A 72089-nucleotide genomic window follows, 5' to 3' on the forward strand; every position below is an offset into this window, starting at 1 on the left:
AAATCAAAGTTCATAAAATAAAAACTTTGAACTGCAACGTGTTATTATACCTAATTGTTCAGAGATACGCTTCGTATGTAACAATTGGGATCTTCGTTGCGATAGAATGCAATCATAATATTCCAATTCATTCATTCATTTCATAATATACCAATTCGAATTTTTACCAATTTTATTATATACCAATTAATTACCAATTTTTTTAACATCAGAACTTCTACAGTGATAATGTAATAACTTGTATAACCTACATACATATTTACGATACACCGCGTATATGAGCAGCGACCGCATATTTTTTGGCGGGTAAAACACGACTGCGGACGCTTTACTTTTTTTACAACCTGATTGCGGACGATCATTATGTAACAAAAGGTATTATTTTGCACCCAAAAAATGACAAGACTGCGGTCGAAATTTAATGAAACGTTGCCAAGTTGCACGACGCAGTTTATTAATATAATAATATATAATATAAACATTTAAAGTTAAAAATTTATAATTTTTCCTCCCTGTAATGACAACTAATTTTTTTTAATTATTTTATTGATGATTTTTATAATCATTATAGCTCTGAATAGTTAGGTTAATTCTATTTAAATCTTTTTTTGCCACCGATTTTTCTCGACCTTTTTTTATGGATGAAATAATTATCTCAGTTTCGCCTTGAGTTTCTTTTAAACTTCTTTAATTGAATTTCTTCTAACTGCAGTATTTAACAAAAATGACTTGTAACTGCATACTAAACTTAATACGCTCAAAAAATGTCCACATTCCCACATTATCGAAGTTTTATTTATAAATTTGGCAGAATGTGTCCGCAATAATGTAATATTTGGGGGTCCGCTAATAAACTATAATTTCGATTAAAAAGGTCACCCCGATAAGAACTGTCCACAGCGTGTATTACCGGTTTTGGCAACCCTCACGGTACCTCCGATTCGGACGGTTTATTCGCGAAGAGATGCGTGTGTGTGTATTATATAAATAATATATTATTATTAATATTCCGTGGACTCTCGGAATTACTAGCTAATTACATGGTCAAGTTACACTAACGGTCGAATAAATAAATAAATATAAAAAATATGGTCGATGAGAAACAAAATAATAATTGGAAAAGTGTTGCCCTGGTGACAGCAGTAACCACTCAGGGGGAACTCAACGTTGTGTTGAAAATGAATAGATAAATATAAGAAATAGTAAAATACATATTAAAGTTTAAGTGAACTATATAATTCAATAATAATAATAATAATAGTAATGTAAATAATAATAAAAATTATAATCAGGTTTGGTTATATAGCTACTTTGGTTCAAACGATATAAATAAATAATTAAAGTATAAAAAATATAACCAACAATATTAAAATGATATATAAAAAAAATATAATAAATGTATAAATTATATTAAAAGGTAAAACAGATGATAAATAAATTATATGGAACGATAATAATAATGAAGGGTAACTAAATAAATAATTCTAAATAATATATATACAAATATGAGATTTTGAGATATTGCTAAGCTAGTAAACTATATAACAAAAAGAACTATGTAAGGCACGTCTGCCACAAAAACCGTAAAAACAATAGTCGACAAAATAATACTCATAACATTTAACTGAAGTGGATGGTGGGTTTAATCCCTACGCTACCGCACCAGGGGGGTGTGAGTAAGTTGCGGCCCGGCGTGTCGTTTCCGGTGTCAAATACCGGTGAATTCCGGCCCGATAATATTTTAGCCGTAGGTTAGTTGCGGCCCGACAATATTTTAGCTATAGGTGAGTTGCGGCCCGAATAATTATCATTACCTATGTACCTATTGACTAGTAACTATAAGTACGATGCGGTGTTGGCTATACATTTAGTGATAAACGAATAATAAATAATATATTCTTGAAATGACAAATATTAATAATATATGACAATATTAGAAAATACCTACGTAGTATTAATAAATTTATATTGTGATGTTTATATACATGTACTATGTATAGTATATATTATATATGTAATATATAGATTATTGTATGGGCTGCAACTCGTACGTTATTTAGGGTTTGAGCCGCAGCTCACCAACACCGCACCAGGGAATGTAAATAATAAGATAATACAATAAAAAAATAACGGGTGAAATGGGCGCAATACGTTTCCACCAAATAAGATAAAATACCTATACTTTTCATAAGTTTTTCGGATTGATGTAAAATATATATAAATATACACACAATATAATCAATTTATATTGTACATTTATTGTATTTAATTGTATGTTAAACCGTTATCGTACTTATGCATGTAATTTTATGTCCATTAACCATTATAATATCTAAATAATCAAATACTTTATGAACAAGTGTAAAGATGGCACAGTTTAAATAGTGCATTACAACTGCGTGTGTGATAAAATAAAACGTAAATTTTAAAATTTATAAATCTATGATGACTAAAGTTATCGAAAGTAAACGTGGAAATAAAACACTAGTACTAAACAACTTTAAATTTTTTATTGGATCAGTTAACAAATATCAACTAATTATATATATAGTTACAATTTACATAACTAAGGTATCGTATATCATAATATATTATTTTTTCATCTTTTTATATCTGACCATTTTTTTAAATAAAATTTAACATTTTCCAACCTATATTGTATATATTATATAGTGTCTTAACATTTATTGAATTAATAGTATATGTTAAATAAAGTTATATCTGTGCTATAGCTTTTAATTTAAGCGTAGTATACAATTGTTTTGGTAAAAACATGGTCAATATCTCATTTGGTGGAAACGGATATTGGTGGAAAAGGGAATGATACACTTTTGGTGAAAAAGGGAAAGATCTTCTTTTGGTGGAAACGGACATCGCCCAAAAAAACAATGCCCCGCGTACGTACACCGCACAGCTACAATTAAAGACGAAAAATTTACGTTACCGATATTCACAGCATAACGACAAATGCAACACCACGAATCACAAAACTGTTGGTAAAAATTGATCACCTAGAACTAGGGAACACAAATTAGAATACTAATGGCTGTAGTCACATTACCGGACAGTTCACAGGATTTACAAGAAAACGTGGTTTTCACACACTTGAAAACAGGACGAAGACGTTGGACGATGCGAATCACACCAAAGACGGGAGAGAAGAGACAACTGGTTGCCAAACGATACTTGACAACCAGTAGTTTAGATATTAATACGGACTCAGTGTCACCTACATAAATTGAAAACACGCGAAATTATGAAACTTTCGGTGACACTGAAGTCAATGACTCGACAAATACACGAAAGATAACCGACAAAATTTGAAAATGTGCAATAACGACATTTTTATGCGATGATAACAGCGCAATTCAATACCCGGCCGATCGTACACGGAAGCTTATCACCGCCCTCGACAAGGGCTACGGATACGCAACGCACCGCTACGCATCGCGCGAAAATGATGACATGAACAAAATTACAAATAACAATATTAGCGCGAACAATAATAATAATAATATTTGTTGAGCTCTGACCGTCGTCCAGTGTGTTTTCGACACGGATAAGTAAATGTTTCCACGAGAAACGCTGCCAATTTTTTTTTCGCGCGTTTTCTAATTCAATGACGATAACACGTAATCTGTGAAAATCTAGTTAGTAGAGATTTTTGTAGTATTCAGTTTATACGTACCATTAAAACTGCGCAGATTCTGCAAATAAAATTGATGTATTATTCCGAGTTTTACATAATGTCGCACTAACTCCTGGTAAAACTAGCATCACGGTTTCTTTTTGCTCCTTTTAAAACATATCGGCTCTAATCTTTCGAAATTTCATAATTAAAAATTAATTAAACGAGATTACAACTTTGTAGTTCGTACAATCTAAATAGTTTTCGAATCTACAGTTTTCAAATAATTATCAACAGCGTTTACGTGTATACAAAAACACATATACATATACAATTTAGAGTTATTATTTATAATGCATTAATTTCCATTCACGATATATATTTAAAATCCTATTGTTGTTCTTCTTAGTATGGTTAAACTAATTATAGCGCAAACTCAGAGGATTTTAACGAGCCTGTAAACGGGAAACATTTATATTGTACGCTTATGCATATAGTGCTCAACGATACTTCTATCAGATGACTACTTTGTGTCAACTCTCAAATTCGATCGAAAGTATTTTTCCGAACGTCTTTTAATATCTCGCTTCGAGCATGTCTTGTTCAAAAGATTATTAACTAAATTATTATTATAGTTTTATAGATACAGTCGGTGCAACATTTTGCAGTATACGTGGTACCACATTTTTATTATCGGAGGCCCTGTTTTGCAGTATTACGTACATATAATATTCATAGGATTTTAGAAGCGAACTGTTAAGACTTCAGTGTAACAAACGTTTTAGAAGAATTTATCATGATGAAGATTTATCCATCTATCTATTTCAATAGCTATTGTCTTATTATGTTCACTTGCAAAACAATAGCTCAGCAGAATATATTTCATTCAATTCCTTTTAAATGTGCGAGTACGCTTATTTATCACATGTATCTTCTCTTGACCACACAACAGCTAATTTGCCGTAGCTCTTCGACGCCCCAATATGCTTAGTTATAATTTATATTTATGTTTAGAAATATTTGACTAAAAAATCATAAGTCTAACCAAACAATACTATATAAACATAATGTGACATATTAGTATTCGCATTTCTAAAAAAAAACTCGGAAAACTGATCGATATAACTGAATAGTTCAAGAAATGTACGTAGAAGTTTTTAGTGGAAACTATATGCATTAGAATCCATTAAATTATTTAAAATAAAAAATCAAATAACAATAATTAAAAACATATTAAATTTACAATACTATAAAAATAATCGATATTCGATAAAAAGGTACAGTAACGATTTATTCAATTAAATGGTTTCAATAAAAATTTTAAAATAAAAAATATTGTATTCGATCCTTATTAAAGTCTTGATTATAAATAATTTCTATACACTTTATTTAAAGTGATAATCTTGGCATCATGATTAGAAGAAGTATGCATTAAAATATAAATGTAGTATATTATCGGATGATGGCATTTTTGACAAGAAAAAATTAATTACGAGTGAAATAATAGTATTTATAGAAGTTGTTGAAAAAAAAATGAAAATTTCACCATCTTCCGAAAAAGGGATACGGTTCTTAAAAATAGTACACACGTTCAGCGTATATACTAGTGTAGTAATATTTTAGTGGTCCACGTTTAATTTGGGATAACATCGTTAGCAGCATCATGGTTTCTGGAGTAAATACGATGCGGTTCTAGTCCTTTAAGAATAGACGAAACGAGTAGAAACATAAATGAAAATCCTAACGAAATAACAGTAATCCAGTATGTAAATATTATCATAGACACGCGTCCTACGCAAGGCGGTAAGCACGTGTAACAATAATTTTGTGGAGAATGTAAAATTGAGTGTGTTCTTTCTCGCATTGTTATTTATTTGTTTTATGTTTTTGTCAACACACAGCTTTCGTTTTCCTTCCTAAAACGGTATAGCTTCGAGTACAATAACGCTCAGAAACTGATATTCAATGCCCAATGATTTAGTGAAAAAATATATTTTTTTTTTATCGATCAAAAACAATATTATAGTCAATATACTATTAAATAAATATGTTGCGTATTCTATCAATTTTAGTGGAGAAAAAAATTGTATTTCAAATTTTTTTGTTTTATCGGAAGACTTCTAAAAATAATTTAACGTAAATATAACTTATGTACGCGTGTTATACTTGAGCATTGTCGAGGTGCGGCGAGACGAGATTAATACCGTTGTCGCCCTCGTGTGTGTGAGGCAAACTGGAAAAAACAGGACTTTGCACCCGAATTAACCCAAACCCGTAACACTCCTAAGAACCCTTAAAAAATCAAACACCTAAAACCCATATAACCCGAATGATTTTTTTTTTAAAAACCCGAATTAACCAAAACCCAAATAAAATATTGGTTTTAACCCGAAATCCGAATAATTCTTTATTTTACAATCTTTATGTGACATATCATTTTGTATATATTTTTTGTGGTTCTTTCAATTTTATCATTAGTTCTTTAATAGTAAAATTATTATTCACAGGAATAATTTTACAAATAAAATACAAAATTGTTAATTAATCTAAATTTATCTAAATAAAGACAATATATCATATTGACATGTGTGCATGAATGGTATGGTATGTTGAATGTTCAAGTGTATACAACTGGGATACTATTTTTAAAATTATCCCAAGCGGATACGTTGTGTTATTATAATTTTATAAGTAAAAGGTCTTCTACGAATCACCTAGTCATTATTTATTGCAATACTGTAAGTCTGAAATAAAATTGATGTCTTACGTATGATTACCTAAATTGTTGTTCGCGTTATTCGTATTTGTTCAGTGTATGACGTGTAGTACACATGTCTATGGCGTGAATTGTCAATTTTTGTTGGTGTAATAATTTCATCGTAACATTCATAATTATAAATTATTATTATTTTTGTATTATGCTATGTCTTAGCTAGTGTGTTTTTAGTGCGTACACACACCACAAACCATAATGGGAAATTTGGTGAAATTTTTAGGAGGTTGAGGATTATTTGCTTATTACACCTAAGGATACCACTGTACGCAATTATTTATTTCAACAAGGCAATTTACGAAGTTTGACAATTTGACATTTTTAATCAACAATTTAAACAAAAACACAATTAGGTGCCTTATCTTAAACATTTTTGGAGTAGGTATTCTAAACAAAAATGATTAATTAATTAAATTTTTTTTTATTTATTTATTATTATTACATACACAATCTATACCTAAGGGTACAATAAGAGTATTTGCTAAGTTAGATTAAATACATGAATAAGCTTGATAAAAGCAGCCACCCAGTGATGACACTTTTAATTGAGGTTATATTAATTTATACATATATCTATATTTATATTATTAATCTTTTTTTTTTTTTATATTATTAACAAATCTCTACACCAGTTGCGTTTTAAGCGCCTTGGAGGATTGCCCGGGGATATCATTTGATGAAAGAGCTTTAATTAGAGGATAAGAATGAGATGCTAGATGGTTGTGGAATCTTTATAGCAAGTTATTGCTTCTTCTTTTACTGTTTTGATATTAAGGTCTGAGTGAAGGGTATGGTTTGAAACGTAAGGAGGGGAGTTAGTTAATTTCCTTAATGCAATATTTTGAAAAGCCTGAATTCGATTTAAATTTGATTTTTTAGTATTTCCCCACAGTTGGAGACCATAAGTCCAAATGGGTTTGATGAGGGATTCATACATTAGAAGTTTTATATTTAGATTTGTGTGTTTGTTATTAACAAGTAATGATTTAAGCATACGAAGTCGTAGGTTTAGTTGTAGTCTTTTTGCACGTGTATGTTGGGCCCAGGTGAGTCTACGGTCAAGGGTTAATCCAAGATACTTAACTGTTGGAGTAATCAGGATTTGAGTGCCATAGAGAGTGACTGCCGGACATTGTCCTAGTTCAAGGGTAAAAGTTGTATGATTTGGTTTGGTTTGATTTACCTTAATTCTCCAGTTATTATACCAGGTTTCCATAAGGGAAATATGATTTTGAAGATTATGCGATGCTACAATAGGGCTTTCGTTTATAGATATGATAAGTTTGTCATCTGCATAGTCTGCCACTATCGTGTTAGGCGAGGTTGGTTGATCTGAAGCATATACGTTATACAGAATTGGGGATAAGATGCCTCCCTGTGAAACCCCAGCTCTGATGTTTGCTATGTTGGAGTATGCGGATTTAAAATGAACTTGAAAATAACGATCAGTTAAGTATGAGTTAAGTAGTGTAAAATAAGTTGGGTGCAAAAAGAACTTTAACTTGTATAACAGTCCTTTATGCCATACACGGTCAAAGGCCTGTTCAATATCAAGAAAAATACAAGAACAATACATTTTTTTTTCAAGAGCATAAGAGACTGAGTCAACTAATCTATGTACTTGATGGATTGCTGAATGTTGTGCGCGAAAACCGAATTGATAGTTAGGCAGTATTTTTTTTTCACTAATTTGGGGAAATATACGGCTCAGTATAAGTCTTTCTAGTATTTTTGAGAAAAAAGGTAATAAGCTAATTGGTCTATATGACGTCACCAGATCAGGGGGCTTGTTAGGTTTTGGGAAAAGTATAATTTTGGAGAACTTTCATAAGAGCGGGAAGTACGACAATCTGAGTATGGCGTTAAATATATAAGTAAGTAGTACGATTGCACGTTTAGGAAGGCATTTAGCTACTTCGGCCGTTATTAGATCAAAGCCTGGAGACTTCCTAAGAGTGTGCTTTTGGATTGCAAATTTGATATCGCTCGGTGAAAAATGTTTAACAGGGAGAGAAGGTGGCAAGGGCATATCAAGATAACTAAGAACAGTATTTAAGTTGGCAGGTGGAATGCCTTGGTGAGATTGAAAAACATCGAACAGGTGGTTTTTAAAAAGATTAGCTTTCTCTGTGTCGGACACGGCAAAACTCCCATCAGATTTTTTAATAGGTGGAGTAGTTACTTTAAAATTAAGTGCTTGTTTAGATGCTTTCCAAAGACTACCATTTTTTGTGGATAAATTATTCAGGAAGTTTTCGTAGAAAAGTTTTTTGATTTTTGCTAAGAATTTTTTTAGATCGTTACCTAATTTATTATATATTTTTTTGTGGGAGGGTAGTCGAGTACGTTGATAGAGGGCTCTAGCTCTTCTCTTTTCTGATATGAGGATATGGATATTAATCGGTTACGAATTGTTGTTAGTATAATGATCATTTTTAGCTGTGTTGGCCGCCCAAGCTGCTGATTGTATAACATTTGTTAGGTTATATACAGCTTCATCTATATCATCATTGGATTTCAATCTAATATTTAATTGGAGGTTTTGATTTACCAGGTCATGGAATTTGTATCGATCAGTTTTAGGATGAAACAATTTTAGTGGCTTGGTATTAATTGAAGGATAATCATTTAGTGTGAGAATGACCGACGAGTGATCAGAATTTAAGTCCAGGATATTGTCCACTTCAAAGTGAAAATTTGATGGGGTTTTAGTTACAAATATATCCAAAATGTCTGGGTTTTTATGTGGGAATGATGGCCAATAAGTAGGTCCTGGAGGAGCAAGAACTTTGAATTTTTTGGAATTTACAAAATTATAGAGAATGTTCCCCCTCGGATTGTTTGCTCTACAACCCCAACTCTGATGCTTCGCATTATAATCTCCACCTATAATAAAATTATTTTTTATTGTGTTAAAGTAATTTGAAAATTTCTCATAGGAGATTTTATGCTTTGGAGGTGAATAAATTGCTGTGATTGGAACATTACTAACAAGAATTTGAATAGCGCAAGATTGAATAATATCTTCACTGAAGCTTGGAAGAGAATGATAAACTAATGAAGATTTAACTAAGATAGCTACACCACCATGGGCTGTATTGTCAGGATGATTGGCTTTATGAATCCTGTAGCCTGGTATATTTAAGTGCGAGTATGGGGTACAATGCGTTTCTGTAATTAAGGCTATATCAATACGTTTATTATTTAGCACTGTTTGTAGATCCAATATGTGATTTTTTAGTCCATTAGCATTGAATAATAAAACAAGTAGGGATTTATTTGTAGCGGTATTAGTCATTTTTTTTATCTAACAAGAATGAAATTACTTTAGTAAGTAGAGCTATAAGTGGGTTTATAATAGATTTAAATTCATCAAGAAAAAGATTCATTGTATTATTAATGTTAGATTCAGAGGAAGGAGAGAGATGTGTTAAGCGTTGGCCAGAGGTAGCCTGCGCGTATGTACGAGCATTATTTGGGGGAGCATCGTTTTCTGGGTGGCTAAATTGTACATTGTTTTTCTTAAATCTAGAATTATCAGACAGAAAAGCATTATTTGAAGAAGGCTTCTTACGTCGTTGAATTTCTTTATACACTGAACAACCTCTGTAGCTGGCTGGATGATTGCCCTGACAGAGCGCACATTTTGGAGGGGTGTCTCGAGAAATGGTACAATCAGATGATTGGTGGTGATCGCCACACCGCACGCAACGTGAAGAGTAGTTACAATAAGATTTCGTGTGACCGTATTCCTGACAGTTTAAGCACTGACTAATTATCTTATGTTTATAGGGCTCCTCTACTTTAATTTTAGTATGGAGCATGGACGTCAGTTTATAGATATCATTTGATTGAGGGGAAGGTTCCAGGTCAACGAAAAACATTGGTAATGGATGTTTATGAACTTAATGAAGAACATTAGTCACGTTACGTACCTCAAATTCGCGAAGTTCCAATTCAGATTTGATTAGGCTGGTTTGAGTTGTTGGGTGTAAATTTCTGATCATGACACGTGTGGGTTTATCTTGCTGCAGTTGATACGTATGATATTTGGCATTCTGATCCTTAAGGAAGTGTAAAAGCGTTCTATATGTTTCCGGAGTACTCGTTTGAATTTTTAAACGATCCGTAGAGGACTTACAAATAAAGTTTTCAACTCCAAGTACTTCAATTAAACTTGTGTAAAGTTCTGTAAAATCTTGCACTCCTTTTACAAAAATAGGAGGAGGAGATTTGATGGACGATTCTGTATTGATTTTTTCAGTATTATTAGTAGAATTGTTAGTGTCTTGAATATCGTCATTAATGTTATCGGGTTGTCCGAAAACTTCAAATCTGTTTCTAGATGCGAATAGTTTTTTTTTAATTGGTTGAGTTGGTGTTTTTGGTGAATTTAAAGATTCAGAAGTCGATGAGCTTGAGTGATTTCTTTTGTTAGCCGTAATGGTCCACACTTCATTTGATGAGGTGAGTGAGACATTTGATTGAGATGATGTATTGAGTGCATTTTTGTTAATCATTTTAATTGGTGGTACGGTTTTCTTTTCTTTATTGTTTTGGTTTTTGATATTATGATTATTGTTAGTACTCATTATTACGTGAGTATATAAATATGAGTGTAATAAATATAAATATATTTATTAGTTAACTGGTTATACGATTATGATTACGATTACGATAGCGAGACAGACGCGATAGCGAACAGCTATAATAAAACCAAGGCCGCCGCGGCGACGGCCGCGTTGAATATAACTGTTAATGAACCTTATAAGAGAGTATAATATAATACACACGAACACACGAACATATAAGTCGAATTAAAAACGAATGTAATATTTAAACGGCAAAACAATGCTAGTCGATTAACGCATTTTTATGCATTTCGGTGATTTCTAAGTGAATAATAATTAGAATTAAACATTAAACAATTAAGCGCACCAGGAGAAACAATACACGTCCACGACCGATGACTGCTATCGCAGAACTGAATTAATTAAATTAAACAACTTATATGGGTACTATTACTTATTATTAATACAGTAAAACCTCGTTAAGACGCTCTCGAAGGGGAAATCGTAAAACCGCGCATTATGCGGGATAGCGTTATAGGCGATATCCCGCCTATTAAAAGCGTTTTAAATGTAATAATAGATAAAATAAATAAGAAAAGTTTTTATAATGTGATTTGTTATGTATTACACAGTAACATAAGTTGTACATATTTAAAATTAATAAAAAAAAAACATCAAATATACATACAAAAAAATTATTATTAGGAACATATTTTTTAATTATTATTTTTTGGATCAAAAAAAGTGGTAATGGTTGATTGTTTTAGTACATTATTTCTATAATTATTCAATAAGAAATTTTCCATCCTACCTAGATATAGAAGCATGTTTTCAGAGCCATCAGTTGTAGAGAGTGCCTGTCTCAATGTAGATATTGATTGTACAGTACTAGCGATTGACGGAAGGGGTGGAAAGTATTCTTCCTCATCTTCATTAGGCTCATCTGGTTCATCGTTAACTGTAGCCTGATTGATAATTTCTTCAAGTTCTAGGGCCTCGTTCGTTATCAATTGGTCGTCAATGGATGTGTAGCCTGGATAAGCTTCTTCAAAGTCCCAAAATTCGTCTGAGTTCAAAATGTGGGGATCTTCTTGTGAGACGTTACCAAAGTAGACTTTGTTGAAACAGTTTTTAATTACTTCTGGTTTTATCTCATCCCACGCGATTAAAACATAATGAATAGCATCTAAAACATTGATTTTGGGGATTTCTTCATCGGTCATAGATTCCATTTCTCGTAAATACCGTTGAACTAATTTCTTACGGTATTTTTGTTTTAAAACTTTAATGTTAATAATAAATATCAATTTCTCTATCGATAACAGATAAACGTTTTAATGAAATTCTTATCGCTGAATGTATTAATCGGATTTTTTTCAATTTTAAAATGTTTGAGAAGCCAGAAATTAAAGCGTATTATGCGGTGGCTTATTAAGCGAGTTTTATTCAATGTTAAAAGTGTACAAGTATCTGGGACCGGGAAAAATCCACGTATTAAGCGGGATGGCGTATTAAGCGAGAGCGTCTTAATGAGGTTTTACTGTATTACATTAATTGAGATCGTTCCGAGTCATTACAAGAAGTTTGTAAAATCTTACGAATTTGATTTAATTTTTATCACAGAATATTTATTTTTATTTTTTTTAATTCAGCTATCAAAAATGCATTTTAAAATTATAATAATTATTGTATTTTTAGTCACTTAACAATTTCTAGGACTTGGGGGGCTGAGACTTGTACTTTATACTTCTGGGGGTGCTTAGTCCCCTCAAGTCCCCCCCCCCCGATTTCCGTCTATGCCATAAACACAAACGCAAAATACAAAATAGTTTTTTTTTGTCGCATGCGATATGTCCGCACTAACTAGGAATAGGACATAGTGTTAGTATTTTTAATTTTAATAGTTATTATAATTTATAAGCTTCATACACATATTAAATAACACCCTCTTCCCCGAAAATAAATCGTAGTTACACCATTAATTTAAATTAACATAAGGATAGTTTAATTTAAAAAACTGTAGCACAGTTGTGAAAGAAATTGATATTTTATTACATAGGCAGGTAACAAAAAATATAAATATTTCATTATTGGAGGGGGGGCTCAGCCTCTCAACCACCCTGAAAAATAAAATTTTTCCTTGACTACTTAACACCCATATTAATCAATATTAACCCGAATAATAACGGTTATTAACACCCAAATGTTTGTTTAAATGTTGTATTGCGGTGTTTGAACACCTGAAACCCGAAAAAATTATTCGGGTGCAAAGCCTTGGGAAAAAAGTTGCATGAGCGCGTATCGTTAGTTTGGACGTCTCCCGCGTAGATCATCAGCTAAACCAAAATATGCGTACAAACATAGCATACAGCGAAAATATTAATCAATTATCTTGATGTGTAGCGTGTTCAATGTCTAATAAAAAATTAGCAGATTGAAGAAACCAGCACTGAACTCTTTAATTAAATATTAACTATAGTAGCATTTGTATAACAATAATTAAATTAAGTTTTTTTTTTTAAAAGTAATTTACAGCTTTCGATTCAATGAAATTCTAAAATATTCTAAGATAACAATATAAGGTGATCGGTAGTCTAAATCCTCATATAATTAGTTAGATATTATTTGCTGGGTCAATTAATATTTGAATGCAGAGTAAAATTGACAATACGGTCAACAAACTATATAAGTGTTGAAAGTTTGAACAATAAGCCAAAGATCGTTTTATTTTCATCTTCTAAAACACTACTACACAATATCTTACCATGAGATGGCCGAATTTTTTACAATATTCACATATATTAGCAGCCTTTGGCAATCAAATCTTTAAAATATTGGTACTAATAGAGTTTATGAGTATATATAAAACGCAATTTAAACGGTCAACTTGTACATAAACAGCTAATAAACAATCGTTTTTCTCGAAAAACCGCAAATATATATATATATATATATATATATATATATTATATATTCGTCACACATAAATTATGTTGGCGCACAAGAAAATTTTAAATTATTTAAATGACTGTTATGTAATAATATTATAAAATATTGCGTAGGTAAGTACCATAAATCACCATATTAATATAGATTTTAAATATTATTGAAATAACAAAAAAATATTTAATAATGAGTAATGAAATAAATAACAAAAATGCAAAATGCAATGCAAAAAATGCACGAGTTTTGAGTTTAAGTTAAATAAAAAAAATCGTATACGATATTCAATATAATATAAATCTAATTATTCTAATTTATTTATAATTGCATACCTTGATTAATGATCATTTTATTCATATTTAATTAGATTATATTCGTTCAAGATTAATAATTCTACTTTTATCATTCTAGAATTGGAAATTTTTGTATTTAATAGTTGTAGAGATAATCTATCTGTAGGTTGAGTTCGACATTGACACATAGATATGCTATTTATGAACTGATAGAGTTATACTTTATTTGAATTTTTTAATAACTTGTCATTTGAGTTCAATTTATTTCAGTTGAAAACCAAATATACGTTTATATTATGTTGCAGTCTTTTTTTTTACATTAAAATATATGTGGTTCAAAAATATAACAAGGATTAATATTGTTGGCTATTGGGTAAGACATTTTCAAATTCATTTTTATTCTTATCGTTTAATTCCTTTTTTTTTAAATATATATTCTAAAAATGTTTATTATAATATTCATTATTTAAAACCCGTATAGTTTTATACCTTATAGAGATAAGTACTAATTCGTGTAAAATATTACGGTAATTTTAGTAAGTATGTATTATATAATATTTGAACACAAAACGTGCTCATGAGTCTAGGTGAATATTTTATGTGTAATTTATTTTATTTCATACATGAACAATCCATTAAACGAATAAAATCTTTTCATAATATAAATTAATAAAAGTAATAAAATTAAGAACTCAATGGTACTTTCCAAATTTTTGATTTAGTTTCGGTTAATTCTTAGAATGAATTTTCCCACTTGGAATTTTGTTGACGAAATAATTGATTATTTGATGATTTTATATTAATTATGTGGTCTAAAACGTAAGATATACTTTCAATATTAAGTTTTTATTGATTAACCTTATGGAATTACTATTTAAGTCTTAAATTAAGAATCGTTTTCATGTTATCTATCAACAATACACTATCGCTATATTCGTTTAAATGTTTGAAATGTCCCAACTATCAAAAATAAAATACCATATGGACAAGTGCAATTACTAATTATTAAAAGGATCTGATAAAATCAAGTTGTTAAGATAAATCAATAGGTAACGCATACGACTTGTAAAAAACCTTAAATACATTCTTAGTAAATCAAATGTTCATCATATGTACATTGATATGTACATTGAAAGACAGTTTAAGTATATTTATGGAATCCTACATGCTTGCGGGTGTAAATGATATTCTCAACTAACATATAAAAATTTAAGTATCTGTATTCTGCCAATAATACATTACTTAATTTTAAAAAAATAGTGACATATTCGAATGAACCTAAGTTGCTTTTTATCTCTTCGAGTAATCAGACAATAAAAATAATTTTTTTTTTTAAATATTAATGGATCAAAATTCACTCGTATTTATTGAATATTTCTTCCTTTTCATAATTGACTGAGCAAAAAAATACATTTTTTAGTATTTCAATACTAAACTGACGGTTTCTAGAAAAGGTTAGATAACAAATTTGAACTAACTATAAACTTTTAATCAGTTTATAATACATTTTTAATTGCTTTTCCTTTGATACAACTAAATAAATTATAGTAATAATATAATATGTTTAAATGTATAAATATAATATGTATAAATAATATAAATAATAATACAAATATAAAGTATATATAAACAAAAAATATAGTGTAGGAAATGTCGATAGAGTCAATTATTTTATTTTCAACCCCTTCGATCAATTTATTTTCAAACCCCCAATGGCCCGGTACTAGTAATTTTTCCCTTTTTTACAAATAGTTTTTATGATTATAAACGTTTCACAACCGACCAAGGTTCAAGGGTTGTGGGTAGCGTAGACCACTAGCTAGATAACAGGACCCATTGTAAAAATACTGTAGAACAAAATTAAGAATTAAATGTAATCAAATCAAATATCTATACTATAGCAGGTAGAAGGAAACAGTTGAAACTGCATTTGATGCTTACGTATTATTTATTTTCTGCCTCGGAGCAACCACAGCGCATACCCAAATCCGGTAATATTTCTCTTCTACCATTTTCGTTGGGAGGAGGGTGGAAAAGGCGCAAGTGCCAAAGACTTACTATTTCGTTTCTAAGTTTGCGTATCCGTTCTCGCTTGATATTCGCCCATCGACGGGATTGCGCTCGACGAATCATTTCTATTCGTTCGATGTCTTTGCGGACCATGTAAAACAAATGGGCCTTTTGAATGGGTGTCAAATGACTCAGGGCAAAATACTTCAAGATATTCATCATTTTCCTTTTTTTTTTCAGTACCAACATGACGAAGACGAAGAGTGACGGTGACAGTAACACGTTGGAACAATTCAGCATTACGACACAAGCATACGAACACCGACTGAGTACCGAAAAGCGCAATCTGATCGTAACTATAATATATAGATAACATATACTATTACTAGGGGGGGAAACCAATTTATACTGACATTTTGATAGTCAAGAGTATGTAATCTTATGTTATAACGCGTATATTTGTATTGATCCCATATCCATGAATGTCTCATGGATATTGTAGTTAGATTATACTGTTGTCACATTTTTATGTTACTAATCATTCAAATCGTTGTCAAATCACAATATTATGTTCACTTTGAGTTTCCACAACTTCACCGCTCACCAAATCGCAGAACTGATTTCCCATTACAGAGACGACGACGGCGACCGTAATCTCCGGAATAAAACGGCATTTTTCGCCACAACACCGCCGCATTGGAACTAGTCGGGTCATTCGTACACTTGATAATACCATTATATTCCATGTACGCAGATAACATTATAGTATAATAATGCAATTGCGATACGTGGAAATTGCGATAAAACGTCTTTACGCGCGTGTCCAACAAAAAAACATGAGTCGATGTAATTAATAGAGAAAATAATATTTGAACGGCGAGTAGGTTTTTGGCTCAACAAAAACGTGAACACGTTTTTTTGACGACACTGAAACGGTGGAATATTCTCCAAAATTTCATCGTATTGATTACACGATTTGGAATAAATCCCAAAAACCGCCAAGGTCCACCCGCGTCCAAATTAATGAATTTTGCATAAACGCTGCAGCCGCCGTGTGCTCAGTATAATGAAATCTAACACCGATGAGTAGTTTACGTGATTGTTTTGACCGTTTCGAGAATTTATGCAGTAATCGACAATATGGTTGATAAGTATAGTATATTACTCTATTGATAAAAGATTTGTTGAAACCTGAATACCGATTAAAATGATAATCGCTAACTACATATTCGATGATGATGATGTCATTGTGTAATAATTACCAAGGACGACGAAAATAATAAGGAATAACGCAAGGAGAGACAAAATTATCACTTTAAACGGTTTAAATGGAATTTTTCCCAGGCTCCGAGTGTGAATAATTGTTTGTAATTAAAAACTGTATAGATATCGATTTTGTTAAAAAAAAAATAACAATAATGATTAAATAATATTATCTTTAGTAAATATTTCGAACAATTGAGATCAGCATATTTTTTTTCTTTATTCGGAATACGAATACCATACAGCTGATAATTAACACGATATATTTCGTTAGTGAACATAATACCCAGAGGCATGTCTAGCGAGTAGGCCTAATAGATCAGCACCTACCTTGAATTTGACCCTTAAGTATACATAAAATATGTATGAAAAATATGAATTTTAAAATGAATATTTTTAAATTAAAAACCAGAATTTTTGTATTTTATTTATTTTTTTTTTTATGTTATTACTAGGTATAATTATATTATTTTATTTTTATTTTTATTTTATTTTAAAAGAACAGACCGTGGTCCAGAGTATAGTATTTAGTACATATTTGTATTTACTTAGATGTAATTATTTTATGTAACAGTTTCAAAAATTAAATCAATTACTTTATTTGCTGGATTTTGCTAGAGCCCCAGTCGTCTCTGGGAAGGTTTTAAAATTTACTATTGTTAGCAATTCATCCTTTGAATTGGCACTAAATTTTTTTACAGACATTTTTGTGGATATACAAATAAGTAATACTCCATACTATTATCCATAGAATAATTTTACTTATACCCTATTTAAACCCCTCCATAAAGTCCGTTTGTATATCTAAAGTTACATACACTAAATAATTCATTTTTAAAAATAACCAGGTCATCCGCAAATAATAATAATCTACTATTTTGAATTACACTTTTGACACTGTTGATAAATAAGGAAAAGAGTAGTAAGGACAAATGCCCTCCTTAGAGTTCTTCAGACGGAACGTTAAAGATCATTGATATTTTACCAAATACTTTTACATATTACTCACGATTATTCTAGTAGTATGGTTAACTACAATGATTATTTCATTATTATAATTAAAACAAAGCACATTTAAAAAATATATTTAAAATTCCTTTAAAAATATAATGTGTATATTATATCGATTAATATATATTCTTAATTAAATTAAATTAAAAAAATTAAATAATAATCGGGCTTGTCCTAAATTATGATTATAATTATTATATTATTATGAAACTCTTCTGATAATACCGAAAGTTCTTTGACCGAGTGCGGAGTAAGCAAATTGAACTTTCATGACTGTAAATATGAAAATAATCCGTGCACGGTTCATCGGCTATAGGTGAGTTGCGGCCCGACATGCCATTAACGTGTTAGAGACCGGTGAATTGGGGCCCGGTCATATTTTATCACTAAGTTAATTGCGGCCCGGGGTTAATTCACCATTCCGTGTCCATTAGTCTAACGTGCTCTCCTACGGAAGTTGTTATACATTTTGAACAAGCTATCCACAGTGCTGTAGCAGAAGTCTTCCATCATGCAAAAATAACAGGATGTCGATTTCACTTAGGGCAAAGCTGGCGAGAAAAAATTCAAAGTTTAGGACTCTTGAAAATTTATAACACAAATATAAATGAAAGTTATTATTTCAAATTTACGTATGGCAAGTTATATCTTTATATAGTATAGATCGTTTTATTGTATTATCTGTTGTAATAATATAATATGTATATATAATAATGTATAATTATTATATATTATATTCTAGAAACGCAAAATATTATTATATTTATAAGCTTATTTTTCACACATTTTCTTTTTATTATTATTATTTTAACCAAAACAATAGCTAAAAAATGAAATTACTATACGGTATTATTAATTTACGAATATTTTTTTTAATTTATATTCTTGAAATGACAAATATTAATAATATATGACAATATTAGAAAATACGTAGTATTAATACATTTATATTGTGATGTTTATATACATGTATTATGTATAGTATATATTATATATGCAGTACATAGATTATTGTATAAGCCGCAACTCGTACGTACCTTTCATAAACTCTGGTCGCAACTTGTACGTACCTATCATAAACCCGGGCCGCAACTCGTACGTTATTTAGGGTTTGGGCCGCAGCTCACCAACACCGGGTTCATCGACTCACGATTTCAAACGAAAAACCAACGTGGTGTACGCATTTATACACGGGGGATTTTTCAATTGATAAACACAGTTGATGCGTTAAAACTTTGTAAATCGAATATTTTGTGTTTAAATACACATAAAAATTATTATCATACCAAACCAGTTGATTTAACGAGGCCTGTACTCCCTAAATGGATATACACATGGTATAATAATAATAACAAACGATTATTAATAAAGTCCATCATTACAATTATCAGGGGACACACCAACATTTTTCCATACATTGTCATTTGAGATGAGTATTAATACACATGTATGACGAATGTATACATTATACAGTATATCTACTATTATTATGACTGGGTAATAAAATATGTGAAGTAACTTCTTTTTTAAAATTATTAAACCAATTATTATCACCTTGAGGATAAAGAAAGGATATTGAGTACTTTCTCAGATATGACTGTTAAATTTTTGTATGCAGCACAAGTATGGAAATAAGCCCGTTAAATTAGTCGTTTCTAAACAAAACTATATGACACTATGAAGTATGGCGTAAGATTATTTATCACAGTCAAAGGTAATACAAGAAAATCTCATAACAAATTGAAATTTGTAATTCTAACGTTATAAAGTACGGACTTATGTAAAGTCTTATGTAAGAATATATATGTAAAATTAGCTTGATTAAGGAAACATTTTCATATTCTTATACATATAAACTATCACATTTTAAAAATATATATTTCAATATTTCAATATTAGATAAATTATTTACGCATTATTCACTTACAAAATAATGTTAAAAACCTCACGGAAAATATGATGTATATGAATCCAGTATATTTATTATAATATCTATTGTTTGACCCTGAATCTTGGAAGTTAGCATACAATTTTCTTGAATAATTTTTGCTGCACCAAATGTCGTCTTTTGAAAACAATTATTGTATTGCTGGGTATGAGTCAAAAAATGTTTAGAATCTGGCCCATTTCCGGAAACCAATGAATGTAGTGGCTCTGGTGGCGATACCAATGGCGTTAAATTGACTTGACCGCTTGCGTAACACAATCCAGCTACATTTTTAAACATAAATGCCTTGCAATATTGGCACACAACGTTCATTGATCCAAATTCCGTTCAACTTCATTCCACGCTTCACGTTGCTCGTCAGTTTGACTTTCTCTTATAGACCCTTGACTCACAGCATTGTGAGTTCTGCGACTTAACTAAAAATAACTAATAACTCCAACCAAAACATCTGTTTTAAACGATATTCAATTTTTTTACATCCTCTTTGGCGATATTTGCAGCACGCATTCTGTCAATTCTATGCCAAACGTCAAAAGGTTACATTAAAAAAAGTTTATATTGTCCAAAGTACCTTATGTTAGATTAAAAATAATTTTATTTGGTGGTTAAATATTCTTAAATTTTCTAATTTTTCGCGCAATTTTCTTAATTTTTTTCTTTCGTAAGAACCTTCTCCTGACAATAACAAACAAAACAAAAATAGAATTAGTGAAATCGGTCCAACTGTTCACGCAAGATGGCATGACCAAGGAAAATAGGGATTCATTTATATATATAATATAGATATAGATTGCAATATGATAATATTGCATTATAATATAGACGTATAGGCGTAAGTAGTATACCAGCTTACGTGAAAATTAAGGAATCCAATAATTTTTTGTCGTTTTTATAATACTGCAGGATCAGTATACAAGATTAATTTATGTGATAGCTAATAGTGTCGTTATGAATCTAATCTAACCTAACTTGATCATATTAACCATTTGAAAAATATTCAATGTTCATTTTACCCAAACTTAACTTAAATTAACCTAGTTTTTTAATCTAAGCTGTCTTACACGATCAAAAGGATTACTCTATTTAAGATGTTGCTTCAATATCAGGCAGTGGCGAACAAAGGAAAACATTCTTTAGAAGAGGGAAAGGTGTAAAATGTTAATAAATAGCATGCTTTATCATTAATTGTATAATATATATATTTATATTTTATTGGTAATAACCCCCCTCCTCCTATTTGATCGCCTAAACCCCCAGCGTTCGCACCTGATATCAGGTATTTAATATTAATTATTCTAGATATGAATTAAATGAAGCATTGTTTATTTTTAAAATTTTAAATGGTAATGTTATAAATATTATACCGTACATACTAAATTGAAAGCAAATAGACGTTTGTTGGTTCCACTTTTTTTCACACCTGATCCAAGACAAATTTGCATGTATCGTTCCATACGCTATACCAGTGGCGCCTACAGGTTTTCCATGAACCAGTGAAATTATAATTATAGGGCCCCCATATTTATTTTGGTCCACATCCATACAACCATATTCATTTGATTAAAAATATTTTTTTTCCAAATGTATTTTCAAATGCATATTTACCTTAAATAAATTTAAAAGTATTGAAAATTTCTGTACAACATTTTTTTAATAGGGGCTTTAGGTCCCAGAACCCACGAAAGACCAGTGCAATTGTACTACTTTGTACCCTACGTGAGGGCTGTAGCCCATTTGCGCCCAAGAGCAGCCCATTTGCGCCCCGAGGGTTATGGACATTTGCGTCCAAAATAAAAAACTTAACACCCTGATTTATAGCCCAAATGCGCCCATTTTGCATGCAACGTTGCCGTTGTTGTTTAAAAATATACAATTCTATGTAAAATCAAAATTAAAAAAAAGTAATAATTTTAAAAATAATGTTAAATACTAAACAGTATACATATTATATATACATATATATTATTTATATTGCATTAAATTATTAATTTCAAATAGAAACATTTTTACGTAAAATCAAAATAATTAATAAATACAATTACAATAATATCACATATACATCTAAATTTTAAATAGGTATTATTAATAATCCATTAAATTAAATTTATATAGAAACAAAATAAATAATACATATTAATTGCCACTGTTGTCAGTTGTCGTTTAAGAATGTTTAAAAATATTAAATCCTACGTAAAAAATAATCAAAATTTATAATATAGGTACATTAGTCAATAATAAGGATGTTAATAACACAAAATATAATTAAATTATAATAATATTAAAATAATCATACAGTTATTATAAATTGATTCCCCGAAATTTATAAGAAATTTTTTTTAAGTATTCTATTTTATTTAAGTGTTTTCCTCTGTACTCATTCCACGCTTCATAAGTATGTTGTATTTTTTCTTTTTCTTCTTTACGTCGTGATTTTATTTTACCCTTCTTGATTTCATTTATTTTTAGATATGATTCTACTTGTATAAGTTTTAAATTTTCAATTACACTAGTCAATGGAGGATGAGGTGAATAAAATTGGGAGTTAAAGTGCTTGTGAAATGATTCAGCGCAATTTGTGGTGCGAGGTGCGTCTGTTGAAGGTTCAGCCCAAATTGATGGTGGAAATGGACATCCTTTAATGATATAGTTATTAAATACATAATCAGAAAATTCGGATAAATTTGTCAAATTGAAATCTGGAGTTAAGTTTTGTAAATCAAAATAAGCATCTTCCACTTCATTTGACGGTAAAAATGGTAACCCAAAAAATAATGTTAACCATTTAGCGATATCGCATGACTGATTCTTGTACAATTTTTTAAGATCTGACAAAGAATTTATTTTTCGGTACCAAGATTGACCTAAATGAAATCTACAGCCTCTTATTTTGCTGTCTGGAAATACATTTAGAAATGCTTTGTGTGCTGCGATTTCAAAATCTAAATGGATTGATAATGGTGTAAAATTTTTTTGTAATTTATTTGTACATAAATGGCAAATAAAGTTCCACATAGCCCGATAACATTCAAATGATTTTGATGGTAAAAATGCAATAACAAGTGGTATATAAAATCCATTTACATATATATGAATACCATACATTTGATAAAAATGTGATGGTCTATAAGTAAAAGTACCATCACCAAAAATATCAGAATAGTTGAAATCGCATAAAAAATTTAAATTCGTTTTACATGTAATCAAAATAATATTATTTACATTATCAACATATGTAAACTCTTCGTTTTTATTTGTTAAAATTACTAAATTAGAAATCTGTTCAATTGCTTCGTTGAGTGATTTAGGAACTGAGGGTAATATTTTTCGACGTTCTCGGTATATAGACTTTCTGATATTATGAACATCAGAATTCTTAGCGGTGCTGCACGTGGAAAGCTCTGTACGTATTATTTTATTAGGTCGTAAAGTTAAATCTTCACACGCTTTTCTTTTACACTTACCTTGAACGTCCAATAAGTTTAAATTTTCTTCAGTTTCCGGATCATGGGTATGTCTGTCTTTAATTTCGGTTAACTTCGTTTTTGAACTATTGGTTTTGACATACGCACTACAGGTTTTTTTTACACAACGCCAACTTATATCTCCAGAAACAAGGGTTCTACTCACGTGATATTTAAAATAACGAAAAACTAAACAAAGTTTTTGTTTACTTGAATTAGTTATATAAAATTCCATTATAGTAGTATTCACTATTCATGTACTGATGCAACTGACACATATAAAATACAACTGATAAATGCATTTTTATATAATATAATCTTTATCGATTGGGATTTTACAATTTCGATTAGCACGACTAACGACAAAATATTATTATCTTTATCGATTTTGATATTGGTTTCGATTAGATTGGGAAACGATCAAATATTATTTTAGATTTTATAGTTACACGCCAATATACTCAATAAATGGCAACGTTGCACGATTTTTACCTGATCTGAATCGGGCGCATATGGGCTATGATTTGGGGCGCAAATGGGCTACGATAAATGGGTTCGGGCGCAAATGGGTTGCGCCGTACGTGAGCACCACTGCGCAATAATATATTTATAATGAACCTAAAGCCGTATACATCGGGTTAGCAGTAGTCTAGATAATTTCAACTTTTATTTTGATAAATAATTTAAAATTTGGAATTTATGTTGTTTATGTTAAATTATTTTTTCTCACTGTAAAAACACTAAATTTAAATTTTACAGTAATTATTAATTTTATTGTATTTAATAATATTGTACATATTTTTTTTTTCTTTTGCATGATAAGCAACTTTAAAAATAATAAATGCGTCAATAAACTTATTATTTTTCTTATTATTACTATAAATAAGTCAGGATTTTCAATTTATAGTCATCGACACTAACTTTAAAATATTGATCCCACGATATTCAATGTATACTTTTTTTTACAATCTGATATACATAACAGATGTGGTAAAATTATAATAAAACTGCTAATTAAACGTTAAGGTCATTACGAATTCATGCAACATAATTCTAATGTATTTATAAAATTTGATGATCTTTTCATAAATATTGATTTTCAGAACACGTTATTTTATGCAAATGTTTAACATTCAAGTGAATATCGCATAACTACATGACCAATTAATGAATTATTATTATTAACATTTGATAAAAATGTGAATTATTTTTGTTTCATGTTGCATACACATTTTTTTCACGATTTAGTGAAATCATTAGAACACCCGAAACTTCGGTAAAATTCGAAATTCCCATTTATCTGATGTACTTATAAAATATAGCAGTAGTTGTTTGCAGTAATTTACTATTTTCTAAATCGCTATAGTTCAATCTAGACGTGAGCTATACACATTGAAATTGAGTGAGAGTTCCACTCACGGAACATAGAAAGGTATCAATTCAAATACATAAACAATGATAGTATACATATAATATATATTCACTCACACTGATGTTTATTTTATTTTTCAAAACAAACCTTTATAAATATTAATAATAAATACAATTTAATATGGTATTTTCTTTTAAATTATTGCTTTTTCGTTTATTATTCGAAGTTCAAACACACAATAGAACTACGAGATAAATATATTATAATTGTATTAAAATAATAATAATAATAATATAATGATTAATATTGCTTTAGCGCTGTCTAATTCTATACACGAGAAATATAATTACTGTATACATTTATTTAGTCTAAAATGTCCTATATAATATAATATGTCGGCAACTGTAAAATATTATATATTAATAATAAAGGGACAAACTTTAACCAATATTATATAACGACTAGTATCACTTGCATAAAATAATAACCACAAAAAATAAGTAATAAACACATATGATATCTTACTAAATTATATACATGAAAAAAAAACAAAGGTGACAGTCAGGAAAAATAATAATAAATATGCATTAGAATATAAATTATAAACCTTAACAACGGTTTTGAAATAATGAGGAATGTAGAAGAAGGGGATAAATGCCTTATGACTAATAACTAACTAACCTGTCATAATATTTTAGTATAATATATGGCCAAAATCTTCGAGAGCTATATAGTATATAGTATACTAATAAGCTATTTTTTTTTATTTTTTTTATTTTTTTTTTGTACTTCTCGCTCGACTAGATTTTTATTATTTTTACTCTTAACAGACAAATATTACAGTGCAGCCCAAAATTGATGAATAATAATAATATAAAAATAAAATAGTGCTTCGTAATATATCATATAGATATATGAAGTGTATACATGGCATACATACATTAATGTATGTATAAAGAATGAATGTATTATTGATAAAATCTAACATAATTATTACAATAAAACAGTTCTAGAAGTCTATAATTCAATAAATTACAATAAGAATATTTTCCGCTTTATATAGAAAACAATGTGTTATTATAATAATGTAATGGTTTTTTTTTTTTTTATGTCAATACACACTAGTGATTTAACAGTATAGAATGTTGTCCAGTCACAAACTTGCAAAAATGTATGGTACAAATGAAAAAAAAAAACAATTATAAAATAAAACTGCCGAAGTTTTCTCGCGGTGTAGAAAAACAAAATCATTATACATTTTACAGTGAACATAAGTACAGCTTAAATATTAGGTAATTAAATATATAAGTAATTATATAAAGAATACAGTTTTATGTTCGTATTTCGGTTAACAGGGGAAGTTAGGTGTGGTTTATGTACAAATTTTCGCTAGATTTTAAGTTTTGTTGTTTTTATTTGTGTTTATATGCAAGAAATAAGAGATTACGACTTGCATTTGTGTAAGTTTAGTTGCGTGCTTCAATCGGGAACGGCGCATTTTGGTATCATTGTTACGACAGAAATCTGTTCGGGGTGCTTGTTAGTGGGTCAGTGAGAAACGCGAATTTAAAAGTTTTCCGTCTTGGTAGGGTCGAGAAACACGTAAAACGTTTAAACTCGTGTTCCGCGAGTATCGAGTATCAAATTCGTATTGTTCGTTGTGTAAGCGAAAAATACGAATCTGAGACGTCCTCGCAATGGTATAAAACGATACATAAACGAATGATTATAAAAAAAAATAAAAAAATAGTCAATAGAAAATTTTACTGTTAACGGTCGCTTAATATGCGAATATAATATTGATATCGTTTACGTCGACAACATCGATATTATAATAGTGTAAAATGTTCTTTTATTTTCGCTATTTGGTTAAACACGACTTAAGCAATCGAATGAGTGTCGAAAAAAAATATTTAAAAAAAAAATGTATACTTATTAAGAGTACATTCTAATATTTTTTCAACACTCACTCCATCGTCCACGCAGTTTACCGCCTTTATCCTCAACGTTATATACGCTTTTTACCAACCATACTAACATAATTACTACTACTACTACTTAATTGATTTTTAAATAAACTGCTACATATACGCGCTCACGTATAGATTCAAATATAACCGGTTCGGTAAAAAAAAAAAAAAAAAAAAAAAAAAAAAATAATAATAATATTAATTTAAAGAAACAAAACGCTGTCCAGTGCGGTAAGAGGTAAGCCATGATGATAATGATAAATACAATCAACACAGAAAATTATGTACAATCTATATCCTACTATAAATACGTATATTTTATTATAATCGTCGTCGCGCGTCGTAAAAATATTAATAACAAGAATAATCAATAGTTAATAATATTAATAGAGCACGGGACCGAAATAATAAAATATCGTAATAAGGCAACAACGGTCAGCCAAACACACCGGGTCCGCCGTGTCATCGGACGGATTGTCGACACGAGTGCACACGTGAACACCGAGTATGAAAACTGTAAAAATATTTTATGTTAAAAACTTAACGTACGTACACACGCGAGTGTTATAAAATACGATCCTTATCAACTACATTACAATTACGCGTCCTACCTACGCGCTACGACTAAATATGTTTACGTATACGTGTAAAAGGGCGGCCCGTTCCCGGTGTCAAAACCGTTGCCCACGCGCGCACGGTACCACAAACACTTGTGAAAAATCTTTGGACACGGTGAACGTGACGGCGGCGGCAGATTATAAGATCATCACCCTGGGCACGGGTGACGAGATGCGCGCGCCGGCTCCGGTCATTCGTTGTTTTCGATGCCCAACATTTTGGCCGCGTCCTCCGGAGACTTGGTCTGCAGCACCTGGTCGATGACCGTGTTGTCACGTATCCCGAGCAGCGTGCCGATGAGCCCGGTGTCGGCCGCGCGATTCTCGTCTCTGGACGGGCAGTCGTCGTACGCGGCGCCCGTCGGCGGCCGTCGCGGGCTCGAACTCCGCGACCGCTGGTACTGGTACTGGTACGAGTACTGGTGGTGGTGGTGCTGCTGCTGCTGCGGCTGTTCGGCGTCGCCCACGCCCGCACCGCCGTGCTTTTTCGCTATGTGCCGGACCATGCTGTGCTTGAGAGTGAACCGGCGCTTGCACGACTGGCACGCGAACGGCTGTTCCTTGGTGTGCGTGCGCATGTGCCGGCGCAGGTCTTCGGCCGAATAGAAACGGTGCAAGCAGAACGCGCACAGGACCTGCGGGGACAGAGAACAAACACGGGCCATGTCAGACAAACCGTCATCGTCACGCGATCGGATCCTATAAAATATTATATTATAATACAGCTTCATCGTTCGGGGGAAAAAAGGATACGTTGCTACGGCTGACGCGCGTAATTATTAATAATTAATAATTGTTAATTCGCAAAGTTTCGATATTGAATGTAGACATATGTATCGTTTGAAAACGTCGATGTCAAATTCGGTGGCGAGGTAAAAGAATTTTGATTTATAAACGTCATGTAGTTGGAATTTCGGTATGATCAGTCCCGTCGCTAGGGTACAAGCAAGTCATGCGTTACTTTAGGACGGCATAACATTTTAAAGAAATTGAGACGGCAAATTGTAATATTCAATTTCCAAAAAAGACAGCAACTTAAATCAATACCGTACCGTACGATTCGTTTTAAACGGTACTGATAATTAAATTATATTTTTATTCTCAAAAATCCAAAAATATACATTTATAAGCGCAAAATCATATAATATGCAACTTTTTAATACCTCACATTAGGTGGGATATTTTTGTTAGGGCGAGTACTACAAAATAATGTTTTTGTCTTGTTTGTAGTATATGTTGCAGTTGTTTCGAAATTTACGTAGGAAACTAGTCGCCAAAATTTTAATCGAACTTTTCGGTATTTACGTTTCTGGAAAATGCGGATGTTATCGCGTTGTATTTAATATCGATTTGAAAAACACGAATTAATTACACGAACGACGATCTTATAAATATTAACCATGATATACCAACCTTTCTGTTTTCCACGTCGTCCTGTTTGATGGCCGACGCCTCGTGATCGTTGTCCATGGCGCCCTGCGATACTAGTATCTCGTAGCATTCAGCGTGATTGATCCGGATGTGGTCCAGGGCACTTTGCCTCTCCAGGTAACTGCTGTCACACAGGTGACACTTAAAACACGGTTCGGACCCGGTTGTCGAAGCGGTCGAAGGGACTCCGGTGCCGTTGTTCCCCGGTAACGCGATCAAGTTGTTCGCGTAGTCGCGTTCCGATTCTGGCCCGTCATCGGAACCGTCACCACCTCGATCGTCGTCGTCCACTCCAGCACTACCACCGCCTTCACCTTCACCACCACCGCTGCCATCACCGCGGCCGCCACCTCCGTTTTTATCAAAGTGCATCCGGTTAATGTGACTTATGAGGTTTTTGCGCTTGGAGAACGCCGTCTTCGGACATAACGTGCACTTGTACAAATTTTTTGAATCAGGTGAGGCACCTGCGTCGTTAGTAGTCGTGGTGAAGGCTGTGACCGCGGCGGAGATGACCGCTTCGTTGTCGGACGACGTGGCTGACTTGCTAGGCGGCGTGCAGTGCAGGCGTAGTATGTGGCGATCACGGTTTGACTTTGTCGAGAACGACAGCGGACAGTGCTTGCATTGGTACGGTTTCTCGCCCGTGTGCGTGCGGATGTGACGTTTCAACGAGGATGTCCACGGGAACGATAGGTAACAGAACGGGCACAGCACGCGGTTGGGTGCAGCCGCGTATGCGCTCACCTTTTTTCGTTTCTCTCGACTCTCGTCCTTGTCATTATTGAAATGTATGTCATTATTGTTGTTGCCCGCGTTAGTACTGCTACAGAGGGGTGAAACATAAGATAAGTGTTAAAATGAGTAATTATTCGCATGCGAAATACAAAAAAAAAAATTTTTTTAAACAAATCGCGTAAAACTTACCCGGATCCATCGTTTTCGGAATAGACCACCTCGCAGTGCTCTTCCTCACTGCTGGTCGCTTCGTTATGATCCTCATCGGATCTATTAAACTGGGGAAACATTTGGTGCGAAGCATTGTCCAGTAGTCTGGAAACGCTGGCCAAATCGGCCGACTCTTCTTTGACTTCGAGCTTCAAATTGTCAACGACGTCTTCCACTATGACCAATTTGTCTTCCTCCACAACGTCATCCTCTTCCTCATCCCTGTCGTCCACTTCGTCTTCGGTCGTCCTCTGTTGCTGTTGATCCTGTTGCCGGCATTTTAACGACAAAGCCATTTTCACCTGATCCGAAATCGGTGCTAAGTCTTGTTCCTGTTTGGTGGCCAAGAATTGCGGCTCGGATTTGGACAGCGATCTGGGTTTCTTGTGCCAATCGGTGGGATGTTGGTTCTTGACGTGTCGGTCACGGTTCGACTTTAACGTGAACGCTCGCTTGCACGTCTCGCAAACGTGAGGTCGGTCCGTCCTGAACCGTCTCTGTTTAGGTACCAAAATGCCATTCTTCATCACCAATCGCAGTCCATTCGTGTCCTTGGGTTTTTGCAAGGCGACATCCGTCGCGGCTGACGCTGGTGATGCCGAAGACGGTACGGCCACAGGTTCAGGCGTCTTGGGCTTGGGTGGTAGCACTTCGAGCGGCTCTTGAACCGGTGCCGGCGGCGGTTCGTTCATCTGCCGCATGGCGCGGATCATGTCAACGGTGAGTGGGATGGGCAACATTCGTTCCGCATTCGGGTACATGCCGTTGAAGAACATTCTGTGCTCATTCAGGAAATATGCATGCAAAGGCGTGGGTATCGTCAAGTCCATGTAGCCGGGCGAGGCTTGCGGAACAAACTGCTCCCTAAACGAGGTTTCCGTCGTCTTCACAACGGTATCTTCTTCATCCGAATGGTCCGCACGGTCTAACATGGACGAATCTTTCTTGACACTGTTCATGGACAAATCCTGCGGCTCGCAGTCAAAATCCTGTTTGAAACGTTTCATACTCAGGTCCAATGGCTCATCGAAATCGTCTTCATCGTCTTCTGAACTCTTTTGGCCCGCCGACGATTCGTAATATGAATATTCCATCATTATCTTGTACTCGTCGTCCACCCCACCACTCTTGCACTCCACAACGACTGACTCGTCACCGTTGGCCGATTGCGATGATTTCTCTTCGTTCTTAAATAATATCGACATCTTCACTTCGGAATTGGACGCTTTGTGTATGGTCCGTAGATGTCGCTCACAGTTGGCCTTGGTGGTGAACGCGTACGAGCACTTTTTGCAAACATACGGCGTTTCGCCCGTGTGACCCTTCATGTGATGGTTCAGGGACGCTTTCTCGGTGCTCGAGAACTCGCATATATTGCACGCATATAGCCCGTTGGTGGACTTGTTGTGACTGGATGAGTTATGGCCTTTCAATGCGCGCAAGTTTCCGAACACGGTCGAGCACAGCCGACACGTGTACGTGCGTTTGGCTTTCAAGTGATGATTGCTGCGCTTGACCGGCAAATGCGATGTGTAACTGCCAACGCCACTGCTGCCGCCACCACCGCTAACGTTGACGGATAGGGGTATTTCGTCTTTTGGCGAGTTCCCAAAATACGAGTCCTTATCCGACGGGTACCCATCACTTAAGTCTGTGCTGCACGTCGAATCACCGTTATACAACGACTTAACCGGCGTGATGTGTGTCACGCGCTCGGGACTGTTGAATGACTTTACGGCGACGGTGTTGTTATTATTGTTGTTGTTGTTGTTGTTGTTGTTGTTGTTATTATTATTATTGTTGATGCTATTATTGTTGTTGAACTCACGGTAAAACGTTTTGGCCGAAAGATTTTGTGGTTCCAAATTCATATGGGCGGTTTGCAAGTGCAATCGCATACTGTATGTGGTAGAAAACATTGCGTTGCATACGGGACACCGGCTCTCCCGTTTGGTGTCCAATACAGAGTTGCAAAATAGCCGTTGGCGAAGATTATCAACACGCAACATTTCCGATGACATTTCAAACCTGAAACAGATATGAGTATTATTATAACAGATGATAAGGTTTGCGTGGTGCAATCAGCGAAATCGAAAAACGAGAGAAGATATGGCGGCGGGATAGTACTAATGCGTGTGGTGAGGTCGTATCGATTTGATGAGAGAAAAATATATACAGAGGAGGAGAACGACGACGCCGCTGACAACGACCCGTACACTACCGTGGGCGCAATACATTCGGTCAACATGGCAACGAACGTAGTAACAAAGTTCAACCGCTCTCATTATGTACACACAAATATCTAGAGGCACACTCGTGTGTGTGTGTGTGTGTGTATGAGTATATACAAGAAGAAAGGTCGACCCATTAGAATTCATTCATCGTTAAGTACCTCTATGTGTGCAAAGTTTGTGTGTGTGTGTATCTTCGTCGAGACAGCAATGTGCGATTATTGTAAAAAAAAAATAAATACACACGTATATACAGGAGGAGGCATATTAAATAATATGTATAATAAAATAACCGTCAGCAGGTGTTTGCATGTGGGTTGGAAAAAAAACGGAACATCGTCCGCGCCGTACTAAAATATTCTGTCGGACTAATGTAGGTAATGCATACGTGTATTCTGCTATTATCTACACGGGATGTGTACGCCGATCAATATTCATGACAACAACACCGAGCTTTACGTATACTGTATCTGTCCCCGTTGCTTGCCAACTACCAAGTCTCCCTATTGCGCCGCCGCGAAGAGACCGCACTGCCGAGAAACACAACGTCCGCACCGCACGTCAACTGTTCCGTGTGATGCCGGTGCGTTATTGTGTATTGTTATTATCGACTGTGTAATCGACACAATACAATACGTAATATGGACCCGGACGAGGGGGAAACGTGTTCGAAGTAGTCGAAATGATGCCTGCAGCCGAACTACCTACCGTGTACGCGTGTTGACATTGGCCTTTGACATCGGCGATGACGGAGAACCGAGGGGTCCGCGTGGCGAGGGCTGCATCTTCCTCCCCCAGCACAAATCGAACAACAATATAATCTTTTAATAACAATAATGCACCGGCGGCGGCGCCTAAGCGAGCATAATAAACAACACGCGTCGTCGGGGGATGCAGCCGACACGAGTCCGGTTTGGAATTTCATATCTCCCCGAGGGACACCACCACGCGCTGCCTGCTGTCCGATTCTTTTATTGTGATGATGATGATTACTGTTAAACGCCTTTTAAAATATAATATACTGCACTAGCGCGTGTATACGTTTCAATTAATTTAATAGGCGGTAGTGAAGACCGACCATATGTTTGCCTCCCACGAAAAAGCTGCCACAGATATATTAGAGTTCATTTTTTTTTTTTATCTTAGTCATCCCTTTTAGCTGATTGAGAAAAGTTTTGCATGTGTAATTTAAATTAACAAAAAAATAATAATAATAATTATCAATATATTATGAACGCGTTATCAAAACTTGCAAAACAGTTTTCAAAAAAAAAAAAAATATTCGCCCGTCCGTTATACACTATCCGTTGTTGTTGGAAAATTAATCATACATTAGTTATGTTTTTAATTGGTAAATCATATAATTCTCCACCTTTTTTTCTCACCGATGTATATTTACATCACGTACAATAATTAACGCGCGCACCATCAGTAAAAAGCAATCATACCGCAGTCATATTCTGCAGTATATGTATATTATACGTATAAGTACAGAGGTGTTGGAAATCTGTTTTGCTGTCGACCGATGCATTAATCATAGAACCGTAGCTTTCAATCCAATTACTTGATGTATATAGTCGAACTGCGGTGGTCGGTTTTTTATTTATTTTTTTTTTCATTTCATTTTTCCCCTCTCTGTGTGACCAGGTAGGTAACTTACGAATAAAACGTGCGAGGGTGGTATACACAAAAACAACAATGTTCACGGCTCTGTGGGGTGGCGCCCTTTAGACTAGTTCGAGGGGGCTGTTTGTTTTCCCTTGGATACCACTCGTGTACGTGTGTGTGTATGTATGTATACACAACAATAATAATGACAGCTTCACGATTATTAAATAGCGGTGGCGGGGGCTGAAAGTGGATTGGCTAATAAGTCAACATTATATGTTACTGTTTCAATGAGTGCAGTGCGTGCGTATTGTACGGAGTATATTATACGACACGAATCGTATACAGCGTAATAAGTTTCGTGGGATTGTGCGCCGGTGTATAATCGTATTCGACGTTTCTCTAGGTCTTTTCCGGATTTCGCGTTAAATTATAATATTTTCAAAGATGAGCGAGTATAATTATTATTGTATTCCACGCTAAGTCATCCATCCACGTGTTTACGCTACAATATATACATATACACGCAACATAACGAATAAAATAAAAGAAAACTAGGGAAAAAAAATTATTATCATATTAAATATAATAATAATCTCATAGAATCGTGTGGTTATGTATTACACTGGCAGGACCGGTGAACCGTACAAGGCGAGCACGCATGTACATACATATAACGATGTACACATACACATACACACACACACACACATACACATACACATACACATACACATACAAACTTATATACATGTATACGAGTTTGACCTGCAGGATTTTTCCCAAGGTATACCTGGTACTACTATATACATAGAACCACGTATGTGTGTGATCAAAGATGGCGACGGATGCTGATCATTGATGGGAAACAACACACACACACACACACACACGTGCGCACGCGCGCACTGTATACACACAATAATAATAAAGGTCTAAACACACGCACACACAGATACGGTCATGGAGGACACGGCCGACGATAATAATTAAACTCACCGCCCCCTGCGAACAGCACAAACGCATCATCATCATCATCGCGAGCAGTGGGAGGAAAGACCAGTTTTTCTCAAGATCGTCTGGCGATGATTACATCGTTGCTACCGGTCCCCCTGCTGAGTATTTAAGTAACTCCTCTCTCGTTTTCTTCGCCTTGGGCTTGTCTCTGCGCGCATGGTCAACCTTACGGAAATGTTTATTTTCCGTTTACCTGCATATACCTCCATCATACAAAGCACATGCTCACTGATTTACGTTTAATATTTGTTTTTTTCCACATCTCATAGTCCTAATCAGATATTGCGTACCTCCAAGTAAAACGCACGCTATTTAACTACCTCACGCGTATCCAATAGGAATTACATGTTTTTCTCGTCTGCTAATCATTTCGGTCATATATAAATTATATATCTAAACAATTTGCGTGCACAAAATTATCGATTTTATACAATCGGGTTCAGGATGCGAAATCATGCTCCTCAAAGTGTGATTTCGCCACCGCATGTGGGTCCACGGCGGTACTTTCCCCTACCAACGATAATGAACTTTCAATCTTCCTAAATACGTAATATTCAGTGGTGTCCCTATGAGACAGAGGGGAATTTATAACAAGTGCCTTCGCTAGTACATTCGATGGTTAGCACTGGTACGTATGTAAATTTCGAGAAAAAATGATTTTTTACATGCGCTCGCGAGACTGCGTCAATGTTATGGTTATTGCGTGAATTATTATTTGATCAAAAATTAGAACGGTCGCGTACGCGTCGTATTCACTGTTGTAACAATAATATAGTAAAATACATGCGAGTGTAGACAATATATATATAAACACGCGCGGAACACACGTATGACCCAAAAAAAAAAAAAAACTTGATGCTGATTCGGCACTGTATACAATAACGTTGACGCCGTTCAATGGTGGTGGTGGTGGTGTTGGTCACACCACAGTGTCTTCAATGAGTGTCAAATGAGTCCAAATATGTTTATAAGACAAATTGCAGCATATGATTTGTCAGCAATGTCTACACAGAATACTGATGTATAATATATTGTTCGCGTTTAACATCCGTTCATGAGTATGCGTATAATACACTTGACGTTGTTATTTTGTACACGAGAATCTCGATTTTTTTTTTGTCTTTAAAACAGTGGGCCACGGTGTATACCGCCCGTAACCATAACTACTGCGCGGGCGTCATTTTCGATGGAAGAGCAGCAACGAACAAGAGGGAAACACTTCAACCCTATCAACCGGTTTTTCGCCGTATACAAAATACGTTCATTTATTTTCCATGGATATACACGATTTTAAATATTAAAACATTTTTATCGACCCATCATTGGTCAACGGTTTTCATTTGAAGTACAATAAATTACATACTGATATATGTATCAATAGGGCACGGATTTTTATGCGATGAAAAAATTCAAAATATGTAAATATTTATGTTCTTATTTTTGCCAAAATTTTTTATTAAAAAACGTGAAATATTTAACCATAACATCGGTATTTTAAATAGTCATTAATAATTACTCATCTAAACATCTTAATTGTTATCTTCTTCGAAACAATGGATACAAAGTACATTTGAAGATTTTCACATTTTAATGTACGGTGATTAGGTTTCAAATTGGATTCGTAGCGGCTGAAGGTGCATTCAATGTCGACCGAGGTTAATGGAGCATATTTCATACCACACATGTACATACAGCATATGTCGGATGGTGTTACTTAAATATCATTTGACGTATTTTCATTTTTATTCATAAGAATATCTTTAATAATTTTATTGTAAACCAACGTTATTACTGAGTACGTAGTTTAATTTATTTTTTATTAGAACTCCGGGATTCTCCTTGAACTTTGTTTAATTTGATTTCAGCATTTTCCACTATCGTAAGACTTTCAACTATTGTTAAATTTCATGTTTATAATTTTTTATGATTTTAACCAAAAAACAAAAATTTGTGGAAATATATGCTAAATAATTTTTCAGGTCATTATTTTACATAATATCAAAAGCTTGAGTAATAACGATTGCAGTATCTGAATCAATTTTAATTTTTCTTTAATTTAATTTCAATATAATAATTTTAATACAAATAAAAACTGTATAGTTATGAAAATGCGAAATATTTACAAAAAAAAAACGTAAATATTGGTGAAATATTTAAAAATATTTATTTACATTAAAATATGTGAAACGTGTTAATTTTTAATCGGAATTGAGAAATTCACATTGAATAAAATTACGTATTTACATCAAAATCCGTGTCCTACTGATGTACACATGTATAATTTTCCCAGCGCTATTAACTGCACAATATCCAACAATAACGCTGCCGTAGACATTTTCGAGTCGACTTCTACTTGCGGGGTGTATACTATGGGCGGGTGGTGCGCGAGTGATTTCCGTTTCGTTCTCTTCGACGACGATCGAAGCACCACCGAACATTATCATGTGCATGAACACGTTAGTTATTAATACACTCGTTGTATACAAGTAGTATTGGTCGACGTTAGTTCAACACGGTTCTGTCAAATTTGTTCTTTTTTCCACTCTACGTGTTGTTGGTCGTAGGTTCCCCGGAATACAATGTTGCCGTGTTCGTATAATTGCTGTTCGTTTATTGTATGGTCTACGTAGTTCCAGGACAACAACGAAAACGACGACGATGATAATGACAACGTCCTTGCGTGTCGCGAAGCGGCGATTCTTACGCAAGAAAGCAACATTCGTGGACTTCAATGCCGAACGTATCACAGGGGCGACATATTGTTTGCGTGTTTCGCGGGACGGGAATCTGATCGTCGATCTACAGCAGGCGCCGATCCGTGATTTCCAATAACAAATCGATAAATAATGACATTATAACGAAATCCGGTAGCCTAGATCTACCGCGCGCGCACATGAACGTACACGCATAGATGACCTTCAGACTTTCCCCTCTCCTCCGTCATAATTTTCGCTATTTATTTCTCGTCTCGGATTTACGAGGAAACGATATCGATAGGTATAATAATAAAACGCTATATGTTATGTGTATATAAATTAGCACGCGCGCGCGCGCCAGACAGATCACCGTCTACGATAACTGACGTTATTGTGTTACACCGTACTAGAACACGGCGGCGGCTGTTCGACCGCAAGATGATAATTTCTCGCGACTGCACTACCGCACGGGTGATCGTGGCGGCCTCTTATTGTACACTATTACACTGTTATCGTATTACTCGGGCATAGGAAAGACGAGTGAGAGAGAGAGAGAGAGAGAGAGAAAAGCGTAAACGGTTGTTTGCATGCGTTTTACGAGCGCGCCTATCTGCTGTGACAATTTTTATTATTAGAAATCGTTTCGTGTATTACAACGCGGCGAACACGTAATTTAAATAAATCGCCAATGACTTCACAGACTTATTCGAAATTCGTTAGATTACTTAGCGAAGAGCTAATTTTTTATACGATCGTGAATACGTTTGAATAGAATAAAAATCGCTGGCTCGACAATATTTTGATGAAACGCACACAAGTCGTTAGGAAAGCGAACAATAAAGTAAAAAAAAATTGTAAACACGCGATATACATATATATATCCACGAGTACTTATTTGTTGTTGAGTATTTTCTCCATTTTTTTTACCGATGAATATAATATCACATATACTTCACAATATAATTAAGTAAAATAATAAGATAATAAGTATAATAATATAAAACAACACGCACTCGATATACGCTAAATTGTTAATATATATATATATATATATATATATAAGAAATATTTAATTAACTATATGTGGTTAATTTCGTTCCGCGTCAGTATTAATTTCGTGTACGTATTAAATGACGTACTCCGTGAACAGTATATTTTGTCATCGATAGAGATTAAAGAAATTGCATTTTCAAACTTCCGACCACGCGACAATATCTTAATCGTATATATTACGCGATCTATATAAATTGGCTTACTACACTCCGCGCGTTTAACAACCATAATAAATAAATGACAAATATACCGGGTGTAACAGACGGTATTCCGACACTTGTACATTAAATTTCTAGTGAAAAATATCTTTCCGATACACCCAGTGATCATAATATAGACTTCAGCGGAGGTGCGACACTCTTTTAGTACGTATACGAATATAGGTATATATATATACAGGCACTTGTAGGTTTTTATTATTATTTGAAAAACGAACGTAATAGATATATAATTCCCATAACTGATACACATAACACTGTACTATACAGACTCGTTTTTTTTTTTTTTTATATAAATTGTTAACAGACGGCCAAAATAATAAATGTATCGGATGAAATAACACGACGCGTATTCAACCCATCACACACGATCGATTCATAAACTTATCGAGTGTACAAATCATACGTACGTACAGTTCGTACCTATTGTACGCACGTATGATATATTATAATATTCTGTAATATTTTATTGCACGCGGCCACGGCCGAACGGATTGTGCACGGTGGTAGAGCCCGCGTGCGCTGCAAGTAAAAGGTACATACGTAGTTTAACCGAAAATTAAAATACACGCACACGCGTGCACGTATATTTTTTTTTACTTTTTTTTTTTTTTACCGATGCGTTAATAATAATTACATGTCAGCTATACGCGCGCAGCTGTTTTCAGAGCAATGATCTGCGGGGCACGTGCTGCTGTTGTACAGCTGCACAGTCACCTGGATAACACCCACTACACAACACTAACACGGTATACTGCTGCACGCCGAAAGATGATAATGGTACACTGTGCGCAAACACCTTTTTGTCGTTTTTTAAATATTTTAATACAGGCGACCGTATACAAGCGGTGTAATATACCTGTACACGTATAGCGCACGCGAGCGCGCTCGGGAGAGCCTGGCTCCGACAAACACAGCGCGCGTTTCTTTTGACATACCTAGCTTATGTGTGTAAATAATTTGTTGTTGTTTTTTTTTTTCTTCCCCCACCCCTAAATGTTCAGAAGTATATCACGATGATTACAACACACGGAACACAGCACATGCCGCAGATGGAGTGTCATTAAAAAAATGACGTCGTTCGACACACACACACACACACACACATTTAAAAACCAATAAATCGTATAATATAGATTACGTTGTGTGTGCACATGCGTTTGTGTCTGTGCTACACTGCGGTGGTATATGTATGTATATATATATATATATATATATATATATATATATATATAATAATGATATGACACAACGAGTCAGCGGTTACCGTACGTTTCTTGCGCGCGTCAAACCTATATTATCATAAATAAATAGTCCTAAACAATGGTTTTCGGGAGTATATTTTTCTCCGAGGATAAAAAATAAAAACCTGCAACAGTACAAATCGTTCTTGCAAATTTTTCAATTTTTACGCCGATTGAAACGCGAAAGCTGAAAACATGTCTACAACGTCATAACCGCCGTCGTGATGATTCGAGATTTACGTGAACCGTCGAAACATGTAAAAAACCGTATATTGATGTCATACACACGACATAATAGTACAGATGATTTCAACTTTTGCTCGATGATTGATAACCTATTGTTTCGTACGAGTAGATACGTTTTGGCGAGCACATTATCGTTAGTTGAACACGTAATACGCGTGAGATAAAAAAATTAAAAAAATTTTGTTATCCGCGCGAACGTACCGCGGAAGGGAATATTATTTTTAAAAATATCATTTTTCCTCAAGCCAAAAAAGTCCTTGAATGCGCTGCGAACGATTATTTATGAATGCGTACACGCGAAAAGTGTAATTTCGCGCATTTATCAGGAAATAAATCTCTACATTACCTGTATACCTCCTACGTAAGCAATGAATACAGAAAAACATAGCTGTATATAAATATAAATAAGTATGTACCTATTATTGATGTGACGGAGGCCGGGCCGCGGCGAAGCGAGGGAAATGATGATCAAGAATGTGCGTTCCCAAGTAATTCAGTTGTTTTCCGTACGTTTATATTACATTGTAAGTACACGAATACACGAAAATAGTATTTTTGTCATTGGTATGGAAAATAGCACATCGCAATATTGTTCCGTGTAGCGAACCAATACTCAAATACCTGGAAAACAAAAAGTTTTGACTAAGAAAGCCGCCGATACATTATAACATATTAACCGCAAGTGCATATAATGTGTCTGAGAATATGTAATACACGAACACTAATGCAGGGTACAATTATTTACTCTCGACGTATTTCTTAAATCAAGGACTTCAATTCGTAAAAATATATGTTGAATACGTAAACTCGCTTCAAAAATATTTAAAGACTTAGTACCGTTCTAAAATGCTATTAATTTGATGGTGGCAAAATTTAATAAAATATGACACAATTATAAATATAAATCAAGATAACGTCCTATTAAGATAAGGTTAGAAGATTGGGTACATACGAGAAGTCACGGAAGCAGTCTTCGAACAGGAAATCCAAGAAAGCTTTTCGCAAACCGGAGATCTAGACGATAAATGCAATGCGCAGATTCGTGGACGTGCAGGTCTGTGTACGGGGTAGGTACACGACGGTGGCCGATGATGATGATGATGTCATCAACGGGGAACGTCCTCGGTCAATCGGGTGTGTACGACACACACACACGCAGTACACGACAACCACAACCACAACAACAACAACAGTGACAGCGAAACCGAAAATAATGTAATAATTTATTGTACCTATAGGTGTACATACTGCAGATCGATCACGCCGCCACCGAGACGAGGGCGAAACCAGTTCCGTCGCCGTCGAGGCGGCAGAGGAGCGCGTGCTGTACCGGAATCTCGTGGCCGTCGCCCTAATGTCCAGACACGGGGTCCGGTCGTCGTCGAACGCATTTTACAATGGTACACATATTATGATACACGTATACCGCGTTCACATTGTGTTTGCCTACCACTATAGGTCGCGTCGGTGGTGGCGACGACGTTTTATCGGCGTGTAATTGACCCGCCGCCATGGCCGTACGGGGCGCCGCCACCGCAGGCTTTTTTTTTTTCACCGTGTACATTATAAAGTGGTGGTGTTATTGTCGCCGTATTATTATTGTAACTCGTGTTTATCTTGATACACGCGCAATCCCATTCATTCCGCCGTGCAAGAGTACCTCTACAAGAGATAGACAGAGAGAGAGAGAGAGAGCGAGAGGGATGAAAGAAAAAAATCTTTTTCGGAATGTATACGCGCGCACGTAATATTTACACGCCTTCTCGCCCGTCGGTCGCCGTCGAAATATTTTTCTCGCACCCATTGGGAAAACCACATGCAAACCGTTTTTTTCCGCTTCCCGGTCTTCGGTTGTTTTTTAACGGACCCGTTTATCGTTGTCAAATCACGCGTGCACACGAATTTACCCACCCAGTCGTTACAACGTAAATACATTAAATTGCATTGACAAAAGATGAGAGAAGAGAGAGAAACCATTACATTATATACGTATACATATATATTATTATACTGTTTCGTCCGAGTGTCGCGTTTACTATATGAAATAAACAGAAGGTACACGTTTTTAATATTATATAGGTACGCAATGTGCGTCGTCGTCGTTTAAGACAAAAGAGGGAAGAGGAGTCATCAGAACAACGAGCGCGTCGTATCTGCCGCCGTGAGATGGGGTCTCCGTTCCATTGTCTACGTGTTCGTAATGAAAAGTATCCGGTTTTCGGCTTCTGGACCGGGTATTCAGTGGCGGCGGCGGCGGTGGCGGTGCGGTAGAGTAGAAGAGCTGTACGCTGGGAAAGGTGGTGGTAGGTTTTATCTGTCCGGATGAAGGGGGGCAGGAAAAAAAAAACGTCGGACCGGACCACATCCTGTGTGTGCAGTGTCTTCTTCTCATGCACACGTACGCGCAACGATGCGTCGAGCAACTGGTCCATCACGCGCATTCATTATTATTTTTTATTATTATTATTATTATTACTATTATTACAACTATTATTACCCGTCGGTTATATGTTTAGTTTATTCTGTACACGCGGATACAAGTAGCACACCTATAGGTACAACCGACGACGTCACTCGAGTATACGATAATCACACACGATGTATTATATTATAGTCGTTTATAATGTATCTGGTGCGTGCCTATATATTATTATGTGCACGGAACGACGGCGGCATTTGTACGGGTTTCTTCCCGTTTCCGTGTGCGTACACGACCGGACGCATCCTCACAAGTGTACGTCATCATATCCTGCTATCTCTCGGTGTCGGCGAGCCACAGCGGTGCGTCCATTCGACGCTCGTGAGAGTTATAGAGGGGGCGGTGTCAAAAGTGGACTAGAGTGCGGAATTTTCGAAACGGAAACGAATAGAAAAAAATCATATAAAATACAAAAGTCCATCCGTTACGATATTGAACCACGATCCCCGGGGGGATAACGGGTGCTTATCACATTGTCGTCGCGGTGACATTCCCAGTCGACGCGAAAAAATCCGAAGAAAAAGATAATATTCGGCACACCTATACGACGCGTAATGTGTGATCACATTCTGTGATCCTACAATGGCTGTGTCCGGTGCCAACGGACGCGATTAGACTGTATAAAATCGATATATAGGTATATGCACACGTTTATAAATGTACACGGTCGCCGTCTCGAGCTGACTGGCTGGCACCGACGTGGCCGACTAAAATCCAGACGTAACGACCGCATCAGGCGCACGTATCACTCAGTGATCTTCGCGATACGCGTACGCCGAATGTCCGGACGGTTCTAATACGTTTTGTACACGACGCCGGAAACATTTCCGATGATTTATGGCTTGGCTAAAAAGGGAGCAGCAGGGGGGATGATATATAGCATCGTCGTCGTCGTCGTTGTCGTCGTCGTATAGAAACAAGGTGTGCGCGTATAACGGTTTCGAGCCAAAGGGTTGGGCGAACCTACGAAGTACCACACACTTAAAACTTCCGCGTATCAAAAAAAAAAAATAATAATAATAGTTTAAATATATGCGCAAAGAAGGTTGACCAGTTTTTTTATACTTTGTTACCCCGATGACCTTTGACAAACGATAATAAAAATCGCATGAAAAGATATGGAAATTAGGGATTATCAAACGCGTCCTGCGGATCCTTGAGCACGAAGGGTGCTTCGAAGGCTGCAGGGGGACGCCGCGGAAGAAAAGAATTATTAAATAAATAATACATTTGCCAGAGAGTGATTGTTCGGTTGTGGCGGTTGCCGCACGATGTATCACTCGAGAACCTTCTACATCGATGTTAGAGTGCGTGAGTTTGTGTATATGTACGTAGCGGCGTTTATCTCTAGAACTTGAGGAGCGTTGCACATAATAGAAACAGATTAAGCACTATGGTTTTGAGTTAGCTCCGATTTCATGCTAAACATTGGGATTAGCATCGAATAAAGAGATGATGAAATAGTACTTTTAACAAGAAAAATTAAATATCCGGAATGCTGGTCGAAGGAGATATTAAATGTTATAATATGTGGCGTTATTTTGTCGAGGACAAATCAAATAAATCATTATTTTTTTTTAACTTTTAACGGAGGATAAAATTAGTAATAGTAGTAATAATAATAGTAGAAATCATTCTGGAAAACATAAATCTACCATCGCTTTTGTTGATCACCAATTAACACTTTTTCGTGCGTAAGTACTGTGCAGATCAAAATACGCGAAATGTCGAATTTTTTTTATTTTAACTTTTAATTAACATTATGATCTTGTCTCATTTCATGTAAATCATGAAAAAAACATTAGAAAAATATAATTATTTTACGCGTACGGCTAATAAAAAACGAAATAACGAAATAAACAAATAAATAACGATAATGATAAATATTAACTGCCCCAATAAGAGTGTTTCCCAAAACAGGTGAATACAGCATATTATAATAATATTATTAATACACGTTTATTGAATCAAGACTAACCTTATGCACCGACTGACGTCCGTTACTGAACATAACAATATTATATCATGCACCATGTATATAGTAGGTAAAATTGGCCGAGTATCGCAGGTTTAGTGCACGACAACACACAACAGTGTAACGTAACGACGACCGACTGATATCGCTTGAAGAAACAAGATTAATGAAAATTGTTTTTTTCTGTTTTGGAGTATATAGAGATTCGAAATATTTGAAAGGCATTAAGATAAGGCGGATAATTTTCTGCGATCACTTTTAGGAACTATACTACACACAAGCGAGCGTGCACTCACACGCATATGGTTGCGCGAGAGTGTGTGCTCTTGTTATCTTTAGTTAATACGCTATATTGCGACTGCGACAACGACGACGTTTGTTTAAAAGATAAAAACAGAACGAGAAAAAAAAACGCGACGAAGAATAATAAAGCTGCACCCTTTTGCCGTGTTTTCCGTTTCCCGGTACGACGACTTCGACGACGCCTCTCATCCTTATGCCATGGCGCGACCAATATACTATTATACCGTACAAACCTACCGTATTATAATATAATATTCCAGCGTTGGCAATTGATTTTGATACGAAAGAAATAAAAAAAACAAAAAACACGTCTGTTAGCTGTACATAATATTACACTTCCGAGGAAAATTTACGATCCGCATTGACGGCAGTTTTATAAACGATGTACGCCTCGGATGTCGTTGCATTTGCAAAATGTACACATCCGCTCGGTATAAGTTAGAATTTTGCAAACTGGAATTTTTTTTTAACAATTTCAACAGTTGTGTTTATCAATTTTTCTCATCTGTAGTATAATTTAAATAATATTCTGAAATTGAAGTTCTGAAAGTAAAAGGAACAAGAAAAACGCTTTCTTGAGGCGATTACACAACGAATTGTTATTTTTATCGTTTCGTTAAATAAAAGTAAGTATTATTTAACTCACACATACTTGAGATTATATTTTAAGTACAATACCGAAATGAATGTTACTACTGTTTCCAGTAACGTATTTTCAAAGTTTTTGTAGGGGGAAGGTTTAAAGATTTCCTAAAAAATAATTGATTTTATAATACTACAACAAATACATATTAGGTATGAATTATTATTCTATTATTATTATAAATACAAACTTAAAGTTGTTTACAAACGCATGATAAATTGTTCTGTAATTTATAATTTGTGAACCTTTTTTTTTTATCTGAGGAAGGTCGTGACTCAAAAATACCCCCCCCCCCCCCCATAAAAATATATCACTGAATGTTTCATATTACTGCAACGTATTATTTAAATTTTTTATCACACATCGTCGTCCGCTGTCATCACTGGACCACCGCCGTCATCGTCAAGTAATAACGCGATCGCAAACGCGCTGTATACACAACGGATGCACGCGTACTTTAGATTTATCACCCGAGAGTGTTATTTGTTTTTATTTTTAAATATTGTGTCATAGTTACGCGAGAACGTTCCCAATATGAATAATAATAATAATAAAAAACACGTATTTGCTTATACAAGATGAATCGGCGGCGGTGTTCAAGTGGTGTCTATTGTTTTATTTGCACTCTCAGATCCATCAATATTCGTGTAAATAATAACTAGATATAACACGTTGCCGGTTTCTTTCGCCTGCGTGGCATTTTCGTTAATATTTTAATCGGCGAGACGTGTTTTATTATCTCTGTCGTTTGATCATCTCGAGACGCATGTGATCGAGATACCGGCTCGGAGAATATCGTCAAACGCGTACTTTCCGAATCCATATCAAATAAATTAAAGTATTAATAAATACTCACTTTTGATCTCTGAGGCGAAAGAAAGAGAGATAGAGAGAACTATCTTCTCAGAGTAAATTCAACATCGTATAGCAATGCAGATAACACCTGCCTCAGGAAGTTCGACTTTGATAAATCTATCTCTCTCTCTCTCTCTCTCTCTCTCTCTCTCTGTTTCCAAAAATATAACTCGACTTTCTCATAAACACACGTATAATATTCTGCTATTCATCATTTGAATGAAAAGTGTGTTTCCGTGTAAACTCGTGAGGCCGTGACGTTATAGGATTGGTACCTATGTAATTGGATTTGTGCGTTAACAGAGAAGACTACCAAAGTACCAGCAGCTTTAGGGTATTTATACTAAACTCGTATAATAAATATATATATATATATTAATCACGATGGGTCTTCTGGGGCTTTTAGTACATACACAGGTATTCGGTATGGTATCGTTTTTAAGAACTTATTTCCCTTTGGTACTATGCGAAATATTTAACATTAAGAATAATCTACATACATCTGTTTATACACCTCTAATTGCTATCCTTTTGTAGCATTCATTGTAATTTTTTTTTTGTTCTTAGTATGGGTGGAGGGTGGACCGGAACATATAAAAAAGTATCACTGATGACCAAGGACAAAACAATGTTTCTGAATATATTTTATTCATATTATTTTAAGTTCTTTAATCTTATAATTATTTCGGTAAAAACTTTTTCGGAAAGAAAATTTTATGCTCCTAAATTTTCATAAAATAGAAAAAACCCGAATGAAGATGTCGACTTTTAATTATCAGACAATAATTAATATATAATTAATAAAAATTATTTAACAACATTAAATTTTGATCAGCTTCAAAGCTTTAAAACTTCTGCTGATATTGTTTGAGAATTGTTGTGATTTATAAATTTATAATTTGAAAATGATTAACTTTAAATTATTTTACCAAGATAAAATCTAAGTTAAGTTTTGATTCAGTAAAATTTTTTGAAACATACAAAATTTAAAAAACTATCGAAGACACAACTGATTATTTATTAGAACATTGGCAATAGTTTAAAAAATTATTTACAATATTTAATAACTGATAACCCGTACAACGCAACAAAGGGTGAACACTTGGTTTAGAGAGTAGTATAGGTTTTTACAATTTCCGAAAAATCCAATGCTATGATACAAAAAGCACAGTATTTTTAACTATGTACTTATTCCACGTTCTGCAATATTTTATTAAGTTGTACACATAAACAATAATTTCCTAGGTAATCATGACGACCCCAGGAGCATTTTCATATTTTTTTTTTTGGTCCTTTGCTCAACTGAGGATAATTTTTTTTTAATCGAAATTACAGTTGACAATAATTCATCGGGAGGAATTAAAAATTGTCACCAACTCTTATAATACTATCAGGGTAGTTATACGCGACCGAAAAATGTAGAATTTTAAGATCCGGAAGAATCGTTTCCGAGTATAAAAACAGATGTCAAACGTGTTTTGCACAAACCCTTATGCTAGTTGTTCCGGGATCACTGAGCACACGCTATCCTGTTTTGGAATGCTGCGCGCGAGCGGGTTCGATGGTCCCTCCAGCAGTAAAGGGGGTAGTCACCGTCGAATATTACTATTATTATATTTTTATTATATTATTATTGTGTTGTTATTCAAATGATATGACCCCGGAAGAAATTACGAACGAAATTTATCGCACAAGCACACAAAACCCACACGAGCGCCCGATCGGAGTTTATGCAACGCGTATGCGGCTTATGCACACGCATATTAAATATTATACAGAAATTATATAGCTGGTTGGGTAGCATACACGTAGCCGTGTTAATTTTGCACTACTACATCTCACGTATTAACAACAGATAGCCTATGTGTTTCGCATTCAGCGTGCCGATACAAATCGGGACATACTATTATCCGACGGTTATACCACCTCGTTGCCGTCGCCACCGTAAGATTAGCGTAATTCAATATTATGATAAAGTAGGTGTGACATATCTCTGAAGGTAAGTATACCGTCGACGCCACGCCGTATCGACGGTACAATGTATATGGTTCTGTGCGGTATACGGTAGTCGGCCAATCATCTATGCAATTCGATAGCATTCAACATAAATAGTGTATGGAAAAAAAAAATCGCAGACAGATAATACAGCAGAAGACTAACCATTAAAATTGGTTCCGTAACGTAAGGGGAATTTTTCGAATTTTAAAAGCGATTTTCTTTCGCTATAGACCGCAAAAATTGGCCAGCGTAGTTCTCTATAAACCGTCAGCAATACAACCGATTCTGTCGGGGCGAAGAAACAAAAGTTGAATTTTGCAAAAAAGATTATAATTTTTAATAATTATACACACACCCATTTGTTTCGTAAAATGTGTGGTGCCGGGGAGAAATCCGGAAAACGTAGAATGATTATAATAATGATTACGGCATAATGTTTGCGGGATATCTCCGGACAGTTCGGAGAAAATATAGGCGCCGCAGAGAGATAAAACGTCTCAACGAAAATAGCCGATTGTACGATCGGTCCGCGAGAATAACAATAATAACAATAAGTGCGAACGCGACGGAAAATAAAAAAAAAAAAGTATTTTTAAACGACAGCGAGTGGCGCACGTACGCGATACGTACATGTAGGTGCACAGACTGCAGACCTGTAGAAGGTGCGATAACGACGAGAGATTGTAGTAGACACACGAGACGGAATTGTAAAATGCGAAAATAATAGGAATTGTAAAACGGGAGAGACGAGAGTGATTTTAAAATTATTTCGAAGACGAATGGTGTGACTCAAACGATCTCAGCACGTGAGCGCATTTTCGCGCTAGATTCGAATATTAAATAACAATAGGGTGTAGTCGGTTACCTGGTAGCGCGCGGCTGACGAAAGCTCGTTCACGGACGTCTCCTCTTCATGGGCCGCGGCGGACGAGCACACGCACCTCGTCGATGGTCCGCGTCGAAAGCTGTTGGCGGCGGTGGATCGTCGAATGGACAATAATCAAATAATAACGATAAAGATACCGGCAATAATAGCGTATGGAGCGCGCACGCTCAAGACGAAGAGTATGCGTGTGGATGACGCAGAGCGACGCGCAGTGTGTTACGCGGACGCAGGCGCGATGGTCACGGTCCGTCCGGAGCAAACTCCACCGCGATAGTCGGACACGGGAGTCAGCAGCAGCACTGCTGCGGCGACGGCGACGACGTCGGGAGCTCGGGACGGCCGCGGCGGCGGCGGCGGCGTTGGGTGCGCGCGCGCGGCGCGGGACAGGTTGCACGCGCGCGCGGACGCGCACGCGCGCGACGCCCGGGTACAGACGCGCCCGACCAATCCGGACGCGCGCACAGCTCGCCGAGTCCTCCCCTCCGCGCCAATCTCCGCCGATCTCTCGATTGATTTGCGCCGGTTACGTGACCGCCGCGCCGCGCTCGCGTACCACGCGGCTGCCGCGGACGACTTCGCGGCGAGCGGTTACTACGCGCCCTCCGGCCACCCGCTACCCGCGTGCCAGTCGTCCAAAGCACTGCGGGGATGACATTGGAGAAGGAGAAGGCGTTCAGGGGCGGTCGCGAGCGCACCCTGCACACGTTCGTTACACGCGCTCCCGCACCAACGAAATGTATTACTATTATCTTGTACACATTATCCCCGTGACCCAAGCTAAGAATACAAAATTTATCATCGAGTCGTTCATTTTTCATTTTTCCAACGCTTTTAGACCACCGCGTGTACATTGTGTTGCAATATAAATATATATATATAGTAAAATATCTGACGTACACGCGTGAGAGTTTCTTTGTACGAGATAGTGTGTGTGTACCTGCCGACGAGGAAACACTCCAATATTGATTTTGAAAAGAAACGCGCGCGCGCGCGCGCGCACACTCACACACACACATACGTTTGACGGCCGATAAGTCTGTTTAATATGTATATATATATATATATGTGAACGTATGAAATATCGTTTCGGAGGATGTGTGCACTCGCGGTGTTCGATGTTTGCATGCGTGTGTGCTCGCATGTTTATATCTATTATGACTCGATGCGAAACGACGTAGTTCTCGCGTTTCGATTTCTTACAACGTAAAATATAACTCGGTTTTTTTTCTCTATCGTTCTGAGATTGCAGAGCGATTTACGCGTATTTCGATTATTTATATAGAATATTTTATTTTGTACGCGTGACTGTTGCAGTTTATATAGTGCAGTTATATAGCACATTACCTATTGTTCTGATCGTTTTGGTGCGTGTAACCGCGGTCAGGTGATAATTTCGCCAAAACTGTGTACACATGTATACCGTATATACTATAAACCGTAAAGCCGATGTACCTCGATTATGGTACGTTATTATGTGCCGCATACCGCGAATACATACGGGAACGGAATTCGGCGGCCGCGCGACGTCTGATTTCCCGAGAGACTTTTTCGCAGACCAAGTTTTTTTTCTTTCGACCGGTACTCACACACGTGACAACTCTTCCGATACAACAACCGTATTTTCTGTCTACATGTCGTCGGTTTTTTTTTCTATCGCAATATTTATATACTTAGACATTGCCGACCCTCACGTCAAACTATAACGCGCATACTGCCGGACGTGTTATAAGCTTTTAACTACAGCAAGTACCATCACGTACAAAGTTAACTTACAAACTAAGCGCACTAAAATAAATTATTACACTATAGTATTCCACTTCGGATGTACAGTATTATAACTTCGAAGCGCGTACAGGGACGCATATAATAAAATTTAAATTATATTATGTACGTACCTATGCGCATAATACAGTGATATAGGTGTTAAATTCGTATACACGTTGAACTGTACGAATACACCTGTATCCATCCGTTTCACATACCTTGACCGCGTCTTACATGTTTCACCACTTTATATTTTTTACAATTAGAATACATAAAAACCGTATAATTATAAGTTTATCTATTCTTTTCCCTTGGTACAGCGATGCACGCTTGTAACGGCCATACCTCGATGACTATATTAAATTATATTCATGTATGCGTGTGTGCGTGTGTGTGTGCGTGAATTTCGATGATGATTCGATCGATGATGTTCGTACAATAATTTTGTTCCTGTATAGAATTTAACCGGCAGTTAACTAATGTTAGCATACTTTTTTTTAGCATAATTGTTTAAGATATTTTTTTATTCTTAATATTTTGGTCATATTGTTTTAAGAGAGTTTAGAGTTTTTTTTTCGTTTCATTTATGAACATAATATTATTAAAATACCCCTAACAATTTTTAAATTGTTTTCATTTGCATTTACTGAAATATACCTATTATCAACAAAATATTAGAATGCATCTAAAGCATATTTATACGAGTTTATTAATATTAAATAAGCAATAAAACTCATTATATGAACGTTTTCTTTGAATAATTGTAATTTATTTAGTAGAATACTTCTATAATAGTTTTAAATACTTGTTTTTAATAGCTTCAGAATTAATTGATTTTGAGAGCATCCATCGAAAAAATAGAATTGCCATTAAATGTTGATCAAATTTTAGTACAGCAAATAAATGTGTTTCAATATATTTCGAACTACATGATGGTCTTTAGAAAATACTTACATTTATGATAAGTAGAATTAAAAATTACAGATGTATGTTAATCATAGCGTTTGAAAAAAAAATTGGAATAAAATAAATTTAAGTATTCATATAAGTTATTGGTATACTCACAGAAATTGCAAATTTTTTCTTGGTATAGATATAATAAATTATCAACATTCAACGTCAATCACAACTACACACATATATACATAATGTTTATATTGTATCCTTAGGAGTAGATTCGACGAAAATAAATTGTAATAACCTTATTTTTGCTCTTTCATAATAATATTATGTATATACTTGTAAATATTTATATTATATTTAATAGACATTAATACAGAAATTATGTGGTAAAAATTATAGTAAAAAGTCATGTAACATTTATAATGAAATTATATTTTATTAAGGAAACATACTCATGCACTTAGTATATATGTATTATGTTATAAGAAGAAATTGCATGTGTGTACCTTTAACATGGTTTGTACATCATTGATGATTAACGTTGCCATTACGATGTTTATACAAGATTATTGAGTCTTCCACTCAAATATTTTTTTATGATTTTCACCCTCAATTAAATGTAATTATTTATAAATTTTAATTATAAAATAATTATTAATTATAATATTTATTAAACATTTAATGTGTCTATGCATACCTTTAATGTAATGTTATTGAGTTTCTTAGTAGGTACATTCAAGACTTGCAGACTGTTCCTCATAATCAATTACCTTAATAACCAAGCTGTTTATAGTATATACGATATTTTATATTATATTTTAAAGGTTGTTTTATTTTATTTTAAGTCTATTTCATGTTTTGTTGTCAACATTGTTCAAAATCATTCTCATATTCTAAATAGTAGATAATTAATACGTATATTAAACGAGTATAGTGCCTAACGCCTAGTCATCTAGTCGATCTAGTACTACAGATGAGTCATGTCATTTGAATTCAATATTTGTAACTACGTTTTTCGTTTTACCTGTGTGAATTCCAACTTGCGATACGTTGTAATTGTGCACATACATCGATAGTACAAGAAGGTGGTATTACAGGTATACATCAGTCAATTATTTATATTTTAAGTAAATAATATTTCCAATAAGTAGCTTATGCGTCTCATGTTTGTTATCCGCTTATTTACATATTATCCAATATTTAAATCTATAATCGTTATTATTAATTAATATTGAAATTTGAATACAACTTTACATGGTATCAGATATAATACAATAAAATTATACTGTGAGAATATATAAGCGTTATGAATCGATATAATAAATGTGTCGTATGTTTACTTTAATTACTTTTCATCCTGACCACACGGGGTCTACATTTGCAGAGTCTGACTAATTTTAAATTACCGTCATTAAGTAATATTCATAAATATCTACAAACAACCTAATGGTATAAAATAATGTAGTACTTACATCTTAAACTATCTATACTTAATATCTTCTCTCGTATATGTTGCAATAGTAGTAGGTACGATATTACCGTACATACTAACACAAACACACATTACATAACATATTGTATTCCTTAGGAGTAAAATGTTCGGGCTAAGAATGTAACACAATATATCTAAACTGTCCACCGTGGTCAATAGGTTAACTATTAATGTCATATAACTTGTCTAATATTAGGCACATTTCAACAATGCTGCTTTTTACATGATTAATTTGATTTTAATTGTATATTATGTATATCTTATTACATTATATTAGTATTATCTTCTACACATCTATATTATATACAGTTTTCACGAATGTTGTACAAATACACCGAACGGTTTCGTACGTCTTAACGTGTGCGGTTTTAAAGTGAATATTTTTTTTAATATTTTTTTCCGTTAATTTTATTACCGATGTACAATATTATACTACGTGCGCAGCATCAATTATGTTTGTTGATCTTGTAAAAAAAAAGCGTACACGTAGCCATAATATGAGAACGAAAACGTTCCCATGATGGGACCAGGTCGTTTGTGTGACTCGCGAAATAAGACGCCGCGATATATAACACTGTGAGACATCCGGCAAATAATATATATATAAATTTGTGTGTATGTGTAAACATACCAAGAGATATGTGCGTGCATCTGACTAATGTGCATAAATTCTTTTCCTAAACTATTATATTGGATACGAATAGTAATTCGCCTTAAATTCGATTTTAATGTTCATAAACATGCTCTTGATCTGAAGAGAATGTCTGCAACGGCGGACAAACCTTATACGCAGTAGTTATAATATGTCTGAAAAGTCATTGCATCTGAAAAGAGTGTTGCTAAGTTATCCCGCGTGTGGTGTTATTGTATTAATGATTTTTACTATCATTATGTATACTATCTATATATATATATATATATATTATTACATGTTAGCCTATATATATAAGAACAGGACGATTTTTCAGCCGTTATTTTCTTTATATAATCGTCGTAACGAACATTTCGATCGAAAAAGAAAGGAGGGAAAAAGTGGCCACAGGACAATGCCCAAATTGACCTACCTTTTGATATTATATTGAAATAAATGGTCCGATTCCCATAGGGTATTTATTATTATTATTATTTTTTTTTTTCGATTTGCATATTTGTATTTACGCTCGCGGTGCGTGCAGTACGAAGATAATATACGCTCAAAGAAAGTACGGTGTAATCGCTCCAGTTGGCAGGGACCGTGACAGGTAACTTGACCCTTTCGCTGGCCATCATCATCATCATCATCGGCCCCGTGTCCTTTTCACCCCTTTTTGTGTACGTCAGCCCCCGGATCCCTTCTGACAAACTTCCGGGGTGAGACCGTGTACGCGACCTCTGCTGCCAGCAAAGTAATTCCAAGCAAGTGACCGCCGCGCGACGTGTCTTCTTCCCTTTTTTTATCCACACTTCTTTGGGATGTAACAAATTTAAATAGGGTCAAAAGGGCTATCCGGTTGTTACGCGCCCTGCTCGCTGTATTATATCCTATACACGTATACGCATATACTATGTATTATAAATGTACGTGCCCGTGCTCTGGTGAATGGACATAAAAAGAAAATGGGTATTATATTATACATATCGAAATCGACGCGGTCTATTTTTCCACTCCGTCAATGGTGTAAGCCCGGTGTTGGCCGTTCTTATATTATTATAATGTACGATAACGGTCGCGTATGAAAAACTTGAGACCGATTTCTCGAAATACTTGGTTAACGGTTTTTTCAAAGGCCTAAGGGCAAATACTATATATATATAAGTGTAAGCGCACCTTTAAATATAAATATATGTATGTATATGTATATGTATAGCAGTTTGGTTATTTATAATATTATATCAAGTATTTGTTAAGGTACGGATGCTCATTGTATTATTATAGCTACAGCGTTTTTTTTTTTTTTTAATTTTGTTAGTCAAATTATGTACAAACGCATGATTGTGTTAATTTACGTGCGATATTGATGCACACAACGTAACTGCAGATAGAACACGGCTTGTATATGAATTTATGCATTTTTTAATTTTCCAAATATATATGACTTATAAGTCACGCGTTGCACGCTTAATATATTATAAACTCGCCGTATAATGAAAGCGCACAGGATCGATGGGTTTTTGTTTAGCGCCTAAACTGTAAATATTGAATTTTCGTCTGAGCTAAAAATGTTTTATGTGCGCCGCTACGCTTATATACACATATTTTATATGTACTGAATATCATGAATGATTTTTTTTCTGCGTTTTGCTGATTTCGGTGTTTGCGGAATACAATTATATGTATTATAACGTAGCCACCGCTTCGACAGTCGTCATTAGACATTAGTTGTATAATAATTGTACACATACTGCTCTTTAATTGTTTATCTATACGCGCGCACACACAATGTACACCAGTGTAAATACACAAAAAATCTATGTAATATAAATTAAATTAATTTTATTAATATATTTTCGCAAAACGATTGTTGATTTAACAAACTTGACACGGTTTTTTTTTTTTAAATAACAATTTGTCGTATCAACAAATATACATTCGGTTGGTATTGTTGACAACAATATTAGTAAATACAATATTTTCGTTGCGGCGGAATCACCGCGTATTACCGAAGCACTTACATGTAGGTATGTTTTAATATACAAGAGATACCCTCGCTACAGAACGATGTATAAAGAAATAGCATTTACTCCAAATTTTGTACGTAAAAAACGTTTCGATAGTATGCATACATCACTGTTATCATTGACAAATAATAATTATTGATCTACATTGCGTATCGTCGTCAACAATGAAAATGTATACCGTAGACGCCATTAGGGAGTCTAGGATGGGTGGAAAAGAAACTTCCCATAGTTTTTCCTTAGATTTTATAAACCATTAAAGTCACAAGAAATGTAATTTTTGATATTATAATGAGTTATAGTCGCCTTTCTTTATGTGTTAACCTTCTTTGCACCTATTTTGTACGCACTGCTCAGTATGTATACGAAAAGTATATCTTTGTAATCGAAGAAGAATTTCATCGAGACGTGCACTCGGAGCGAATGAACACTATATAAGCGCGTCTTATACATATGCACGATCATCTTTATGTAACGTTTGCGGGTACATATTATACGTTTCGATTGAGTAACGTTTTGTTCTCAGTATAGGTCCCGTCATGGAAATCGCCAAATCGACCGCGTGTGCGCGCGCGCGGGAATACAAATCGTCTTTCACGCCGCAGCGCATCCCGTCAACGGTGCGACGGCGATCGTTCGCTAACGACCTTAACCTAAAAACTACCAAAATCAACGTGTGTACGCACTTTTAATCGTCAAAATCCCCCTAACTGTGGTGGCGTTCGCGTATGTATCACATATAGGATTGCATTGTGTTCGCGTGCGTTTGATAATAATAATAATGATAATAAGAATATATTATTTAAAAACCGCTTGTACACATATGTTCAGCGTCCCCAGTCCGTATCCTAATTTTAACGCCTCAACGACCCACGAAAAACAAGTCCCTAGCCGCATACGACGTCGTACACACACGCGCGCGCACACTTATATTATAAGTCTCCTTTGATTCGTCACGGTTGACGTCGCTTCGTGAAATAATATAAAATTTTTTATTCCACACTGGGTGCTTATTTTTCAATGAAATCGATGTATTGCACGTACACTGTACGTCGTACAGTCATGATATTTTCAGTTGTACACGTTTTTTTTGTTCCTTAAAATGTTCACTGCTAATAAAACGGTATCTTTCTCTTTTTTTTCTTTTTTTTTTCACAAAATTGCTAATACGTTTCGCGGTGGCAACGGTCGTGACATCACTTACGGGGAAAAAATAATACGCAAGAATTGGCCGACACGACACTATCACACTATTATTATATTACAGCGTCTCTCGCGGTTGCCGTGTACATAAACGCGCATGAATGCGAATAAAAATGACATCAACTTCTCGCTGTAAACTTTGAATAATCAAATATTGATGGATTTTTATATACGTGATAAAAGATGAAATATTTTTATTTCAATTGGTTTTTTGAAATCAAAACGAAAACCTATATATATATATATATATATATATATATATATATATAGGTTTTATATATATATATATAATATATTCTTGTGTTCGCAATCGACCAGACAAGTGTCCGGATGCATATTGGCATTATGGGGTCGGTCTCAGTATCTACAAACTAATTAACGCTTTTAATTGGTTCATTTGAATTTCGTTCGCGTTTATCACTAATACAAATTATATCATCGATCAATAATATTTAATTAATAATAATATATATCTTTGTACCTACTTGGTAGTTAAAACTTTAATTGTAAAAAAAAAGTTAGCTAAAACAACTGCATTGGACATTATTATATTATTCAGTTCAGTATTTTACTGCATGTTACATAACAATAAATAATAATAATAATAATAATAATATAAATAATATATATAAAAAATAAGAGCTATTGATTATACATACGAAAATGGAAATTATAGATATATTATTAATTTTTATTAACTCATGAACAATAAAATTTGTTCTTAATATTTCTTTTAATTTATATTTTTTTATATTAAGTCTGGTAAACATTAGATTTTGGTAAGTGTTGTGTTTAAATGCAATATTGTAGAGCCATCAACTATATTTACTTGCTCATCTATTGACATTGATGAATTTAATAATAATTTTTATATGATCAAAATCAAGCTAATATTAAAGTGAGATTTTCTTTTTTCTATTTCTAATAAACTAATAATAAATTTATAATATTTTTACTCTTAAAATAAAATAACTTTATCTAAGCTTACTTTATTAAATAGATAGAACAAAGGCTAAATGATTCGGACATGTACAACGAAGAGAAGTAACTAACAAAATTAGAATAACTCAAAGGAAAGAAACCAAAAATCGCTGGTTAGATGGCATAAAACAAGATCTAATGAAATTGAAAATTGCAAACTGGGAAGGATAGGTCCAGGAACGTGAAAGTTGGAGAGCATCGACAGTGGCGACAATAACCCTTGCAGGGTTATATGATAATGAATTTTTACGTAAGAATAAAACTTATTTTATCACTTTATTAATATATAATACTTGATTACAATCATTATGTAATATACATGTATGATTTAATGAGCATTGTTTTGAAATCGTACAGGGTGGCGCTACCACGCGGTAACGGTGGTCGTCGTCGGCTGCTTTGAAAATGTAACTATCGCTACATGAGGTCCGAGAATCGATTGTTAGGTAAATGTATGTTATAGCATATTATTTAATATTATCCTTATTTATAAAAAGTTATTGTATTTTATCGTACGCACCTGTATACGTCATTATATTCGTTTTTAATATTTCAACAGACAGAGACGTATATAGTGGTAGGGAGTGGGGCCCCAGGCGGCATTTTTTTCTCGAAATTTTGATGCTATATTTTAAATTTTTATGAGAATACATAAAAAGGTAATGTTTATTGGGGAAAGGGAATCAAAATAATTATGACTCAGGGTACCAAATCTCTAAATACGCATTTCTGACATAAAAGGTCGTCTTGCAGTTGAACATATACACAGTGTTACACAATACACTCGTTAATTAATTACATATCCATACTTTATTTATTAAAATCCATACCTAGCCATATATCATACGAATTAATTATATTTTTGTTATTTTTAAGTTAAAAGCGACAAAACAAATTTAATAATGTTAATATTAATGTTCAGATCGTTATTTCAGACCTTTTTTTAACGAGACATTTTATATTGTTGTTTACTATTGCAAGACTATCGAAGATGTTTAGAATTTTTTTTTCTGGAATCGTATAATTTATACACTCATAATAATTACTATCCGCCGAATCATCGTCGTCATCAAAACCGTTACAATTTGTTCATAATTTTTTCTTTTATTTTGCTTTCGATAAAATAACGTATTTAATCGTACGTACACATAACATACCTGTTGTATATAATACACAGCTGCAGGTGCGCGCAGCCTTTAGCGTTTTAACGGTTTCCATTTTAATAAGTAGCACATATATATATATATATATATATATCTCGCTTGTATACAATAACAATCATAATGTATATACACTCATGCTGGTAAGACCGTTGAGTCTCCGTATTCCTCTTTCGGGTCGGATGTTAATCAATGTCCGCTACGTTATACTACACATTACGACGAGTGTATATAACGTATATGTATATGTACAAACCGAAGCGACGAGGTGCACTGTCTTCCTGGCACCTGTTTTCGCCGTCATCGTCCTTTTCATATGCTCGCGCTCGCGACGTGTCCTGCCGCGTCTTGCAGCAGGTACACGTTGACGGTTATACTTAAATGTATATATAATACATAAAGATACACGATAGTCGCGTTTATATATATATATTGTGTGTGTACATTATATTGATGAGTTTAACCGTCAACGTCTATAATACCGAAAGCCGTTACAAATGTAATTGACCGTTACGAAAACAGAAAAGAACGGAGGTTAAGAAATGAAAAAAAAAACATAATAATCGCCATCGTCGTTTAACTATTTTTATACATTATATATATTTTATATATATGTGTATTGTTTGTGTACCCGCGAGAATAATAACTGACCGACGTTGTAATATACGCATAAACGCATTTGTTCGCATAAAGATTTTTCCGCGCAAACATAGTAGTTAAATGTGTCTGCATATGAACAGTAAAAACTGTTTTAGGATTCAACGGATAGAGACCGATATAACAGTACGATTTATTTTCAGACAATTCTTCGACTTCTCCGGTACGATAATAATCGATGCATAATAATTATAATAAAAAATAATACAAATTATTAGTAAATTGAATACTCATATTGAATACTCCGTCTTGTATTGTCATGTTATGTTGTGCTTGCGATGCTGGTGATGTATATAGGTAGTCCGGTTCCTATAAGAAATCGAGAGCATTTTTTTTTTTTATTTATTTATTTACAAAATATATTTCCATTTTTTATACACAAAAATATTATAAATAAATAAATTAAAATGTACGAGACTTGAAAGCGTGATGGAAGGGAGCTTCCATCGACATTACTTCCATTACTTTACGCGATAGGTTATAGATTTATTTTATTACATTTTTGTATGCGTGATTTACCGTTTAGATTTACCGAGTATTTCAATAATTTAAAATTAGTTTTGATTCGCTGATCGATGAGAGGTATAATTTTTCTGGTTCTGTATAATTTGTGGGTGCCTATAGTATTTCGTATGTTTTATAAGTCTTGAGAATTGAATGCATACATATACAGAAAATTAAATTTTGAAGAAAACAAAGACTATATTGTACATCTACGGACTAAAGATAAAACTCTGTTGTGGTACACTTTTCCCAGTGCAGCGATAAAACTCGTTCAAGACAAACCCTGGACTCTACGGATGAAACCCGTGTAGGATGAAAATGGTGTATGTAGTGGTATCATGACAAATAGTATTATAAATATTGTATATTAAATATTTTAATATACCGGATGAGCTAGAAAATTGTATTAGAATGTATTTCTTGTCGGTCTATGTTCCACGCGCAATTTTACCGCAGGGCGTTTCGTACGGATGGAACATTCACGTGGCGAAGCGATAATTCATGTAGTATACAAATTATAAAAGTATTACATTATGCGAACGACCACGTATTTAATATTATTACTGGTACGGCTATGTAGTCTGTCGCGCGTCTCTCGATTGAAAGCAAAACGGACACGCGGGTGAATTCAATTATCAATTATTATCTTTTGTCCATAATAATTAGACGGTCTGTGAGAATTTATTGCACGCATAACCGAGCTCATGTGTGTGTGTGTGTGTGTATAAATACGATTATATGTGTAGACATATAAACACACACACACACACACACACACACATACACACAAGTAGTGGTGAACATGTATAGGTGCGTATAATATATTATATTCGTATTGTGACCATGTGAAAACACTATAATACGCATGCGATACAATATGGTATACATCTCGTCAAATTTCACTGAGTACCACGTGTATGCATACATGTACGCAAAAGTACACTCGCAAGACGTCTCCGCTCGCGTACATAATACACACGTGACATTGATGCCATGATGATATATATATAATATATATATATATATATATATATATATATTATATACGCATATACGTATAGAGTGATTGTTTCCACGTCAATCTCTAGCTATAGCCGTATCTGGGCGAACTCGAGCGATTTAGAAAAAAAAAAAATCCCACAATCGATATAGGTACGTCCTCCTCGAGCTATAAATATATTTACACGTACTCCTGCAGCAGAGGTGGTTCCAATACAAGCTAAAATACAACGAATACAAATACGTTCTAATACAACGACCCATTGGTTTGCAGCAACCATATGGGTTCGTGAGCGGCATACCATGTAAGCAATTTTCGGAAAAATTGTAACATTCAACGAGTACAATTTTCAGAAAAATAACTCGTTCTCTATTACAACATGTGCGAACAATAGTTATTTGTAAATGATCTATAGTTTTTTAGCTAAAGATTGCCATGTATGAACATAAACAGTAGACTGCTGCGTTATGCGTTAAGATAAAACATATAATAATATAATTGCACGTGAACGTTTTCAATAAAAAATAAATGAATCACTGATATTTTCTTAGACGAAGCCCGATTGACGTAAAAAAAAAATCAACCTGTATACACGTAACATGACGTGCTTATCATTACAATTATAAATATGTGTAGAAGTTCGTATATATCTCTATGTATTTACTGTTTAAAAACTCGCGCTAAACACACGGTATAATTATGATAATTATTGCAAAAATCGATCATATATACATCATACTTATATACTCATATACAACATTATATACTACTTTGTGTACGTAGGGATCTGTGATGATTCAAATGGGAATTCACACATGTATGAACTATGGGTACACCGAAATTACATACGTAACGTATATAACAACTTTTTTTCATTTTTTCCTACATACAATTGTACTATATGTTTATATAAATACTCTTGTATGATTTCGTTATTTTAGCGTTTATACATAGTCGTATATATTATATATATATATATATATATATATATATATATATAAATAAGCAACATACTTATAGAAAATCTAAGCTTAGTTGATTTTGGTCACATCTCATACCATATCATCAATAAGGTTGGGCAATAACTATTTTTTCTTGATTTTATAAGTTAAGTTAGTTTAAAAAAAAAATATTAATATAATTAAAATTTAAAAGTTTCGTCTCTTTTTCATTAAATCAGTAAAAGTTACAAATTAAAAAGAAAAGAAAAAGTAAAATAACTGACTTAAAAACGAGTTACTATATTTTGTCATAAACAATAATATGTAAAAAAAATACTTTTATATTTATTTTTATATCTTAATCCTTGGAATTTAAATTCAGGAAAACTAACTTAACATTACTATCAAATTAATTAATCGATTAGTTGTTTTATATGATGAAAAAAAATTTGAACTTGTTAAGTTAAAAATTTCTTCATAAATAAATAAACTAATTTAAATAAAAGTAACTTAATTTTTTTAACTTAACTTTCTAAATTAGCTTTAACTTTTTAACTCGTTAGTGCCTAGTCTTGACTAAAATAGTGTTTATAGAACTTACGAGTTATAAGAAATAGCAGCTCGCAGGTGGCAAATAATTATTTTCCATCGCAATTCACTCGGAGAAAAAGCTCTATGTCCAAGTTGAACTATTGAAATCCATAATATATTTTATGTTGCACAATATGTACGCACTCCATTTGATTTCATATTGAACATAATAATAATCTATAATCATTCAATGTAACATAATATTTTGCGTTGATGATAGTCTTATAGTTATTTAATAACATCAACATCATTACACGATGACATATCGTGATTTATAAATTCGCGTTTTTATAGAGACATCCATTATCGCCGCATAAATTTATCATCTAGGGCATTTTTTAAATTCTCATATTCTATAATATAATGATAGCGCGTACTGCATGTACTGAATCATGCGTGCCTTGTCACAATTTTTTATGAATGTTATGATATTCTTTGCCCTATTCAACATTCTTCAGCATCATTGTGAGAAAAGACGTATTTCTGTAAGGGGGGATCGCCTTCTTGGGTCTCTGTTCTTATTTTTATATTTTACTTTAATATTACACTCACACAAGCATCTATGTCGATATACTTCGATAGTCTTATATTCAGGGCCTGGATGATAATGCACTTCAAATTATTGTAGAATATATGCATTTATACACAAAAAAATTACCAAATATGGAATTAGAATACATACTGAAAAATATATTTTAGATCAAAGTAACAAAAATCAAAATGTATATAACTTATATGTTTTTATTTAAAATTTATACATATTTAAATGTATTAATTTACAATTAAATTAATTAGGTACGGAGTTACACTGTCATACAATATTTTTTTTATTTTTTTTTATGTCATCAAACTTGTAGCCGCTTCTGATTTTTAATCTCTAAATTTTTGTAGATTTTTGAAAAAATATTATTAGTATTATTACTTATATCAATATTAATAATAAAACATTACCTCCATCAATATTATTGAAATGCGTATTAACAGTAAAATAAACATAATAAAAATAATAAACATTATATGTTTTAAACAATTGAATTTACGTTGCAAACGAATGCGAACAAAAAAGTGTATATATATATATATATATAGGATGTTTCAAAAAGAATGCAGAATTTAAATCTGCTATAAATGAAATTTAAATATTTTTAATAAGCATAACAAAAATAAAAAATCACTCGGCGTCAAGTCGCAAGATCGAGGTGGATTGCTTCGGCCACGCAATAAGATTAATCTGTCCGGGAACTTCTCATGCAGCAGAGAGATTATTTTTCTTGAAGTGTAACAAGTTGCACCGTCTTATTGTAACCATACAAGAATACCTACTGAGCTCAGTTATTTTCTTTGCTCTTATTTGGACCAAATGAACACCAAAAAGGTTTGGTTTTAACTTGTCACACTTTAAGAGAAACAATCATTCAGCTGCATAAAAAGTTTCTGGACAGACTTATCTCGATGCGTGGAAACCAAAGCTACGCACTTCGATCTTGCGACTTGACGCCGTGTGATTTCTTCTTATGGGTATACACTAAGTCACGAGTTTACCAGAACAAAGTTTGAAATGCCTTGAAACTTCAACAAGAAATTCGTCGTGTCCTCAACGAACTTGATGGAGCGTTGTGTGATTGAGTGATGATAAATTTTATGGAAAAAATAATCGCCCGTGGGGCTTATGCCCGATATTGTTTTTCACTGTTAAACCTTAACTTCTTCTGAAGAGAATGATACATTTATTATGTTTTTTTTTTTTTTTTTAAATAAATAAATTAAATTTATTACAGATTTAAATCCTGTTTTTTTTTTTTGAGACACCCTATACAAGCGTCAGAAAAATATTAGCTATATAATATTTTCGTTTGGTTAGTACATAGTTAATTTAGTTTAATTTTAATTTTTGTATTTCAACCAAATGATAAAACGTTTAACCTAACATATACAATTTCTTTGTATCGCATAATTCAACATTTATTAGTAGGTATACAAAATACGTAATACTTTTTTCAAATTATTCAATAACATATACTTTGAGTCTCTATATCTATTGATAAACATTATTCGTTTTGTATTTTAGGCAAAGAATTGAAAAATGCTAATCTTACTATATTGTATATATACATTAAAGTAAAGACTGGTTACGTATTAAAGTACTTTTACAATAATATATGTATGTATATAGAAACACAATTCGACAGATAAGAGTACACCTAATTTAAAATAAGTAGTAGTATTTTAGTTAATAATTTTGACTGCAGATTAAAATAATTCATAATTTAATTAAATCATATTGACTAAAAGTAAAAATACTCAGAATTTATAGTTTTATAATCATAATTCTTACGAGAACACGTTTTTGTTTCCTGTAAATTTTTTTACATTAAAAAAAAGTAACAATAATAAAAATAACACTATACTATTGTTTTTTCTTTTCGATTATGATTGTCTCTAACTTAAAAAAAAAAAGAACAAAAAAAAAAAAACAATACAAAATCAAAGAATAGCATAAAAAAAATTAACAGTCTACTGTGCAATATCGCGGATGATGATGGTTCTTAAACCAAACCGTTATTTCATTCGAAGTACATACGAGTATACTAAATGCATTTAGTGTCTGCACAATATCCGGAAACCGTCGCCAACAAGACCTGTCCGTTATAATAGAATAATGTATGTCCGTGTAACTGACTTCACTGTGTGCATCCCTGAGCGTACGCTCGGTATACCTCGACTAAAAACCGGACTTGTCCCAATTGGAGTGTTAAATCCCTTCCGGTCGATATACACGTCATATATCCCGATCTGGTCCACTTATTATATGTAACTAGATCGACTGACCTTCGACCCTCAAATGTCCCTTCCGCGTTTTCTCACGAGCCATTGATACAATACAATACGTGCAATCGCGTTTTTCCTTCTCACTCGCGGTAGGTTCAATCGTATACCTGTTCACGTTATATATTGTTACAATTGCTTCACTTAGTGCATAATGTAATTCATAATAATACATACCCACACATACCGGAACCGTTTCTCATGACATACGACGACTGGTCGACTCGATCCAGTTTTCGCGTCGCACACCCGGAAACCAGGAATCAACAAATATTGTTTAAATCGTTTCCAATCATCGCGCACGTTGTAGTATTATAAAGAATCGGCCGGTGTCCGCGCGTCCATTGTTGTACAATAGTAATTCGCCGCACATTATAGATACGCGCATACATTAAATAAAATATACCGGTGTGCTATTGCTCGTGTAGGCTTGCTGCGGGGCGTTTATCACCATCACCCCGTGTGAACGGTTTAGTGCACAAGTAAAATTTTCTTATCTCCAAGTTTCTCTCTCTCTCTCACACAACTCGAAATTCATGGTAAATGTAATACATTACGCGAATACGTTCGCACATAACATTACTACGTTTTCCGGTTCCGTATCGGGCGACGAAACCGTTTGAATCGATTACAGGGTAACATTATTTGTTTGCGATATTCTTTAACTCAAAATACCGTAGCAGCAGCAATATTACCCACGGGTGAGATCGAGACAAAAAAATTTAAAACGCCAACAAACATGTTCAAGCGTCGACTGGTTATCACGAAACGCCATATTAAAACCAATCCAGATCGACAAAACGTAAAACCTTATATGGATATTAAAACGGTTTATATTTTGTGTTAAAAACGATGAATTAAATAAAGAAACCATTTTTTTTTTGTTCAATGACGAATATCATTCTCCAAGCACACTCATTGTCATTAAATCTAGTGAAAATAAATCATATGTTTTTCTACATCGAAAATGTAATGTTTAGTTTTCTTTTTAAGTTTTGGTTAGCTGAGAGAAGTTTTATTCAGCGTGTAAGCAAGCCACCACAAAATGTATGCTAAATGTTTTTGCGGGGCCTCTACAGTAAGCTTCCAGTTTAATGTTTTGTATTGAAGTTAATAAATATTTTACGGGTTTGAGCACAGCGGAATTATTTATAACATCATCAACATTTATTGCTGAAGTACATAGCATTAAGCGTTCTTCATACATAAAATACACAAATTAGTTTAATTATTTTTGACCAATTTTTGATCTTTAACGATATCTAAAGTGAATTTCCCAACTTATTGAAAAGCCTTTTTGCTACTTTTACCGAAAGTGTATAAAATATTCGGAAACAAATACACACTATCAAAAATTGTCTGCGAATTTTCGGGTTAATATATTTTGTTTGTTTGAGTGATAGTAGGTATTATAACAATTTTTTGAAATTTTATTAAATATATAGTTTTCAATTGTGAAATTTCATAATACAAATTTTTAGATAAGTTTGATTTTTTTTTTTTTTTTGTTATTTTAGTTTTTAGTTATAATTCTTCCATGGTCAACAATAAAAAGTTTGAATATTGAAAACTATAAATTCTTTTCAGTGGTCTCCTAATAAAACCGTCCTCTGTACTCCAGATTTGACAGTTACTTAGTAGAAGCCCTATATGTAGGCAACAATTGCTATACTGATAAAAAAAAGTGACGAGCTACGAAATCGTATATATTTAAGGTAGAAAAAAAAAACATTATTTTTTTTCGAACACAAAATTATCAGAAGCACAACTTCCAGTCTTGTGACACATCGGATTTCGGTCGCATATAATTATCTATTCAAAGTTTTGGGTTTGATAATAGCACAATACGTTTATATAACATACACATGTGCACGTGTAGTGTATAGTTTTGGTACGCAGAACATGAATAAGTATTTCGCTCAATAAAATGTATTCTCTGGACGACAATAAATAATAATTTAACATATATGTATATAAATTAACAGTAGAATTTTTTTTCTTTTTTTTGATGTTCACGAGAGTCTAGACTTTAAGGGCTGGGCGTCTCCAAGAAACACGTTTTATAACCATTGCCATCCGGCAACGTTTTATGCACCCACATTAACATAAAATTATTACATGTTTTAACGAGTATAATTATTATTGTTATTTTCATTATTATTAATATTATTATAATTATTTTTACCTCTGCAACAATTATGAAGGGTATGAATTGTATAGGTCTATACTGCAGTCTTATCGTTTTCAATTAAACATTTCTACTTAACAGACCGATTATCTGGTACACGTGAATATATATGAGTATTTAGCGTTTTCCATATAACTGTAAACTATCACGATTTTCATCAATTGTCCCATATATAAATACGTTTTGTTTATTTCTACTGTTATGAAATCATGTTCAATTCATATTTCCCCTGGGATTGACGGGAAACAGTTAATTGTTTTCAACACAAAATGTAATAAATAAATACATTTCATCGGTGAATATAAAGTTATTGTATAGTATGCAAATAATGAAGTCGATATTTCTCTTTAATTTCCTATTTAATAGGCCTACACTACAATTTTGTTGAAATCGGTAAAATTTTATTGTACGATTTTTCGTAAAATCAATTATACACGCACAATTTTATAATAAACGGTTTGGTTTCAACGATCCGTTTAAAAAATATAACGTAGGTTTGAAAAACTCAGTTAGTGCTATTGCTGTAATGATATTCTTTTAGCATTGAAAAGAGTTTTAGACGAAATAAACACATACAATGTTAATTTTTCAACTACACAGTAACCTAGAAAATACGTTTAGGTTTTTCATCTGATTTTATTTTCAGTAAAACTTTTTTTCGTTAACGTTTTGGGTGGTAACCCATACCACTGCATGTTCTATTTTATCAGGAAACCCTTCTCTTGTTCGCTCATTTTTAGTGTTTCTCGGTATAGAAAGAAGCTTAAATAGTGTACTACACATACACATTTATCTGTTGACTGCCTGTATGTCGCAACGATATTTCAACAATGCTTTCGGGTTACATTTAAGGACATTAATGTATTTTATAATAATTATGTTAACAATACATTACAATACATTTGTTTTTCATCGATTTTTATTGACTTTAATTGCACCAACAACAAATAGTTATTTGTAAATTTGATTTAAATCTATAGTAAGCAGTTTTTTTTTCTATTTGGTTTTCTTTTTAAATTATTGATTTTTTTCTAGTTATAATTAGAAAAAAAAAAATCGTTGTACAAATAAAAATATTTTCAAAATCGTCCATTATATAATTATTGTGTCCTGAGCATAGTTCTAGTACAGCAGTACTTGTTTTTATTTCTGGCCACTTCTGTTTGACTGAATCTGATAATAAATTATAATTTTAAACAGATTTGATTGGTATTTATAGAAAAATATCAATGAACTTTTAGCATAACTATCGATTTGTACTAATTATTTAAGTTATATTATAATATAAAAGTTCTGATATAAGAATTGGGTTATGGAAGTGTTATTCTTCGAATATGTGTATAACGATTAATTATATAGGCAGTGGCGCCGAAATTCTAAAATTTTATTCAGAACAAATAAAAATACAACGGCCTCAAGCACCTCAACGGCCGCAAGCCTACATTTTTACTTTGCATAAAAAAATAATTTGTGCTTTCAAATTACAAGTATTAAGCATGATCCATACCAGTCAGCCACGTACTGACACCCCTTGTACCGTACCGTTCCACAAAATATTTTATCATGTGTTTTAATTTAGGTGATTCTTTTTTTAACGTTTCCGGAACGTTCATACACATACCGATCCCATAGAGTCTGTCCGGCATACCTCACGAAAATAATTGCGAAGTCAGAATATTATCTAAGCAAACCTTAGGTCGGCCCCTCTGATCCTCGGCCTCATATTAAAAATGTGGTCAGCCCACGGTCTGATCTATGCATAGGATTCGGCGCTACTGTATGTAAGTATCGCATAAAATTAAATTTCTATTGACTAAAATTGTATGTATTTCACTTATTAAGAAATTATATGTATTTAATAAAAATTATCACGTGTTAATTCAAATTTGGAATAAAATTCTTATTTTCTCTAACATGTTATAACTAATGAATGGAAAAAAACATATTTTTAGAACAAGTACATTTATTAATAAATTAAATTATTGAAATTGAAATAATTCATAATTAGTATATTATTATGTACATATATGGCGAATGAAAAATGAAAAAACATTATCCTACAGAAGTGAGAATAGTTATAAATGAATTATTATAGTGACCCAAGATCATGGGTGTTGGTATAAGGTATACACCATCTATATTTAATATATATATATTCATGTAGCTAAACATTTAATTGATCGTTAACAAGCAATTCAATTTTACACGAAACATAACTGTCGATAGATGAGATTAAAAAATAATTTCAGTTTTTAATTACCATAAAAATACAGAAATGGTATACTACATTATACAATAAATTATTATACTGCACATTTCAATGCGCATAAATTGCGTATGTGTTTATCGCCCGATACAGTATGTTTTCCTAAGTTGTTTTATTTTCTACGACGTATAGATATAACTGGATCAATACTCTTCTTTATATTTTATCGATAGAATAATAAGTGGCATTTCCGTTATTTGTCGAAGGCCTGAAATTTTCCGTTCATTTTAATTTGCATAAGTATAACCTTTTTGATTATATCCCCCAACGGAGTTCACCCATTTTCGATGCACGTAAGTTCCTAAATGTAGAAATGCACAATTATTATTTACTTGTAAATAATTTGTAAGCGTATGCTGCAGTGACTTAGTTATACACGGTTGGCGCGCGAAAATGTGCGGATATCGGAGTATATATTAATAATATAATATATTAAACATGTACTTGAGTATTTTCGATTAATTTAGTTGATTGGAAAACTTTTCGGAAAATTGTACAGTTATATTACTCGTATATCACAAGTCAAGTCGGGTGTATTAGTCAAGCGCACGGAACGTTATTTTTTCTCCCTCCTGCAGTATACACCGACCATTAATTCTACCCGTTTGTTGTATATAGTTTTCTCGAGGAAAAAGGATCACTCCCCTGTGCCAACAACGGGCGCAGAACGTGAGCGTTGCGCAGGTACTACCTATATACATTCACGTTTTTAGTGAGATTATTTTATTTTTTTTTTTGTGATAAAACACCACAATGCATCATGGGCCAATGATTCGTGACTATAATCAAAACAAGATATATGTGCGTGTGTGTGTCGTGCATTATATAGCAAGGAAGACGCAGGGTAACATGCAGGGAGAAGGATACGGTGGCGCGGGAAGGATGAGGCCCTAGGTAGGGGTGTTAGCGCAGAGCACGCAAGTTTACCCTGCCACTGCTATTTTTCCTGCTGCTGCTGCTGCTGTTGCTGCTTCTGTGCGTAATAATAATAATAATTTATATACGTGTACGGTTATACGAGGGAGTTTAGGTGCTCATTTCGTCATCGGGTTGACTCACTGTCGAGCGAACAGCTATAGCCGGTGGACACGCAGCCGCACTATACCACGTATATGCAGCTGAGGTATATTAAATCATATACATAGGTATATATACCTTAAATATTTTTGTCCGATAGTATATGTATTTACACACACAATTGCGTATGTATGATATAATATATATATATATATATGTACGGTCTGCAAGCGCGCGGAAAACTATGAAG

At 33.9% G+C, this 72089-nt stretch overlaps 2 protein-coding genes across 4 annotated transcripts; both read right to left on the reverse strand.

Moving 5' to 3' along the window:
• Positions 1–20748: 20748 nt before the first annotated feature.
• LOC112693982 lies at positions 20749–23542 on the reverse strand. Its single transcript, XM_025569277.1, has 2 exons — positions 22919–23542; positions 20749–20856 (listed from the first exon to the last, which is right to left on the reverse strand). The coding sequence occupies exons 1-2, from the start codon at positions 23540–23542 to the stop codon at positions 20749–20751; spliced, it is 732 nt and encodes a 243-aa protein (XP_025425062.1).
• Positions 23543–26777: 3235 nt separating this feature from the next.
• Positions 26778–50004, reverse strand: LOC112694005 (ras-responsive element-binding protein 1-like). 3 transcript variants are annotated; one of them, XM_025569321.1, is made up of 5 exons: positions 49671–50004; positions 40969–41173; positions 30219–32267; positions 29274–30117; positions 26778–28495 (listed from the first exon to the last, which is right to left on the reverse strand). In XM_025569321.1, the coding sequence occupies exons 3-5, from the start codon at positions 32258–32260 to the stop codon at positions 28052–28054; spliced, it is 3330 nt and encodes a 1109-aa protein (XP_025425106.1). In that variant the 5' UTR covers positions 32261–32267; positions 40969–41173; positions 49671–50004; the 3' UTR covers positions 26778–28051. The 3 variants fall into 3 exon arrangements, with proteins under 3 accessions (XP_025425106.1, XP_025425105.1, XP_025425107.1); XM_025569320.1 differs by lacking the exon at positions 40969–41173; XM_025569322.1 differs by lacking the exon at positions 40969–41173 and having other exon boundaries at positions 28472–28559.
• Between the last annotated feature and the right edge of the window lie 22085 nt (positions 50005–72089).

This window comes from Sipha flava, unplaced genomic scaffold (genome assembly GCF_003268045.1).
Source record: "Sipha flava isolate LNK unplaced genomic scaffold, YSA_version1 121_pilon_pilon, whole genome shotgun sequence".
In the NCBI taxonomy this organism is placed as follows: domain Eukaryota; kingdom Metazoa; phylum Arthropoda; class Insecta; order Hemiptera; family Aphididae; genus Sipha; species Sipha flava.

Bases quoted from the DNA above. Each gene is read 5' to 3' on its own strand.
- LOC112693982 (XM_025569277.1), bottom strand. From the start codon at position 23,542: ATGTATGGTATTCATATATATGTAAATGGATTTTATATACCACTTGTT. The intron at 20,857-22,918 runs GTAGAATCATAT...AGTTATTTTTAG, and splicing joins AAAATTTAAAACTTATACAA to TTAAGTCGCAGAACTCACAA.
- LOC112694005 (XM_025569320.1), bottom strand. From the start codon at position 32,260: ATGTCATCGGAAATGTTGCGTGTTGATAATCTTCGCCAACGGCTATTT. The intron at 30,118-30,218 runs GTAAGTTTTACG...ACCCCTCTGTAG, and splicing joins TCCGAAAACGATGGATCCGG to CAGTACTAACGCGGGCAACA. The intron at 28,496-29,273 runs GTTGGTATATCA...CTGTCCCCGCAG, and splicing joins ACGACGTGGAAAACAGAAAG to GTCCTGTGCGCGTTCTGCTT.